Source organism: Ipomoea nil, unplaced genomic scaffold (genome assembly GCF_001879475.1).
Source record: "Ipomoea nil cultivar Tokyo-kokei standard unplaced genomic scaffold, Asagao_1.1 scaffold2779, whole genome shotgun sequence".
In the NCBI taxonomy this organism is placed as follows: Eukaryota; Viridiplantae; Streptophyta; class Magnoliopsida; order Solanales; family Convolvulaceae; genus Ipomoea; species Ipomoea nil.
This window is the reverse complement of record NW_017619207.1, coordinates 3509386-3581474: the sequence shown is the minus strand read 5'-3', so window position 1 is coordinate 3581474 and position 72089 is coordinate 3509386. Positions and strand designations below refer to the sequence as shown.

At 36.8% G+C, this 72089-nt stretch overlaps 2 protein-coding genes across 2 annotated transcripts; one reads left to right on the top strand and one right to left on the bottom strand.

Annotated features, from left to right (window-relative positions):
* Positions 1-44805: 44805 nt before the first annotated feature.
* Positions 44806-46493, bottom strand: LOC109157329. Its single transcript, XM_019305228.1, has 2 exons — positions 45470-46493; positions 44806-45365 (listed from the first exon to the last, which is right to left on the bottom strand). Exons 1-2 carry the CDS (start codon positions 46491-46493, stop codon positions 44806-44808), a joined length of 1584 nt encoding a protein of 527 aa, XP_019160773.1.
* Positions 46494-47650: 1157 nt separating this feature from the next.
* LOC109157328 (exocyst complex component SEC8-like) lies at positions 47651-50902 on the top strand. Its single transcript, XM_019305226.1, has 9 exons — positions 47651-47783; positions 47938-48011; positions 48306-48389; positions 48491-48570; positions 48673-48773; positions 49005-49117; positions 49430-49517; positions 50506-50636; positions 50813-50902. The coding sequence occupies exons 1-9, from the start codon at positions 47756-47758 to the stop codon at positions 50900-50902; spliced, it is 789 nt and encodes a 262-aa protein (XP_019160771.1). The 5' UTR covers positions 47651-47755.
* The last annotated feature ends 21187 nt before the right edge of the window (positions 50903-72089 follow it).

Genomic DNA, 72089 nt, shown 5'->3' with positions numbered 1-72089 from the left:
AGAGGTTCTATCTCGAGCACGTGAAGGCTGCCAAATATGAAGAGTTCTTGCACTTGGAGCAAGGAAGCATGACTGTGTAGGAGTACCATGCCCGCTTTGTGGCATTGTCACGATTTGCTCCCACTATTACACCTGACAAGGTCAACAAGGCCAGGAAGTTCGTCCGTGGACTCCATTATGATGCCTAAAGACTCTTCACAGCTATGAAGTTTTCAACTCTGAATGAAGCCTATGATGCAGCTGCCGGACACTCAAGGATTCAGCAGTTACACCGGATCGCCTTGCAAGGATCGAAGAAGAAGAGTGAGGGGAATGACCCACAGTCAGGAAAGGAGGAATCCAGTTATGGGACTGGGATTTGAGCTGGGGGGGCCATCCAATGTTAGGAGTGTTGCATGCATGAGGTGTGGAAAGGATCACCCTCGGACTACATGTGGAGGCGGACCTATTGTGTGTTTCAACTGCGGGAGACCGGGACATAGAGCCACAGTGTGTTAGTACCCTAAGATGGAGAGACCTCACAACACGACGCAGAGTCAACCCCCAAGATGCCAGTTCAATCAAGCGCCAAATCGAGGGGTGGGTTAAGGGAACCTTACAGGTGGTGGTCCATACAGGAATGGCAACCAAGGACGGGGATGACCTAATCAAAGACGTCCGGGAGGAGCTGGACCAGGGAGGATTATGGTGATGGGACAATCACAAGTTGAGGGGCGTAATCTCGAGAAAGGTAACATTCTAATTGGATTAAGTGCTAATGTTTTTTTTTACATAGCTTCTTGTTCTATTATGTGAATGGAAGATTTTCATCCCAAATACTCTGTCAGGTCGGGGTGTGGGGGGCCCTTAGGGTTGGGGTTCAGCCTTTTGGAAGAATGTGAATGGAAGATTTGGTGAAATTTTAACTTGTTTAGGACTTTGAGACTTGAGACTTAGTTTAGAAATAATTTTGGGAATTCTCGGTAAATGGTACCAAGATTAAGTAAATGAAATCAAATACGAAAGAAATAGATACATGTATGAGTGAAATTGTTAACGAACAATTAGAATTTAATTAGAAAAGTTAGCATAAGGAAAGTAGCGATTAAATCCTCAAGGTTAGGATGTAAACGAGAAGGATGGGAAAAGTTTCGGGAATGAAACGGCCAAGGGATTAATTTAAGTTCGGTTGGATTGAAGGACCACGAAAAGAAATTGGTAAAGTCAAATTTTGACATAGGATTTGAGATTAGCAAAGTCGGGGACCACTTTTGATTTTGACAACTTGAGGATTCGAACCAAGGACTTGGAGCGGAGCGTGACCTGAGCCGTGCCTGGAACGGAACACGCCAACGGATCATGGCGTGATCCGTGAGCAAGGTCCATAGGAAGGCCCATGCAGGGGATCGTGGCAGTGGAGCTCGTGAAGGACCGTGACCAAGACCCACCAAGGGTGTTTTGGTCTTTTCTCATCTTTTTCCCCAAATTAAAGTTTCAGAAACCCTTCCTTATCCTCCTTCTTCGATAACTTACTGCCTCACGCAATTCAAAATCCCAACTCATCAAATCATCATCTTTTCTCCTAGAAGCTTCAAAATACTATTCCACAACATCCACTAAGTGCTTGAAAAATCCTATTTGGTGCATATACTCATCTTCAACCATTTTCAAGTTCAAGAAGCTTTTGGTGTCAATGGCTAAAGGAAAGCAACCAATGGAGGAGAGTAACCATGAAAGCTCCACTTATTCGGTCATTGGAGGTAAGACTTACTTTCCTAAGTATTTTTTCGAAGAGTTGAATCGTATGCTAGAAAGTCAAGGATTTTTGGGCAAATTTTTGAGAATTCAAGAAGAAATTTATCCGGATTTGGTTGAAGAGTTTTATGAAAATTTGTCTACCAAGATGAAAAAGGAAATTACAATAATCACTTCCACAATTAGGGGAACTAAAATAGAATTGACACCGCATAAGCTAGCTAATTGGTTTGCCTTACCTTTGAGTGGTATAGACTCATGTGATAGAGATAATTGGATCACTCACCACAATTTATGCCATATTGAATACTTGAGATATATGATGGGAAGGCGAGAAGAATTCGCAAAAGATTCTAGGCCGGAGAAATCCTCTTTAATTGGTGAGAAGAGAATTTTGGTGTTACTAGTGGATGTAACATCCCACTTTTCTTAAACTTAATTAACAGACTAAACCTTTAAAGATAAACTAAAACAACGGAATAAACTTACTAAACAACTTAGTAGAGGGTGTCACCGCCACAATCACCCCTCACAGTGATTACACAGGATAATTGTTAGGAATAAAGTGTAATGGTTTTGATATGCCAAATATGTATTTGTAGATCCCCCAATTTTATTTCATAGGTCTAGTAGAGTCTTAGACCATGATTGGGAAATTATTTATTTTGCAAAAGAGAAAAACATAGGAAGATGCATGAAAATAGTAGAAGAAGATATCAAGCCTAAAATCAAGAATTTGTCTGGAGAAAATGACAAATAGAAGAAGAAGATGAATGATATGAAAATCACGTCAATGCTACTCAAAAAGATATCCCAGGAGAATTTTCGTTGAAGAAAATTAAGATTGAAAGATTGCATGAATTTGACTTGGAGATCAAGCATCTATGGAAAGAAAGGAGTACATCAAAGATGATTGGAAATTTAACCAATAAGTTGTGCGGACGAAGTGGAAGATGCTTGATTTATTATGTGAAATGGCTTAAGTTCAAATCTCATAATTAATAATTTTACAAGGTAAAATTTGAGAAGCCAAAATTAATTAAGTCTGATGGAGTTGAGCGCTAGTTTGGCTTTGGGCGTCAATTACAAGTGGAAATTTCTCAATTACAAGTGGAGTGGATGGCTTTGGGCGTCAATTACAAGTGGAAATTGCTCAATTACAAGTGGAGTGGAAATTGGGCGTCAATTACAAGTGGAAATTGCTCAAGGCGGCGTCAATTACAAGTGGAGTGGAAATTGGGAAACAATTGCACTTGGGAGCCGATTTCAGAGCAATTGAAAGCGGCGTCAATTACAAGTGGAGTGGAAATTGGGAAACAATTGCACTTGGGAGCCGATTTCAGAGCAATTGAAATTGGGAGCTAACCATTGTATTATGGGATGCAATTTCAAGTTGGGGACCAATTAAAAGAAGACTGGGGGCTAGTTTCACATGAGAATCAATTCAAGTTGGGAACCATTGTAGTATGGGATGCAATTCCAAGTCCCAAGTTGGGGACCAATTAAAAGAAGACGGGGAACCAATGTAAAATTGAAATTGGGAGCCAATTCAAGTTGTAGTATGGGAAGCAATTGAATTGAGGAAGTTCGAAAATTTCGAAGTCAAAGTCAAATAATTCAAATTGGGAAGCAATTGAAGCACCAGGAGTAGATTGGGAGCCAATTACAAGTCAAAGTCAATTGGGTGCCAATTACAATGGAGATATTCAATTTGAGTGCCAATTACAAGTCAATTGCAATTGGGTGTCAATTATAAAGGAGAAATTCCAATTTGGAGGAAGTTCAAAGCCAATTTGAAACATCAGAACACCCAGATGAAGAAGATGAGAAAACTTACAGTGAAGAATTTCTCAAAAAGAAAAATACTAGTCTAACTAGTATGGGATTAAATTGAAGAATATTTTTGAAGTATTTAAATCCCAAAGAAGCAAGAACCACTTCAGAGCTTATCAGAGAAGCCATTCTACACAAAACTGAGACCCAGATATTTCCAAGAAACGTGAGAAAACCAGAGGAATATCAGATGAAGTTTGGGAACTCATTTGCATGAAGTTGAAGCTCTACAAACGACTAGCTTATCTCTTCTGACACTTTGCCAGAAGATAAGATAAGATCTCTGACAAAAGATACAAGAATTCAAAAATGAGATCGTCACTTTCCAACGGGCAGATTCTCATTACCAGCTATAAAAGGATGAAGATATGAAGACTTGAAGATAGAGCAAGACATATGAAATAGAGCATAAGAAAGCAAAGAGCAAAAATCTCATTTTGGTACAGAGCATACCAAAAGAAATCTTCAAGTGAGAAGTGAGAAAAGAGAAAGAACTCTGAGAGCTTCAAAGAGAAATATTCAGAGAGTTCAAAAAGCAGAGCTAAACAGAGCATAAAAATCAAGTGCTTTACTTGATATTTTCAAAGAGAGAAAACACTCAGAGCGTTCAAGAGAAATCTTTCAAAGAGTGTTACATCTTCATCAAAGAGCGCATCATTGAATATCAACTACAGAGTCTTGAAGTTGGAAGCAAGACAAAACTTGTTTTGGAGCAAAACAAGAAAAGGGAGGAAAGTAGCACGGAGCTGTGAAATCCTGGATTGTCACACGGAGCTGTGAGATCCAAAGCAGCAGTGTCGGAGGCACTGGGCGTGATTAGTGCTGGCTTTGTGATCAAAGCACTAGATTACGGGATCGTTTCTACCGGAGTGTGGAAGACGGGGGGAAAGTAATGCGGAGTCGTGAAATCCTGGGATAGTAGCGCAGCGACGTGAAACCCGAAGCAGCAGTGTGGTGTCACTGGGCGTGATTAGTGCGGGCTTGGTGATCAAAGCACTAGATCACGGAAATTCATTGTATCTTGGAACCAAGAAGTGGTGGATATAGTGAATTGCTCTTGGAGAGAAGAGCAAGTGGAGTAGGAGGATTACACCACCTCCGAACCACTATAATTGTCTTGTGTTCTTTACTGCTTTCTTTACTTACTGCTCTTTACTTGCTTCACACGAGATATAACTCACACAATCTCACACACACTTTATCTTTATTTATTTCGGCTATGCACCATACTCTAACAATCTAGTTAAGAGTTTTGGTTTATCTCTGGCTTAGCAATTGTTGTGCATCTCTAGCTTAGCAATTATTGTGCTGTGCGAAAAAGTTTGAAAGTCTATTCACCCTCCCCCCCCCCCCCCCCCCTTTAGACTTTCACCTTACCTCTTTTGGGACCAACAATTGGTATCAGAGCAGGCTGTCTATTTAGGCCAATTTGCTATCTAAGCATATTTCCTAATTGGGTCAACTGTTTCTGACTGCTAGACAGATCCATTCTACAAAGTGTGTGATTGGATTAATCTTTCATATCTCTCGTGTTGATGATGAAGAAAGATTTAGCTCAAAATATATTATTCTCACTTGATAAATTTGATGATTGGAAAGTTCGTATGCAGGTACACTTATCGGCTTTACACGATGAAATGTGGGAGGTTATTTCCACTGGCCCTATCAAAATATTAAAAGTCAATACGGCGTTTGTCATATCTCCGGATGCTCCACAGTATGTACAAAAGCCTAAATCGGAATGGACATCGGATGATAGAACACGGAATAATCTTGACAATATTGCCAAGGATATTCTATTCAAAGCCGTGGATGATACAATATTTCCGAAGATCCGAAAGTGTGCTACTGCTAAAGAAATATGGGAAACTCTCATCAAGATTGGCGAAGGAGATGAACAAGAAAAAGACAATAAACTCACAATCGCCATGAAGAAGTTTGAAGATTTCAAAATGCTCTCAAATGAAAGTGTTGCGGACATGGAATCTAGAATGATCAAAGTTCTTGGAGAGATTAGTGATCTTGGCAAAAATATTAGCCAAAAAGAAATTAATCTCAAAATCCTACGAGGCTTACCATCTGCATGGGATATGAAGGTTACAGCTATGCGCGATCGCCGAGATCTAAGAATGTTGTCTACAGACAAATTATTTAGTGATCGAAAAGCATATGAGTTCGAAATGAAGGCCAAAGATGATGATGTTCATGAAGCTCGAAATTCTGCTCTAATGGCCGAACAACCGTCAACCTCCAGGTCAGTAGAAAATAATGTTGATTTTATGACTGATGAAGAGGTAACATCTAATTCTTTCAATTCCGTTAGTTCATCTTTTTCTTGTGAATCGACTGACAGTCTAATGCGAGAATGTCAAGAGATTATGCTCACTCATCCTCAACTCAAGAAGCGCAATAATATTCTAATTCCTGAAAAAGAAGAAATGAATAAAAAATTGCAAGATGCTTTACTTGAAGTGAGTAAATTGAAGAGTGAAAATATTCATCTTCAAGAAGAGTGTAAAGCTAGAGAGGTTAGAGAACATAACCTTCGGGCAATCATTGCTACGTTCACTAACTCGTCCAAAATAATGGATAAGATGGTGAGCATGCAAAAGCCATCAGGAGATAGAACCGGAATCGGTTACGACTCCACATGTTCTCAAACCCCTCAAAATCTGACTAATTCTACTACTACTTTAAATAATAAAGTTCAAGTGGTAAAATTTGTTAAGAGTCAGAATAACACGATGAGACAAGGACTTGGCTATCAAACAAAACCAAAGTTGAATGTTGAAAGGCCGAAACAAATCTACACTACAGCAAAGCAACAAAAATTATTCAAGCAAAGATATGCCAAAGAGTCAAGTGCAAAAAGATTTCATAGAAAAGAGGGAAGCTTTTCTAGAAATAGAGTTGGGAGATTTTATCCCACTCAAAAGGATTGGTTGTGCAATAGATGTAATGCTTTTTATAGACCAAAGCAACAATCCTCTTCCCAGGTGCCAAAATATAAAAATGTTTTTCAAAATTCAGCGCCAAAAATGTTTTCAAAAGTGAGTTATGATTATCGTGTCTCAAATGGTTACAAATCGCCTCATCTTAATTCAATAAGATCTAGGTGGGTTTGGTTACCTAAAATCACTAACAGTAAAGGACCCAAGCAAGTATGGGTACCTAAAGTTAATTAATCTTTTTTGCAGGATGTTTGGTACATCGATAGTGGTTGCTCACGCCACATGACTAGAAATAAATCATATCTAGTGAATTTCAAAGAAATCGATGGACCAAAAGTTATATTCGGAGGAAATCAAAAGTATGGAATCACAAAAGGAGTTGGCACGATCAAGAAAAATGGATTAAAGATTGAAGATGTTTCATTCGTTGAAGGCTTAAAATTCAATTTGTTGAGCACTAGTCAATTTTGTGATAAAGGCTATCTTGTAGAATTTTCTAAAGATAATTGCCTAATAAAAAATGAGCTCACAAATGAAGTTGTACTCTCTGGAAAAAGGCGAAAGAACATGTATGTTGTTGATTGGAGTACAAGCAAAGATTCAGTGTGCTTAATGGCGAGAAATTCGAATGAAGCAAATTGGGAATGGCACAGAAAGCTCAACCATTTAAACTTCAAGACTATCAATCAACTTGCAAAGAAGAATCTAGTTGAAGGCTTGCCAGATATTATCTTCAAGAAGGACCAAGTGTGTGATGCATGCCAACGCGGAAAGCAAATCAAATCATCATTCAAATCAAAGACACACGAGTCATCGTCAAGACCGCTAAGCTTACTACACATGGACTTATTTGGACCGGTTGATCAAATAAGTGTAAGTGGTAAGAAATATACTCTCGTTGTTGTTGATGATTTTTCCAGGTACACTTGGACCATGTTTCTCAAGAAGAAAAATGAAGTTGAGCAAGTTCTACCGAAGCTGTTGAAGTAACTCCAAAATGAGAAAGAATTACAAATATAAAAAATACAAACGGATCGTGGAACCGAGTTTGTGAATGGAGTTATACAAGCTTTTTGCAATTCACATGGAATTTCTCATCAATTATCTGCCGCAAGAACACCGCAACAAAACGGTGTTGCCGAAAGAAGAAATCGGACGCTCAAAGAAGCCGCACGAGTGATGATTAGTGCAGCCGATCTCCCGAAACGATATTGGGCGGAAGCTATCAACACTGCTTGCTACACGCAAAATCGAAGCATGATCCATAAGCAGTACAAGAAGACTCCATATGAGCTATAAAAAGGGAGAAAACCAAATATTGGTTATTTTCATATTTTTGGATGCAAATCTTTTATTCATATTAATGATAAATTGCATCTAAAAGCTTTTGATGAGCGTGCAGATGAAGGAATTTTTCTAGGATATTCAGCTACCAGCAAGGCGTTCAGAGATTTGAATAAAAGAACAATGGTGATTGAAGAATCCATACACGTGGTATTTGATGAAAAATCACAGATCAAAAATGATGCTCTGGGCGAAGAATTCGAACAAAATGGTAACAAGTGTCATATTGATTTTTGTGATACTAATGATACGTGTATAGATGATGTTTTGTAGGGAATAGATGAGTTGGAAATTAATTCTCTAGAAAATCACATCCCTCATCCAGAAGAAGTTGGAAATTCTTTTGGAGGTGAAGCCGCACATGAAAATGGAGATGCAGTACGGGTTGAAGTTGGTGATCCAATTAGTGATCAAGTAACATGCGAAGTTGGTGGTCAATTTCAAGAAGAATTAAATGAGAAAATTCGAACCATCACTGCCAGTACACAACAAATGGATCCACCCAGTACCATGCACTCATTTGAACCAGATTTAAGATGGCTCAAAAATCACCCTCCAGAATTAATTATTGGGAATATTCATGAAGGCGTGAAAACGAGATCATCTACCATGGAAGCATTGTTCACGTGTTATCTATCTCAACTTGAACCGAAAGAAGTGGACGAAGCTCTTAATGATCCGAATTGGATAGATGCTATGCAAGAAAAGCTCGATCAATTCAAAAGAAATGATGTTTGGGAACTTGTTCCAAGACAGGCGAACCACAATGTTGTAGGAACTAAATGGGTCTTCCGGAACAAAGCAAACGAAGAAGGCGTGATTGTTAGGAATAAGGCAAGGCTCGTTGCAAAAAGATATTCTCAAGAAGAAGGAATAGATTTTGATGAAACTTTTGCACCGGTAGCCCGACTTGAAGCAATCAGATTTTCTTAGCCTACGCCGCACACAAAGATTTCAGTGTTTATCAAATGGACGTGAAAAGCGCATTCTTGAATGGTCTACTCGAAGAAGAAGTTTATGTCGAACAATCACCAGGTTTTGAGCTTATGCAGAATAAATTCGAAATGAGCATGATGGGTGAATTGAATTACTTCTTGGGCTTACAAGTCAAACAACTGAAAGAAGGAATATTCATCAATCAAGCAAAGTACACCCGTAACTTGATAAAGAAGTTTGGCCTTGATGGAAAATCATCGACCAAAATTCCAATGAGCACATCATTAAGGCTAGACAAAGATGAAGATGGAAAGGATGTCGATCAAACAAAATATAGAGGAATGATTGGTTCTCTTCTATATCTTATTGCAAGCAGACCGTAAATTTCTTATGCTGTGGGAGTGTGTGCAAGATTCCAAGCAAATCCAAAAGAAAGCCACCTTACCGCAACAAAGAAGATCATACGATATCTGAAAGGCACAATCAATGTTGGATTGTGGCATTCAAAAGGTACAGATTTTACTCTAATAGGTTTTTCAGATGCGGATTTTGCATGTTGCAAAATAGACAGAAAAAGCACTTCCGGGACATGCCAGTTCTTGGGGGGAAGGCTTGTTTCTTGGTTCAGCAAAAAGCAAAATTCCATCGCAACTAGTACCTCCGAGGCCGAATATATTGCTGCAGGAAGTTGTTGTGCGCAAATTTTGTGGATGAAGCAACAATTGAAGGATTACGGAGTTAATTGTGATGACGTTAGTATTTATTGTGATAATACTAGTGCAATCGCTATCACTCACAATCTGGTGCTTCATTCAAGAACCAAACATATCGACATTCGACATCACTTCATAAGTGATCACGTTGAAAAGAAAAATTTAAAGATCAAATATATCCCTGCGGAAAACCAAGTTGCTGATATTCTCACGAAGTCTTTATGCGAAACGATATTTTCTACCTAAAGGCACGAGTTGGGAATGATCGAAATGAGCGAAGTATCATTGGACTTAATCTCTCAATTTAAATTGATACTTGTGCTCAAAATAAATTGTTTTATGTGATTATATGCATATGTTTATTCAAAATTTTTGTATAATAAAATTGCAATATGTGTTAGGAATTTAATTATGTATTTGCATGTGTTATTTAACGTGAAATCATATGCCATGCAAATTAATTTGATGAAATGTGCAATTCGTGATTATTTGATTATTTGTTTAAAATTGCATAATTCAATGTGTTATTTAATCTGCGAATATTTGTTCATGTTTATATAAGTTGATTAATCTGTTTGCATGAACAATTTGCCTAAAAATCTAATTTAATGTGTTTATTACATAATATATGTGTTTCGTGCATATGTGATTTATGTGATATAATTTGTGATAAAAATGTTTTAGAAATATGAGCTGAAAGTTAATATTTTTTGTTAGTTTCTAAAATATTTTAGAATCTAATTTGTGTGCAAATTATGTGAAGAGGTTTCTAAATATAAATTTGGAATATGTGTGATAATTTTGTTAATTTCCAAAATGTGTTTAATTTAATTAGAAGTTGCCGTGTTTATGATTAAATATATTGTTATGTGTGATTGATTATTTATGGATTATTTTTTCTACTAACGAGATTTTGAGTATGATTATATTTGTGGTACACGATTTTGAGAAGGAAATCATGAGATAAAGGAGGAAAATCAGAGTTTAATTGGGTATCAAACCTCCACCCATAAACTCCTACCCTTTCTAAACCTCCACCCATCTTAAACCTCCCCCCATAATCCTCTCCTAGATCAAAATCGTTCCAAACTGATTCACTCTCTCTCTCGAATCGTCACCCACATCTCGCCTGTCAGCAAAATGCACCCCTCAATCGATCCCCATAAACAAATCTCAAGGAGATCAGAACCCAAATCCTTTCTAAAGTGTCTCTTCAAATCTCCACCCTCTACACCTTACGTGCATTGGGTATTTCTAAAGAGGTGTGAGCATTAAATGCACTTGTCTGCTAATGATGATATCTTATCTTTCCTCGTAACACCATCTATCAGATGACTCATCTACCCTAAACTCACCAATTCGACACTGTAACACCCCGAAATTTTAAAACTTTTGAGACTTATATAATAAAGGTAAAATTCTCATTAAATCTCAAAACATAACATAAGAGTACGGGGTGCTATGCCACACCCGAGCTAGAGAACTCAGGTGCACAGGCTAACTAACAAATATCCTTGATAATGTCAATACATAAGCATGGCACGCAGGTCGAAAGGGAAGACTATCTACTCTACGCTCCAAATCTCTAGCACGCTCCAGTGTCTACTCATCTGTGCCTGAAAGCCAAATATATCTGTTCAGCGAGAGATGCTGGTAACCCACTCCAACGCGTTGAAATACATTATAGATATATATATATATATATATATATATATATATATATATATATATATATATATATATATATATATATATATATATATATATATATATATATATACGAAAACCATTTTGAAGCAGGAAGATATATACTTAAGAGACACTAGTTTTAAAACCAAGAATAGACTCGATAGATATGGATAAGCACATTCAACAGTTATAACCAAGCATGTAAAGATACTAGCATATATCCTATGGTCACAAATTCACTTCATCTTATTCACGTCATCATTCGATTCGTATCTCATCACACAAGTATACTTTGGTGGCGCCACAGGACCAATCGCATGCCCATACATGAGGGTCAGCGCATATAACTCTGACACGGCCCCGCAGCGCCCTGCCTCGTATCGCAATACGAAGGGGTCGATCGCAACCGACCGATGAACCGCAGCTCATCATAATGTTTGATCGCAAACAAACAGTGGACCGCAGCCCAAGAGTAGTCATCTGACCGCAGCCAGGAATATGAACCGCAGCTCATGTAAGACGTTTGATCGCAACCAAACGGTGGACCGTAGCCCAAAAGTGATCATCTGACCGCAGCCAAGAATATGAACTGTAGCTCATGTAAAACATTTGATCGCAACCAAACGGTGGACCGCAGCCCAAGAGTGTAATTCTGACCGCATCCAGCTTCTGAACCGCAGCTCAGGAATAACCAATTTAATCGCAACCAAATTGGGGTATCATGCACACATAACACTTAGCAAGCACATGCAACCCACATTAACATATTGGGAATGGGAGAAAACGTATAATGAAACCTATGCGTGGTCATCCACATACTAGGAATAATCCTAAGGGGTTCATACTTCTTTCACCTAGGCCAACGGGATACCAATTCCACTAGCATGCGACATATATACATATATAAGACTCGTTTATCCTACGAATGGTACCCGAAACATCAAACTAGACTTTAGGCACGATAAACGGGGTCCGTTGGGACACCACGAGGGTCGGGGAAACATCAAACGGGGAGGTCGGAGTCCCGAGTTGGACAATTTCCAGCGAGTAGCCGGTGGGTGGAGGACCACCCGCCGGCTGGCCACCGACGACAAGTCGCCGGGCAGCGGGTGCCCGGCGGGCATTCACCTGCCCGCCGGCTGCCCGCTGCCGGCGACGCCCTTCTCGGGTAGCGGGTAGGTGGTGGGTCCCCCTACCCCCCACTGACTCTTTATCAAAATAAACGTCCCGGGATCCGTTGTGGAACTCGAAATCATGCTTAGACACTTTTAAACGCAATTGATGACACCACGTAGACAATTAATGGATCAAAAGCAAGAATCATATAGCACATATCCTATCATGACTTCTAAATATAATCAACACCCGAACATGTGAAATCCCACCCAATTATATCAAGAGTAACACAATACGAAATTCCCAATTTTAACCTAGGGCTCTAATCATATTCAAATCAATAAAATCATAGTTCATCTTTTAATCATCAAAACATCAAGATTCATCAAGAACATCACATAATCATCAAGAACCTCTTATCATCATCAAGATCACACATAAAATCATCTCATAATCATCAAGAACGTATCATCAACATCATAAACGATTCATCAAGACACAAGTATATAGAGGAGGCCAAAGAAGATAATTATAGCAAGGAAAATAGGTTTTGTTGAGACATGGGTTACCTCTTAGCCTTAATTAATTTCCTTGGCTATGAAGGGTCTTTCTTTAAGATTCCTTCTTTCTTGATTTCTCCTAGGGGGATTCTTGGAACTTCTTGTGTGGTGAGAGATTATTGTTGTGTGGGTTCTAGGTGCCTCCTATGCCCCCTATTTATATACCTAAGAGTCCCTAATTAGGGTTAGTTCTATTTCTTCTAGGACTAGGGGATTGGGTTTAGGGATAAGGGCCCATGGACTATGGTGGGCCTTTCTTAATTAATTAGTTAATGAGATTTATTTCTTCTTTTCCGGGTAAATAGTTAATTGGTTCATGGGCCGTAACACGGGGTGTTATAGACACACCTCAACCAAAGGGTACAATTGAGAAGTTTCATCTTTCTCTCTTAAATTCGAAAAACCCCTTCGAATCACTCTCCTCATATAAACCCCTCACTTATCTCTCAGAAAAGTCTTTCAGACATCCAAAATATCATAGAACTCTCTCTCTCAAATTTTCATCGTCCCTCTTTTATCAACCGATCTGATCATCATTGCTCAATTTGGAAGAAAGCAAATCGATCCTATTCTAGCCCTCTCGCAACAAGTGACTAATGGAATGGTACTCAATCCCGGGTTTTTCAAACTGGGTTCTACCAACAAAGATATGGCCGAGAAAATTGTTCAAGAACTGAAGGACGGCAGACTGTTTGATTTCTTCACTTATAACTTCTTTGGAACCTTTGAAGAAGATGTAGCTGAATTCTATCTACATGTAGTCGTTGAAAAGGATTCGATCAAATCTCGAGTTGGAGGATCAGAAGTTTCAATAACTGAGAATGATATACACAAGTGTTTTAGTTTTCCTGAATCTCAGTTCATGCCAGAATCTCACAGCTATGTAGTTCAAAATTTCTGGAGCGAGATTCGTGGTCCTACGGCTCCAATCTTTTCTGATGTATCCGGTCACAAGAATGTGTTGAAGATTGAATATGAGATGTTGGTGGACATGATCTACAAGATTCTTGAACACAAACTGGGAAATACTGAAGATTTGACCGCATCAACAGTATGCTTAATGGACCACTACAAGAAAAATCGCGATGGACTATATTCCGTCGCCATTTAGCGACCGAAATTGCGACAGAATACATTCCGTTGCAAAATGGCGATGGAAAAGGCGACGGAATTAAATTCCGTCGCGAATCTTGGCGCAAAAATAAATAAAGCCCGCGAAATATTGGCGGCAAAATATTCACGACCGAATTTACGATGGAACTAATTTCCGTCGCCCATTTTACGACGGAAAAGGTGACCGATGTTCGTTGCGTCGCGAAATCGCGACGGAAATTGCGACCGACTTGTTTTAGTCGTTAAATCAATTAAATTTTGATATATTGACTCAATATTGCGACGGAAATTGCGACCGTCTGGATTTCGTCGCAATATTTTTGTTAATTTTTTTTTCTTCTAAGTTAAATGGTGGCGTTTTTAATATGAAATTAAAATAAAAATAAAATAAAACATTATTATAGTTGACGCTGAACACTCCAAACAATAACCCTAAGTGAAAAATCTCTCAAAACACTTCAAGCTAATTAGTCGATGTTGAACTCCTCGCGCTAAACTCCTCGATGCGGCCATCGCAGAACGCAGCTGTTGCCGTCTCCGTGCAGTAGAACTTCGTCACCGCTGCTTCCTCCTCCATTTGTGACCGGTAAGTCTTTAGATAATTCCTCCAGCTGATTTTAGTTCAAATACAATTGAATAATTTCTCCGTCTATTTGTGATACCCCATATTTTTGGACACTGTACAAGGATCATATGTTTTGAGATACTAGTCTTATTAAATTCTCATATCCTTGTTACCTTATTTTATTCTTTTGGACTCCAAATCTAACCTAAGACAATCCTAAACTCATATTATTATATTGAGCCAAATTATATAATGGGTGTACGTCCATTAACATATATATATTTTAATAACTTTCCCATTTGCAATATATATGTGTAGCTATATACAGTGGACACATCACACACAGCTATGTATATATATAACACGTATATATTATTTTTCTAATATTTTATTAATTAATTCTATTATTAGTATACCCAAATTATATTATCCCTAAAGTTAATCTAGTCTCACCCTAAATTAATTTTGTATATCTCTACCATTCTCTCACGGTCTCTCGCCCTCCCTCTTTCTGTCGGCGAACTCCGATTTCTTCATCCTCTCTTCTTCGCCATCGAAGAACATCAACAGCAGATCTGGCTCTTATTTTCTTACGATCACCGGCGAGATAGACCAACAGAGCAGGCGGCCGCGGCTTCCCCCCCAATTTTCCGGCGAGGCAGTCCGATGGCAGAGCAATGACTCCCATTGTTCTGGCGGTAGAGTAGGCGGTGGGTTCTTCCTTGGTCAGCAGCAGCAGCTCTCCGGCAGTATGGGTGGGCAGAATCGACGAGCTTCCTTCAACGTGACTGGCAGCGGCGACGTCCATGCTTGTGACGGAACAAACTAAGCTTGGAGTTAAAGAAGGTAACTTGATGAAGATTAGTGTTGTCAGTTTGAATATATTCCAATTCAATCTCCTTGGATTCAACCAGGTCTCTGATGTAATGATGCCTGATATCAATATGCTTCGTTCTGGAATGTTGAACTAGATTCTTGGAGATATTAATAGCACTGACATTGTCACAATAGAGTGTCATAATCCCTTGAGTAAGACCATAATCCAACAACATCTGTTTCATCCATACCAACTGAGTACAACATCCACCAGCAGCTATGTATTCTGCCTCTGCAGTGCTTAATGAAATTGAATTTTGTTTCTTACTTAGCCACGATACCAAGTTCTTACCAACAAAGAAGCATCCTCCAGATGTACTCTTTCGATCATCAATGTTTCCTGCCCAATCAGCATCACAGTATGCAACAAGACTCAGTTCACTGTCCTTGGAGTACCAGAGGTCATAGTGCATCGTTTCCTTTACATATTTCAGAATGCGTTTTGCAGCTATCAGGTGTGATTCCTTTGGATCTGATTGATACCTTGCACAGATTCCAACACTGAACATTATGTCTGGTCGACTGGCGGTTAGATACAACATACTGCCTATCAGGCTTCGATACACTGTGTTATCCACTGATAGACCGGTTTCATCTTTCGATACTTTTGTGGAGGTAGAGATTGGTGTCCTGGATGGTTTACATGATTCCAGATCAAACTTCGTGACTAGATTTTTAGCATATTTTTCTTGTGAGATAAAGTATCCTTCAGGGCTTTGCTTGACTTGTAGTCCTAGAAAGTATGTCAGTTGACCAACCATGGACATTTCAAATTATTCCTTCATGACTTTTACTAACTCGTCAGTGTATCTCTGTAAAGTTGACCCAAACACAATGTCATCAACATAGATTTGGGCAATGGTTACATGACTTCCAGTAGTCTTCATAAACAAGGTTTTGTCGACACTTCCTCGTTTATACCCGTGCTGGAGCAGATACTGTGTCAGTCGTTCATGCCATGCCCGTGGGGCTTGTTTGAGACCATAGAGAGATTTTCGAAGCTTATAGACATATGATGGATGGTCTGGATCTTCGAAACCTTTAGGTTGAGCCACATAGATATCTTCGTGCAGATAGCCATTCAGGAATGCTGTCTTAACATCCATCTGAAACAGTGTGAATCCTAAAATACATGCGACAGCCAACAGAATCCTGATTGACTCGAGTCTTGCTACAGGAGAAAATGTCTCATCATAGTCAATCCCTTCGATCTGAGTGTACCCTTGAGCCACTAACCGAGCTTTGTTCCTAGCTATATTCCCAGCTTCATCAGTTTTATTTTTGAAGATCCATTTTGTTCCAGTTATGTTGACACCATCAGGTCTTGAAACTAGATCCCAAACATGATTTCGATCAAACTGATGTAGCTCTTCCTGCATTGCCTAGATCCACAGATCATCCTGTAAATATTCTTTAACATTCCTGGGTTCTATCTTTGAGGTATAGCAAGCAGACCCAGATATTTCTATCAGATTATTTCATATTCTGCTCCTGGTCTTCATCCCATCTGTTGGATCTCCAATGATGTTATCTGATGGGTGATTTTTCTGAGTTCTGGTGGGTTTGTCTTTACCTGTATCATTTATGAGATTTGTCTCCTGTTCCAAAATTTCTTGATCTTCATCTAAGGATTCTTGTGATTTGGGCTGACTGTTGCTATCTGCAGTATTTGGTTCACTGAGAGGAAGCTTTGTCACTGAATCTGTCACTGTTGTGTTTACTGATTCTTCTGGACTGTCATCTATAACCACATTTACTGATTCCATCACAGATTGAGTTCTCTTGTTGTAGACTCTGTAGGCACAACTGTTTGGAGAGTATCCAAGGAAGATGCTCTCATCACTCTTAGGTTCAAACTTCCCTCTTTGTTCTCTATCAGCCAGCACATAACACTTTGTCCCGAACACATGAAAATACTTCAGGTTTGGCTTCTTTCCCTTCCAGATCTCATATGGTGTTTTGGTCGTTCCTAGTCTAAGATAGACCCTATTTACAGTATGACAGGCTGTGTGTACTGCTTCAGCCCAGAAGCGCTGCGGCAGATGAGAGGCATGTAGCATAACTCTAGCCATTTCTTGTAATGTTCGATTCATTCTTTCCACCACACCATTCTGTTGAACAGTTCTAGGAGCTGAGAACTCATGTGATATACCGTGCTCGGAGCAGAAATCTGAATATAGTGAATTCTCAAATTCTTTTCCATGATCACTCCTCAGTCTCTGAATTTTTATTATAGACTCATTCTTTTCCTTCTGAACCCTTATGCACAGAGTTTTAAAGGCCTTGAAAGCTTCTGATTTTTCTCTTAGAAAGTATACCCAGCTGTATCGAGAGAAATCATCTACACACACAAATATGTATTTCTTTCCCCCAATGCTTTCAGTCTATGTTGACCCCATGAGGCCTATGTGAACGAGATCTAGACAGTTCTCAGTGGTGATGCCTCTTACTGCTTTGTGCGGAGTTCTGATTTGTTTCCCAATAACACATGCACCACAGACTTTTTCCAGATCTATTATGATCTTAGGTACACCTTTCACTGCTTCCAGTTTTATCAGCTTATCCATATCTCTGAAGTTTACGTGACCCAGTCGTCTATGCCAGAGTTTTGGTTCATCAGATTTGGATAGGTGTCATGCAGTTTCATTTGCCAAAACATAACAATTGTCTGAGGACTGGGTTCCTTCCATGACAAGTTGATTCAATTTGTCACTAACTCTGCAGCAGTTACGATCGAAACACACATTCCAATTTTGATCACACAACTGACTAATGCTAATCAGATTAGCTTTCAACCCACTGACTAACAGAACTTCTTCTAATTGAGGCAAACCTGGTACATTTAGGATACCTTTTCCAACTATTTTCCCTTTTTGTCCATCTCCATATGTTAAAGCTCCACTGCTAGGTTGAACCGCCATCAGGCACTTTACATTTCCAGACAAAATATGTCTGGAACAGCCACTGTCGAAATACCATCTAGCTTCAGTTGTAGACACAGTCAGAACTATAGTGAGGTAGCATATAACTTCTGACTTTCTGACCCAAACCTGTCTAGTAAACGGTGTAATAGTCTTGTTCTGATATTTTCCTTCCTTTGATCTCTGTAAAAAAAATAACATTCAGGCGAGTATGACATTTTGTTTGACAGTAGTGACAAATGGGAGTGTACTGTCTAACCCTGATTTGAACCTTGAATAAAGAGATTGATGCGTTACTTTGGCAAGGTCAGTATCTGCAGTCTGATCATATCTCTTTCTCTTGTCAATTTTCTGCACTGACCGAGATGACTGTCCTTGTTCAAAGCTGTGAACTACTGTGGTCTTAAACATACCCTCTTTGACAAACATAGGTGCATTATTCGAATATTCACCTTGTTCAAATCCTAGACCCTTTTTATCATTAGGATTTCTGCCAGAATCTAGAATCTTATCTAAGGTTGATGTGGTGTCCATCATATGGATATTTTTCTTCAGACTCTCCAATTCCTTTATCAGTTTTCCTTCTCTGGATCTTATCTGAGTGATGAGATCTTCCTTTATGACAAGGTCTATGTTCAGTTTTTTTAGAAGATCATCCCTTTGCTTCAGCTCGTCATTCAGATTTTTATTGACTTTCACAAGTTGTTCCCAACTTGCAATAAGTTTAGCAAATTCTATTTCAAGTTGAGTATGTCTCTCTTCAAAATCATCAGTTGATATGTAGATTCTTCATCTGATTGGTTTCCGTTTGACTGAATGTCTGTAGCTGTAAAGAAGGCTACAAAGTTTCCCACGTTATCATCTGGCTGATCATTGGATGTTTCCTCCTCATCATCGCTTAAAGTAGCTACTGACATAGCCTTTTTCCTCTTGAGATACGTTGCACATTCAGCCTGTATGTGTCCATACCCTTCACATTCTCTACACTGCACTGACCGGTTGAGAGACTTCCCTGTATCTATGGAACTGTTTCTGTTCTGTCTTGTTCGACTAGTCTGAGATTGATTGTTCTGTGAAAAAGGTGCTGTTTCAGCTTTCTGATATGAGGAGTTACTGCCTTTGTATTGTGTCCTAGTGGGCTGACCTTGACTCTTTCTATTGAAACCTTTTAAGATTTTCTTGAAATTCTTAGTTAGAAGTGCCAAAGTTTCATCATCTATGTCGTCTGTGTCAGATTCTCGATCAGCCTCAGCCACAAAAGCCATTGACTTTCCTTTTCTGTTGCTTGCAAGATCATCATCAGCAAGCACTTCTAGTTCATATGTGTGTAAGCTTCCCATAAGTTCTTCGACAGTCTTCTTTTCCCAGCCTGTGTGTTCCTGAATAGCAGTAACTTTCATCCGGAAGCATTTAGGCAAAGATCGAAGGATCTTTTTGACTACTCTCTCATCAGTGAAAGGTTCACCAAGAATTGAGGCTCTGTTCATCAGATTCTGAACCCTACTGTGGAAGGTCGAAATGGTTTCTTCTTCATTCATTCTAAGGGCTTCAAATTCTGACAGTACCATTTGTAGCTTTGACTGCTTGACATCACTAGTTCCTTCAAATCTGGTTTCAAGGATTTCCCATACGCGTTTAGTTTATTTTACCCTGGTGACAAGAGTAAAAACAGATTCATGCAGAGATCCTACAATCGAGTTCAAAGCTTTGTTGTTTAGATCAAATGCATTCATTTCATCGTCTGTCCAAGTCTCCATGGGCTTATCTTCAGTGGTTCCATCCGCATTCTGAACAGTTGGACGACTCCACCGAGTTAGGACATTAAGATAAACCCTGGTACCTTGTGCTTGGAGATATATCTCCATGAGAGCCTTCCAGAAGGAGTAGTTGTGACCATCTAGTTCAGGTGGTTTCATACTTGCATCCATCCTGAACACAAACAACCAGCCAACGAACCCACACAGAGGAACTTCCAAAAGACAGAGAACAATGCAAAATAAAAACAACCCGTACGGATCAAGTCACTATGTAGACTTAAAAGCTCTGATACCACATGTAATTTTGAATTCCCTCTTTTTAAACAGATTAACTGGATTAATCAACTGACGAAATGTACTGACTGATTCAGCGATGAAGTCAGTCAGTAATGATAAATCATAGAGACAATTAAAGAGAAGAGAACAACACAAAGCCAAAGACACAGAATGTTTACCCAGTTCGATACAGTGTGTATCTACGTCTGGGGGACGATCGCATAGGCGTCCAATCCACTAAATCATAATCCAATGTACAAAGATAGATATACAATAATCTTACCTAAGTGCCCCACACAATGTACATACCCAGTCTACACAGGTTTAGTGGATTGTTGAAGATGGAGAGCCATGCATACAGAAGTCCAATGAAATCCCTTCACTTGGAGAGCCCGCTCTGATGCAGTCCACTTCAATGACGCTCTATACGGTTGTTCCCACAACAGTGTGATCACAGTGTCCTTTCGTTTAAGCAGCAATGATTTTTCTCAAGTTCATCATCTTAATCACCATGAACATGTCGTATTGAGAAGATACATGAAAATCAAAGATCTAGTCTCATATAGCAGATGTGGAGTGTTTTTTCTTGCGTAAGGCGTAACCCTAATTCTCTTAGAATGATGGTACTTATAGATCCGTCGATAGAACACTCCTTCCAAAGATGTCTTTGATTGTAGATGGTAGGACATTATTTGAAGTAATCTTAAAGATTCGGCCATACCTTTCCAAAGCAGATACGCTGATCTTCCTTCCAAATCTGTCTCCTGTAAATCGCGTACAGCTTTTAAGTCAATACCTTTTTAAATCAGATCTTCAGTGTCAGTCCATCTGTTGTTGCTTCTGATTGATCAGTCGTCTGTAGAGCTGGACGGACACAAGCTAAACCTATCTTAGTATGCCATAATAATATTGACAATTATAAGATGGGGTTTTTTGAACAATTTAAAAACACTGACGAAAATAATTTCTGGAAAATGAGTTATTTTTCATAAAATATTTTTCTTTTCAATGTTTGGCTGCACATCAGAAAATTGTCTGTGTATTTGATTCATTTTTTCAGAAAATGTCTTTGTGTATTTGGAAAATTGTCTTTGTGTATTTGAGTCATTTTTCAGAAAATGTCTTTGTGTATTTGGTTCATTTTCAGAAAATGAACAGGAAAATGAGTAAAATTTTATACTTAAACATTTTAATTGTTATATATCCAAAAAAAACATTTTTATTGTTTTGTTTATAATATAAACTTTTATTTTAAATTCCATGCATCATAAGTTTTGGCTGTATTCAGTGGTTATGGGCGGCGGTGGGTGATTGACTGCTCCACTGCGGCAAACGTAAAATGACTTCCTCCAAAAAAAAAAAAGGGAAGTCATTTTCCAGAAAAGTCTTCTCTCAAGCCTAACACTGAACACCCAGAAAATGATTTCTGAAATCATTTTTCGGGTTCCCAAACACAGCTTTAGTATAATTAACTAATAATTATTATGATATCTAAGCTAATAATCTATCTATACTTATTATTACAAACAAATTCCTTCTTTCATTCTTGCCCAAACACTTCTTCCCTAACAATAGAAAAGGAAATAAGAAAAATGAAACGGAATTAACTTAGTTGCACCCGTGCGATGCACGACCATATATTTTGTAACACCCCACTTTTCTAACTCTTAATTACATCTCTAAACAGTCATTAACATAACTAAGCAGCGGAAAACTAAAAGATAAATAGTGGGAGTGTCACCGCCACAACCACCACTCTTTGGTGATTGCACAGGCTAAAAGGGGTAAAACTAGAAATAAGATTAAGTCTGGGTACTAAAAATAAATATTGGAAATGTAAGGGGAAAAACGTCACTCCAAATAGTCTACATTAATCCTCAAACATAAAGTCGATAAGACTAAAATTCATACATAGCATCAATAAAACTAGAGTTTAGACATCTCTATCTACGAGACTAATCTAACTCGACTTCTTCAAACTGCTGGGCCCACCTGAAAAGGGTTTTGCAAGCAACACATAGACAAATAGGAAAACACCCGTTAGCACGAAGCTAAGTATAACCACACTCAACCCTGTAAAGCATTCTAACATATACTTTGAAAACATTTGATTTCTTTATAGCAATAAGCTAATCTCAAATCATCTTAAGATTTATCATAATCTTTCTAGATGTTTGCACCCTACAATATCAGCTGGCATTCTCGTATATATATATAAGACTGATCATGTAGATTTATCAACATATAGACTTCTCAAACAGCTTATCAAGCAATTCATGCTTACAGATAGGTTCATGCTAAAAGACCATATAACAGGTGTTTACATGATTTCATATTCTTATCATATAACTTGATAAGTGGAGCTTCTAATACAACTCAATAATCATGCTCAGGGAATATCTCAAGTTAAACTTCTCATTAAACAATCTTTTGCGATGCTCTATACGCATACAAACATGTATAACATTATGATCATACTTCTTATGCAATCTAGTGCAACAATGTAATCATACTCTTATGCAATCTAGTGCAACAATGTAATTGTAATTTTGCATATTCTCTTTTTAGATAGAACAGAATTAAGCAACTCTCAGATATTACTGATTGATTCAGTTACGAAGTCAGTCAGTAATAATAAATAGTGGAGAAGATGTAAGAGAAAGATAAGAGCACAAACCCAACGACACAGAATATTTACCCAGTTCGATACAGTGTGTATCTACGTCTGGGGGATGATCACATAGGCGTCCAATCCACTAAATCATAATCTAATGTACAAAGGTAGATATACAATAATCTTACCCAAGTGCCCCACACAAGGTACATACCCAGTCTACACAGGTTTAGTGGATTGTTGAAGATGGAGAGCCATGCATACAGAAGTCCAATGAAATCCCTTCACTTGGAGAGCCCACTCTGATGCAGTCCACTTCAATGACGCTCTTTATAGTTGTTCCCACAACAGTGTGATCACAGTGTCCTTTCGTTTAAGCAGCAGTGATTCTTCTCAAGTTCGTCATCTTAATCACCATGAACATATTGTATTGAGAAGATACATGACAATCAAAGATCTAATCTCATATAGCAGATGGGGAGTATTTCTTCATATTTTCGACGTAACCCTAAATCTCTTCGAGTGAGGGTACTTATAGATTCTTCAATAAACTCTCTCCATAAAAGACTTTGATTGTAAAAGGTAGGACTATAAAAGAGGAATGTAATATCAGAAGATTAGGTCCATACCTTTCTTGAAAATATACGCTGATCTTCTTTCCAAACTTGTCTGATAATACCACGTAAGACTTTTAGAAATCAGCTTCATAAAGCAGATCTTCAGTGTCAGTCCTTCTGTTGTTGCGTCTGATTGATCAGTCGACTGTAGAGCTGGACGGACAAACTCTAAACCTATCTTAGTTATGCCATAATAATATCGCCAATTATAATACAGTAGGCAACCAGGTATGACAGGCTGTGTGTACAGCTTCAGCCCAGAAGTGCTGCGGCAGATGCGAGGCATGTAGCATAACTCTAGCCATTTCTTGTAAAGTTTGATTCTTTCTTTCCACAACTCCATTCTGTTGAGTAGTTCTAGGGGCTGAGAAATCATGTGATATACCGTGCTCGGAGCCGAAGTCTGAATATAGTGAGTTCTCAAATTCTTTTCCATGATCACTCCTCAGTCTCTGAATTTTTATTATAGACTCATTCTTTTCCTTCTGAACCCTTATGCACAGGGTTTTAAAGGCCTTGAAAGCTTCTGATTTTTCTCTTAGAAAGTATACCCAGCTGTATCGAGAGAAATCATCTACACACACAAATATGTATTTCTTTCCCCCAATGCTTTCAGTCTATGTTGACCCCATGAGGCCTATGTGAACGAGATCTAGACAGTTCTCAGTGGTGATGCCTCTTACTGCTTTGTGCGGAGTTCTGATTTGTTTCCCAATAGCACATGCACCACAAACTTTTTCCAGATCTATTATGATCTTAGGTACACCTTTCACAGCTTCCAGTTTTATCAGCTTATCCATATCTCTGAAGTTTACGTGACCCAGTCGTCTATGCCAGAGTTTTGGTTCATCAGATTTGGATAGGTGTCATGCAGTTTCATTTGCCAAAACATAACAATTGTCTGAGGACTGGGTTCCTTCCATGACATGTTGATTCACTTTGTCACTAACTCTGCAGCAGTTACGATCGAAACACACATTCCAATTTTGATCACACAACTGACTAATGCTAATCAGATTAGCTTTCAACCCACTGACTAACAGAACTTCTTCGAATTGAGGCAAACCTAGTACATTTAGGATACCTTTTCCAACTATTTTCCCTTTTTGTCCATCTCCATATGTTACAGCTCCACTGCTAGGTTGAACCGCCATCAGGCACTTTACATTTTCAGACAAAATATGTCTGGAACAGCCACTGTCGAAATACCATCTAGCTTCAGTTGTAGACGCAGTCAGAACTATAGTGAGGTAGCATATAACTTCTGACTTTCTGACCCAAACCTGTCTAGTAAACGATGTAATAGTCTTGTTCTGATATTTTCCTTCCTTTGATCTCTGTAAAAAAAAATAACATTCAGGCGAGTATGACATTTTGTTTGACAGTAGTGACAAATGGGAGTGTACTGTCTAACCCTGATTTGAACCTTGAATAAAGAGATTGATGTGTTACTTTGGCAAGGTCAGTATCTGCAGTCTGATCATATCTCTTTCTCTTGTCAATTTTCTGCACTGACCAAGATGACTGTCCTTGTTCAAAGCTGTGAACTGCTGTGGTCTTAAACATACCCTCTTTGACAAACATAGGTGCATTATTCGAATATTCACCTCGTTCAAATCCTAGACCCTTTTTATCATTAGGATTTCTGCCAGAGTCTAGAATCTTATCTAAGGTTGATGTGGTGTCCATCATATGGATATTTTTCTTCAGACTCTCCAATTCCTTTATCAGTTTTCCTTCTCTGGATCTTATCTGAGTGATGAGATCTTCCTTTATGACAAGGTCTATGTTCAGTTTTTTTAGAAGATCATCCCTTTGCTTCAGCTCGTCATTCAGATTTTTATTGACTTTCACAAGTTGTTCCCAACTTGCAATAAGTTTAGCAAATTCTATTTCAAGTTGAGTATGTCTCTCTTCAAAATCATCAGTTGATATGTAGATTCTTCATCTGATTGGTTTCCGTTTGACTGAATGTCTGTAGCTGTAAAGAAGGCTACAAAGTTTCCCACGTTATCATCTGGCTGATCATTGGATGTTTCCTCCTCATCATCGCTTAAAGTAGCTACTGACATAGCCTTTTTCCTCTTGAGATACGTTGCACATTCAGCCTGTATGTGTCCATACCCTTCACATTCTCTACACTGCACTGACCGGTTGAGAGACTTCCCTGTATCTATGGAACTGTTTCTGTTCTGTCTTGTTCGACTAGTCTGAGATTGATTGTTCTGTGAAAAAGGTGCTGTTTCAGCTTTCTGATATGAGGAGTTACTGCCTTTGTATTGTGTCCTAGTGGGCTGACCTTGACTCTTTCTATTGAAACCTTTTAAGATTTTCTTGAAATTCTTAGTTAGAAGTGCCAAAGTTTCATCATCTATGTCGTCTGTGTCAGATTCTCGATCAGCCTCAGCCACAAAAGCCATTGACTTTCCTTTTCTGTTGCTTGCAAGATCATCATCAGCAAGCACTTCTAGTTCATATGTGTGTAAGCTTCCCATAAGTTCTTCGACAGTCTTCTTTTCCCAGCCTGTGTGTTCCTGAATAGCAGTAACTTTCATCCGGAAGCATTTAGGCAAAGATCGAAGGATCTTTTTGACTACTCTCTCATCAGTGAAAGGTTCACCAAGAATTGAGGCTCTGTTCATCAGATTCTGAACCCTACTGTGGAAGGTCGAAATGGTTTCTTCTTCATTCATTCTAAGGGCTTCAAATTCTGACAGTACCATTTGTAGCTTTGACTGCTTGACATCACTAGTTCCTTCAAATCTGGTTTCAAGGATTTCCCATACGCGTTTAGTTTATTTTACCCTGGTGACAAGAGTAAAAACAGATTCATGCAGAGATCCTACAATCGAGTTCAAAGCTTTGTTGTTTAGATCAAATGCATTCATTTCATCGTCTGTCCAAGTCTCCATGGGCTTATCTTCAGTGGTTCCATCCGCATTCTGAACAGTTGGACGACTCCACCGAGTTAGGACATTAAGATAAACCCTGGTACCTTGTGCTTGGAGATATATCTCCATGAGAGCCTTCCAGAAGGAGTAGTTGTGACCATCTAGTTCAGGTGGTTTCATACTTGCATCCATCCTGAACACAAACAACCAGCCAACGAACCCACACAGAGGAACTTCCAAAAGACAGAGAACAATGCAAAATAAAAACAACCCGTACGGATCAAGTCACTATGTAGACTTAAAAGCTCTGATACCACATGTAATTTTGAATTCCCTCTTTTTAAACAGATTAACTGGATTAATCAACTGACGAAATGTACTGACTGATTCAGCGATGAAGTCAGTCAGTAATGATAAATCATAGAGACAATTAAAGAGAAGAGAACAACACAAAGCCAAAGACACAGAATGTTTACCCAGTTCGATACAGTGTGTATCTACGTCTGGGGGACGATCGCATAGGCGTCCAATCCACTAAATCATAATCCAATGTACAAAGATAGATATACAATAATCTTACCTAAGTGCCCCACACAATGTACATACCCAGTCTACACAGGTTTAGTGGATTGTTGAAGATGGAGAGCCATGCATACAGAAGTCCAATGAAATCCCTTCACTTGGAGAGCCCGCTCTGATGCAGTCCACTTCAATGACGCTCTATACGGTTGTTCCCACAACAGTGTGATCACAGTGTCCTTTCGTTTAAGCAGCAATGATTTTTCTCAAGTTCATCATCTTAATCACCATGAACATGTCGTATTGAGAAGATACATGAAAATCAAAGATCTAGTCTCATATAGCAGATGTGGAGTGTTTTTTCTTGCGTAAGGCGTAACCCTAATTCTCTTAGAATGATGGTACTTATAGATCCGTCGATAGAACACTCCTTCCAAAGATGTCTTTGATTGTAGATGGTAGGACATTATTTGAAGTAATCTTAAAGATTCGGCCATACCTTTCCAAAGCAGATACGCTGATCTTCCTTCCAAATCTGTCTCCTGTAAATCGCGTACAGCTTTTAAGTCAATACCTTTTTAAATCAGATCTTCAGTGTCAGTCCATCTGTTGTTGCTTCTGATTGATCAGTCGTCTGTAGAGCTGGACGGACACAAGCTAAACCTATCTTAGTATGCCATAATAATATTGACAATTATAAGATGGGGTTTTTTGAACAATTTAAAAACACTGACGAAAATAATTTCTGGAAAATGAGTTATTTTTCATAAAATATTTTTCTTTTCAATGTTTGGCTGCACATCAGAAAATTGTCTGTGTATTTGATTCATTTTTTCAGAAAATGTCTTTGTGTATTTGGAAAATTGTCTTTGTGTATTTGAGTCATTTTTCAGAAAATGTCTTTGTGTATTTGGTTCATTTTCAGAAAATGAACAGGAAAATGAGTAAAATTTTATACTTAAACATTTTAATTGTTATATATCCAAAAAAAACATTTTTATTGTTTTGTTTATAATATAAACTTTTATTTTAAATTCCATGCAACATAAGTTTTGGCTGTATTCAGTGGTTATGGGCGGCGGTGGGTGATTGACTGCTCCACTGCGGCAAACGTAAAACGACTTCCTCCAAAAAAAAAAAAGGGAAGTCATTTTCCAGAAAAGTCTTCTCTCAAGCCTAACACTGAACACCCAGAAAATGATTTCTGAAATCATTTTTCGGGTTCCCAAACACAGCTTTAGTATAATTAACTAATAATTATTATGATATCTAAGCTAATAATCTATCTATACTTATTATTACAAACAAATTCCTTCTTTCATTCTTGCCCAAACACTTCTTCCCTAACAATAGAAAAGGAAATAAGAAAAATGAAACGGAATTAACTTAGTTGCACCCGTGCGATGCACGACCATATATTTTGTAACACCCCACTTTTCTAACTCTTAATTACATCTCTAAATAGTCATTAACATAACTAAGCAGCGGAAAACTAAAAGATAAATAGTGGGAGTGTCACCGCCACAACCACCACTCTTTGGTGATTGCACAGGCTAAAAGGGGTAAAACTAGAAATAAGATTAAGTCTGGGTACTAAAAATAAATATTGGAAATGTAAGGGGGAAAAACGTCACTCCAAATAGTCTACATTAATCCTCAAACATAAAGTCGATAAGACTAAAATTCATACATAGCATCAATAAAACTAGAGTTTAGACATCTCTATCTACGAGACTAATCTAACTCGACTTCTTCAAACTGCTGGGCCCACCTGAAAAGGGTTTTGCAAGCAACACATAGACAAATAGGAAAACACCCGTTAGCACGAAGCTAAGTATAACCACACTCAACCCTATAAAGCATTCTAACATATACTTTGAAAACATTTGATTTCTTTATAGCAATAAGCTAATCTCAAATCATCTTAAGATTTATCATAATCTTTCTAGATGTTTGCACCCTACAATATCAGCTGGCATTCTCGTATATATATATATAAGACTGATCATGTAGATTTATCAACATATAGACTTCTCAAACAGCTTATCAAGTAATTCATGCTTACAGATAGGTTCATGCTAAAAGACCATATAACAGGTGTTTACATGATTTCATATTCTTATCATATAACTTGATAAGTGGAGCTTCTAATACAACTCAATAATCATGCTCAGGGAATATCTCAAGTTAAACTTCTCATTAAACAATCTTTTGCGATGCTCTATACGCATACAAACATGTATAACATTATGATCATACTTCTTATGCAATCTAGTGCAACAATGTAATCATACTCTTATGCAATCTAGTGCAACAATGTAATTGTAATTTTGCATATTCTCTTTTTAGATAGAACAGAATTAAGCAACTCTCAGATATTACTGATTGATTCAGTTACGAAGTCAGTCAGTAATAATAAATAGTGGAGAAGATGTAAGAGAAAGATAAGAGCACAAACCCAACGACACAGAATATTTACCCAGTTCGATACAGTGTGTATCTACGTCTGGGGGATGATCACATAGGCGTCCAATCCACTAAATCATAATCCAATGTACAAAGGTAGATATACAATAATCTTACCCAAGTGCCCCACACAAGGTACATACCCAGTCTACACAGGTTTAGTGGATTGTTGAAGATGGAGAGCCATGCATACAGAAGTCCAATGAAATCCCTTCACTTGGAGAGCCCACTCTGATGCAGTCCACTTCAATGACGCTCTTTATAGTTGTTCCCACAACAGTGTGATCACAGTGTCCTTTCGTTTAAGCAGCAGTGATTCTTCTCAAGTTCGTCATCTTAATCACCATGAACATATTGTATTGAGAAGATACATGACAATCAAAGATCTAATCTCATATAGCAGATGGGGAGTATTTCTTCATATTTTCGACGTAACCCTAAATCTCTTCGAGTGAGGGTACTTATAGATTCTTCAATAAACTCTCTCCATAAAAGACTTTGATTGTAAAAGGTAGGACTATAAAAGAGGAATGTAATATCCGAAGATTAGGTCCATACCTTTCTTGAAAATATACACTGATCTTCTTTCCAAACTTGTCTGATAATACCACGTAAGACTTTTAGAAATCAGCTTCATAAAGCAGATCTTCAGTGTCAGTCCTTCTGTTGTTGCGTCTGATTGATCAGTCGACTGTAGAGCTGGACGGACAAACTCTAAACCTATCTTAGTTATGCCATAATAATATCGCCAATTATAATACAGTAGGCAACCAGGTATGACAGGCTGTGTGTACAGCTTCAGCCCAGAAGTGCTGCGGCAGATGCGAGGCATGTAGCATAACTCTAGCCATTTCTTGTAAAGTTTGATTCTTTCTTTCCACTACTCCATTCTGTTGAGCAGTTCTAGGGGCTGAGAAATCATGTGATATACCGTGCTCGGAGCAGAAGTCTGAATATATTGAGTTCTCAAATTCCTTTCCATGATCGCTCCTCAATCTCTGAACTTTTATTATAGACTCATTCTTTTCCTTCTGAACTCTTATACACAGAGTTTTAAAGGCCTTGAAAGCTTCTGTCTTTTTCTCTCAGAAAGTATACCCAGCGGTATCGAGAGAAATCATCTACACACACAAATATGTATTTCTTTCCCCCAATGCTTTCAGTTTGTGTTGGCCCCATGAGGTCTATGTGGACAAGATCTAGGCACTTCTCAGTGGTGATGCCTCTTACTGCTTTGTGTGGAGTTCTGATTTGTTTCCCAATAGCACATGCACCACAGATTTTTTCCGGATCTATTCTGATCTTAGGTACACCCTTCACTGCTTCCAGTTTTATCAACTTATCCATATCTCTGAAGTTTACGTGACCCAGACGTCTATGCCAGAGTTTTGATTCATCAGATTTGGATAAGTGACAAGTAGTTCCATTTGCCAAGACGTAACAATTGTCTGAGGACCGAGTTCCTTCCATGACTAGTTGATTTGCTTTGTTACTAACTCTGCAGCAGTTACGATCGAAGCACATATTCCAATTTTGATCACACAACTGACTGATGCTAATAAGATTCGCTTTCAACCCACTGACAAGCAGGACTTCTTCTAATTGAGGTAAACCTGTTACATTTAGGACACCTTTCCCAACTATTCTCCCTTTTTGTCCATCTCCATATGTTACAGCTCCACTGCTGGGTTGAACTGCCATCAGACACTTAACATTTCCTGTCATATGTCTGGAACACCCACTGTCAAAAACCATCTAGCGTCAGTTGTAGATGCAGTCAGAACAATGGTGGGGTAGCAGATAACTTCTGACTTCCTGACCCAAACCTGTCGAGTGAATGGTGTAATGGTCTTATTCTGATATTTTTCCTTCCTTTGATCTCTGTAGAAAAAATAACACTCAGGCCGAGTATGACCTTTCGTTTGACAGTAGTGACAAACAGGGGTGTAATATTTAACTTTGACAATCTTATTTTTAAACATTGAATAATGAGATTGATGAGTTAATCTGCCCAGGCCAGTATTAGTAGTCTGGTCGTACCTCCATCCCTTGTTCTGCACTGACTAAGATGACTGTCCTTGTTCATAGTTCTGATCAGTTGTGATCTCATACATACCCTCTTTGATGAACTTAGGTGCGTTATTCGAAGATTCACCTCCTTCAAATCCCAAACCCTTTTTGTCATTAGGATTTCTGCCAGAGTCTAGAATCTTATCTAGGGTATATGTGGTGTCCATCATCTGGATATTTTTCTTCAGACTCTCCAATTCCTTTATCAGTTTTCCTTCTCTGGATCATATCTGAGTGATGAGATCTTCTTTTATGACTAGATCTGTATTCAGTTTCTTTAGAAGATCATCTCTTTGCTTCAGCTCTTCATTCAGATTCTTATTCACTTTCACAAGTTGTTCCCAGCTAGCAACTAGTTTTGCAAATTCTATTTCAAGTTGAGTATGTCTCTCTTCAAAATCATCAGTTGATATGTACGATTCTTCATCTGATTGATCTTTGTCTGACTGAAGGTCTGTAGCAGTAAAGAAGGCTACAAAGTTTCCCACATTATCATCTGACTGATCGTTTGATGTTTCCTCCTCATCATCGCTTAAAGTAGCTACCGACATAGCCTTTTTCGTTTTGAGATACGTTGCACATTCTGCCTGTATGTGTCCATATCCTTCACATTCCCTACACTGCACTGACCGGTTGAGGGATTTACCTGTGTCTACGGAACTGTTTCTGTTTTGTCTGGTTCGACCAGTCTGAGATTGATTGTTCTGAGAGAAAGGTAATGTTGCAGCCTTTTGATATGAGGAGTTGTTGCCTTTGTATTGTGTCCTGGTAGACTGACCTTGTCCCTTTCTGTTGAAACCTTTTAAGATTTTCTTGAAATTTTTTGTTAGAAGAGCCAAGGTTTCATCATCTATGTCGTCTGTGTCAGATTCTCGATCAGCCTCAGCCACAAAGGCCACTGACTTTCCTTTTCTGTTGCTTCCAAGATCATCATCAGCAAGAACTTCTAGTTCATATGTGTGTAAGCTTCCCATAAGTTCTCCGACAGTCTTCTTTTCCCAACCTGTGTGTTCCTGAATTGCAGTTACTTTCATTCGAAAGCGTTTAGGTAAAGATCGAAGGATCTTTTTTACCACTCTTTCAATAGTGAAAGGTTCTCCAAGGATTGAGGCTCGGTTCATAAGATTCTGAACCCTATTGTGGAAGGTCGAAATGGTTTCTTCTTCAGTCATTCTGAGTGCCTCGAATTCTGACAAAACCATTTGTAGCTTTGATTGTTTGACATCACTAGTTCCTTCAAATCTGGTTTCAAGAATTTCCCGAACTCGTTTAGCCTCTTTTACTCCTGTGACAAGAGTAAATACATATTCATGCAAAGATCCTACAATTGAATTTAATGCCTTGTTGTTTAGATCCGAGGCATTCATTTCATCGTCTGTCCAAGTCTCCATGGGCTTATCTACAGTAACTCCTTGTGCATTCTAAGTAGTGGGACGACTCCACCCAGTTAGGACAGTACGATAAACCCTGGTACCTTGTGCTTGAAGATATATATCCATGCGAGCCTAGAAAGAGTAGTTATTACCATCTAGTTCTGGTGGTTTCATACTTGCATCCATCCTGAATACAAACAACCAGCCAACGAACACACAAAAAAAAACTTGCGAAAGACAGAGAGAATGCAAAACTAAAAACAACCCGTCGGATCAAGTCACTATGTAGACTTAAAAGCTCTGATACCACATGTAATTTTGCATATTCTCTTTTTAGATAGATTAACAGAATTAAGCAACTGTCAGAGATTACTGATTGATTCAGTTACGAAGTCAGTCAGTAATAATAAATAGTGGAGAAGATGTAAGAGAAAGATAAGAGCACAAACCCAACGACACAGAATATTTACCCAGTTCGATACAGTGTGTATCTACGTCTGGGGGACGATCACATAGGCGTCCAATCCACTAAATCATAATCCAATGTACAAAGGTAGATATACAATAATCTTACCCAAGTACCCCACACAAGGTATATACCCAGTCTACACAGGTTTAGTGGATTGTTGAAGATGGAGAGTCATGCATACAGAAGTCCAATGAAATCCCTTCACTTGGAGAGCCCACTCTGATGCAGTCCACTTCAATGACGCTCTTTATAGTTGTTCCCACAACAGTGTGATCACAGTGTCCTTTCGTTTAAGCAGCAGTGATTCTTCTCAAGTTCATCATCTTAATCACCATGAAGATATTGTATTGAGAAGATACATGACAATCAAAGATCTAATCTCATATAGCAGATGGGGAGTATTTCTTCATATTTTCAACGTAACCCTAAATCTCTTCGAGTGAGGGTACTTATAGATTCTTCAATAAACTCTCTCCACAAAAGACTTTGATTGTAGAAGGTAGGACTATAAAAGAGGAATGTAATCTCAAAAGATTAGGTCCATACCTTTCTTGAAAATATACGCTGATGTTCTTTCCAAACTTGTCTGATAATACCGCGTAAGACTTTTAGAAATCAGCTTCCTAAAACAGATCTTCAGTGTCAGTCCTTCTGTTGTTGCTTCTGATTGATCAGTCGACTGTAGAGCTGGACGGAAAAACTCTAAACCTATCTTAGTTATGCCATAATAATATCGCCAATTGTAATATGGGGTTTTTGAACATTAAAAACACTAACAGTAATCATACACTTATGCAATCTAGTGCAACCAGAGGCGGACCTGCCATGGGGGCAATGGGGGCAGCTGGCCCCACTGCCCAAAATTATTCAGCCCCAAAACGACGTCGTTTTGGGGCTGTTATATATATAATTTTTTATTTTTTTATTTCATTTGTTTCATTACCTGGAGTCGAGAGCTGCTGCGAGAAGAGGCGAGAGCTGAAGCCTGAAGCCCGACGCTAGTCACGCCACTGCAAGTTCCGTCTGCTTTCGGGGCCTCCGTGATTTCCATGAGTTCCAACGCCACTACCAGCGCCACCGGCCACCGCCCACCACCCACGATGACAACTCCGCTACCTGACTGCTTGCAACTCACAAGTCGCAACTGCCAGGTTCAACTCCGATCCCTTCTCAGTTCAATACCCTTTATTCAATTATTCAATACTTCAATTTGTTTGCTCAATTCTCCTCTGCTCACTGTCCATGTTCACCTAATTTTTCCCTAATTTGATTTTGGCCTAAATCCTAATTTGCCCTAATTATTGAATTGGTTTTTGAATTGCTAAATCCTAATTGGCATCCTAAATTCTTAATCTGCCTATGTTTAATTTGTTAAATCATAATTTGCCCAAATCCTAATTTGGTTTAATTTATATTTTCCCTAAATTAATCTGATTAATGTTTAATGATTCTATTATTTCTGTACATTAATGCTTAATGATTCTATAAATATATGCTTAATGATTATGTTATTGCCCTAAATTAATCTGATTAATGCTTAATGATTCTGTTGTTGATTTCAATTAATCTCTCTTCATTTCTTGTTTTGTTATTTTAATTAATCTCTATTCATTTCTTGATTTGTGTTTTGTGAGAGAGCTTACAGTATACAGATTTATGGCTGGTGAAACTGTGTTTGTCCCTACAGTTTGGTTCCTGACCATTCTTTGTTATGTTTTTTCATTTTGTGATGTTACCTATCTATATTTTCGCCTATTATAATGGATCGTGATGATGCCCTATTCTGAGCAGTTTCTAGTCTAGGTTATCTGTACTGTTCCTACTTCCTAGTGATCTATTCAGGTCAAGTTCTTAATCTGAATTGGGCATTTTTCACATGAAGCAAATGATCTGAATAGGGGTAGTGAAAGAATGCTACTGTATAGATAAGATCTAAGCTTAGAGATTAGTTTAATCAAATTTTCTCTGTATAGTTTCTTATAGATCTACATATTTTTATGGTTATGGAATTCTAGCTTTACCAATGGTTTCACATGGTGTGATTTCCTTTGCACATTTCCTATTTAGTGCATTTCAATTTGTCATAATAAATTTATGCTACAAGACTTCCCTAAAATGCCTCTGTTATCATTGAAACATTCTTTGTAACGAAAGTAAGAAGCACTCTAAATCTTTGTCAATTTTAGTGATGATGTTCTTTGTAGTTGGGAATAGTTACTGGTCAATGAGATGATTACTATAGTTCAATGGGATTTGTTAGTAATATGGTTGCTTTGACATGTTTATTGCAGCTCATCAATCTCTAGAGATACTATTGGTTGTAACAATGGATCTAGGAAATATGCCAGGAAACCTTCCTACTGCAACAATGGATCTTAAGGATATCATTAGAGAACAAGACATTCAATTTCTTCTTGATAAATCACTGCTCAGATTCCTGGCTGTTTGTCAAGACTGGAAGCTCCAGATTTCAGCACCATTCTTTGCCCCCACTGAAGAAAAATCCTGGGTCCGCCACTGAGTGCAACAATGTAATCATACTCTTATGCAATCTAGTGCAACAATGTAATCATACTCTTATGCAATCTAGTGCAACAATGTAATAATACTCATATGCAATCTCGTGCAATAATGTAATAATACTCATATGCAATCTCGTGCAACAATATATTCATACTCATATGCAATCTCGTGCAATTATATAATCATACTCATATGCAATCTCGTGCAACAACATATTCATACTCATATGCAATCTCGTGCAATTATATAATCATACTCATATGCAATCTCGTGCAACAATATATTCATACTCATATGCAATCTCGTGCAATAATATAATCATACTCATATGCAATCTAGTGCAATTATATAATCATACTCATATGCAATCTAGTGCAATTATATAATCATACTCATATGCAATCTAGTGCAATTATATAATCATACTCATATGCAATCTAGTGCAATTATATAATCATACTCATATGCAATGTAGTGCAATTATATAATTATACTCATATGCAATCTAGTGCAATTATATAATCACACACTCATTTATAAATTAGAGTACTTTCTGTGGAGGTTTCTTTGTTACTTTCTCGAGTCTCTCTTTACTCTCTTTCTTTCTCTCGAGTCTTTATTGACTCTCATAATTGAGTCTCTGTTGACTCTCTTTCTTTCTCTTATGCTCGTAGGCGGCTTAGGGTTTCACAGAAGTGTGACTCACCCCATCGGGAACGGCATAATTCCGACCCAATATCTCCTACCGTCTACGGAACCAATCTCATGGTTCAAACTCTGTGGAATCATGTATCGAACTATTAGTGTACACACCCCCTAACCAGGATTCCAAGCCCGGCGGGAAGTTTCCAACCTCGTAACAAGAGAATACGTCGCGTTACATATACTAGGACTGCAATGTCCATAAATATCTCCCAAGAGGAACATAGTCCAAACGGTATCCTCCAAAACCTCGCCGATATAGATAATACATAAATATATCTCTCATGCATCAATCTCATGCATGCAACAATTCTACTACTTCTCAATGCATCAAAGAATGATATACCACATGCTTATGGTTTTTTAAAAGTATTCTTGGACTCACGTTGGCCCTTTGTGCATTTTTGAAATATGACTCATGTGAAATGTCAAAATTCTCTATAACATGCTTCTAATTCATGTATAAACTACCATGAAGTATTCAAAATATATCATCATGCTCGGTTTGCAACATAGCAATTTCTATACATTTCACTCAACAAATATGCTTCTATTCTCATTGATCAAATAACACAATTTAATCATGCTTTTATAATAAATAATATTCTCAAAGAATCATGCTTCTATATTCAATAAAATCATTATCCGACCACATAACCCAATATTTCTCATACACAGTGAACTAAGCAAATATATACTCTGTATAGCAATTCTTCACAAATTCCTTCATGACATACTCGTTTTTAATCCAAATTCAACGAAATCAAAGCCAAAATGTGCATCGAGACGATCCCGAAGAGCCGAGCCACAAGGGCCCGTAACACTTGGTCCGAAAGGACACGTAACTGAGCCACAAGGGTCCGGCCATTGCACAAAAATCCTTCACAAACAATACTCAGGGACCTGGGGCGGGTCTCTTCATGGTCCGCCCCTTGAGCCCCGTTGATGCACCGGGACTATGCAATGGCCCTCCTCTAGGGTCGTGCCCTAGTCCCGTGCCACCACGGCTCTAGCCGGCGGCCCTTCTGATGGGCCGCGGCTCTAGCCGGCGGCCCTTCTGATGGATCGTGGCTCTAGCCGGCGGCCCTTCTGATGGGCCGCGGCTAGGGCCGCCACTCTGATCTGGTGCACACTGTGTTGTGCACCAGATGACATTTCTCCTACAAAATCTCATCCAAACAAGTCCAAAACAATCTCAACAACTCACAAACACGTGCTAAAACACTTCTAAGCATAAACACATCAAAAGCTCATAGTTTCTACTCATTTCTACTCAAAACTAGGCTTCACAGAGCCAAATTTAAAGAGGAATCCATGGGGTTATACCTCTTGTAGCTTCTTCTTCTTGTGTGAATTTCTTTTTCCTCTATACTTAGCTAGCACCACCCTCACTTCCTAAACTTCCCAAACAAACATACAAGCTAAGCCTAAGGATATAAACCTCAGAGATTTAGAACAATGAAGCTAGAAACCTTAAAGGAAGATGAAGGTATGGATAAAAAATGCTTACTGTGAGTTTTCTTCTTCTACCAAAGTTTGGAGAGGCAAGGATGGGATAAGGAGAAACAATGAGAATAGTGGAGTATAAATAGGGTGCAAAACCCTAGGTAGATGCTCAATGATTGGTGGAGGGCAAAATGGTCTTTTGGCTTACATCTTTAAAATATCAGACATGGCCTTGTGGTTCACCTTGTATCATGGACCAAGGGCTAGAAATGCTAACTTTGGATACTTTAGGGTTGAAAATGAATTTTTCCAAAAGCTATTTGGATGAACACTTGTTCAAAAATCCTTTTTGAATTCTCCTTGTAACACCCCCGATTTTCATGCCATTTTAAACTTAAATATGCAAGATATCTAACCACAAAACATAAGCAAAGCACAACGGAAGTCTAAGTATATAAAACTGGAAAACGGAGAGTGTTATGCCACGTCCACACTAAGTGAACGCACAGGTAACAACATCATCAACAACAGTCTAAGAAGTCTATCAAAAGAGGCACACATGCCCAAAACATAACTAAAAGAGTCTGGGGGACTAAACTAGTCATCTCTATATCGCGCTCGCCACTACTCGGGACCTGAAAAGCACATAAATAAATGGGACGACGCCCGGTCAGCGAATGATGCTGGTAAACCATCAATACGCGTCAAGAAGTGACAACGATGACACAAGAAAGGCTCAAGGTGTATTCTACCATCACTCAGTAGAATATCACCAGACATGCTCAACACAAGAGAACAAAGAGACACACATTGGCAACACATGCCGTCGTGACATCACTCGTCACGAATAGAGAAACACACATCGGCAACACATGCCTTCGTGACATCACACATCACGAATACAATAATCCTTCCTTATGCCCGGTTCCAACCTTATGGCTACCCCCAACCTTATAGCTAGTTCCAACCATTACCTCCAGGACCCCTGTACATCCAAGTCCAACCTTATGCCTCCGAGGACCGTCGTCCCCTCTCCTACAGTCTCCAACATATCCACCGATTTCATAGTACATGAGGGTACCAATCACACACTTGGTCACAGCCACCCAAGAACACGTGAAACTTACACACAGGTCACAAACTCCATAATCACGTCATGGCCACCACGAGGACCACTGCCGTACCTTGGTGACTAATATCGCATTCCATTAATCGTGCAATCCAGGTACAGCCACACACACAACACCGTCATAGGAATTAATCAATGGATCACAACGAAGATATGAAACCACACTCAACAAGGAAAGGATCACAATCCGACAATAACGATGATCAACACAAGTCATCATCCACAATAGGAAAGAACAAACCACACACGCTAGCATTTAAACACTGAACTAGCAGGCTTATCAAACGGGTAAACTAAACATAGTTCAGAAGAACACACAAGACTCATCATGGTTCAACGAATCACAAGGTTGAACACTTAGCACGATTCAAGACACAAAACCTACATGGAATCCTACCATATAGTTCTAGACATACGAAACATCAAGAAGACACTCAAAAGCCCAACAAAAGAACATCGGGAAGTCAAAACATCAATTACCGAGCCAAAAGAATCACGGGGAACAAATCCCCACACAATCACAATACTGTACCCGCGATAGGGCCACGGGTGGACCCCCGCCCGTGGTTCCGCCCGCGGGAACCATGTTCCTCATCACTCGTACCCTGCGGGTGGGGCGGCGGGTGGACCCCTACCTGCCGTTCCGCCTGCGGGTACACAACCCTGTACCAAATAATCCCTTCGGGGATTTTCAACACCAAGCTCAAATTCAAGTCCAAAACACCCAAAATGTCACCAAATACAACAAAATGACTTGAATCAAAGGAATAGCCAAGCAATGGCATGCAAGAACCCTAATAACAAGCTCTACATATGCATTTTCACAAGACAATGCATCAACACTCACATTTCATAGCAAAATCACAAGTAGAATCCAAGAAATCTTCATATAGGTAAGTAAAATAGATTTTGTAAAGCATGGGTTACCTCTTGTAGTCAAAACCTTCACTTAATACACCTTTAAAGCTCCTAACAAGGCTCTCCTTCAACCCCAACTTCAAGAACACACCAAAAGACCATAAAAATTTCATCTTTAGAAAAAGATACCTTAGAAAGCACTAAAAACACAAAAGGACCATAGATCTTACCCTCCTAGATGCTCAAGAGTAGGAAAGGTGGAATCTTGAAGACAAACTTGGAAGATCTTGGAATGCCCAACTTAGCTTGGAGAAAAAGCTAGCTAAATTCTAGAGAGAAGGAGGAGCTTTTTGTTTTGAGAGTGTAAGGGAAAGAATGAAAGGCAACTCTATGTTAGCTTGGAACATAATCATGAGGTGAAATGTCTTCATTACCCTTACTAAGATGAAGAAGTGTAAGGGAACAAGGGAACTATTCACAAAGCTTAGAGTACAACTCATTGACTTGGGTTGACTAGTCAATTACTAGTCCGCGACTATTAAATTTTCAGGAATTTAAAAAATAAATTACCAATTAGATTAGGATTAATTACTTAATTAATCCCTAAATAGAATTTGGATTTGCGGGGTGTTACACTCCCGGTCTCACTCAGATAAAATTCTCGATTTAAATCTTGGTACGTGAAGTACCCGAAAACTTTGGAATTTTCGAATAGATTTTATTTCTTCGGTGTCGAATTAATTTCAAAATGCGACAAAAATTATTTTATTCATACACCGATTGATCGCAAAATTTTTTAATGGAGTGAAAAAGTTACTTTGGGATTTCTTAATACCGGATTTATAAAATAAAATTTTGGGTTATTACATATTTGAAGTAGAATATCACAGTGGTGTGTATCTTGTGGATGAATTAGAACTATTTTGTTGCACAATAGCATTGTTATTGTTTGCTAATAGAGAATTTTCTACATTTTCTGCATACAACGAAATAAAATAATTAGAAATTATTAAATAATAAATTAAAATTGATAGGTAATTAAAGAATTATATAAAAAATTGCTAAAAAAGGGAACCCATAAACTCAAAGCAACGTATTATTATGATAGATATATTCGTGCCCATAATAATGTTTTAGAATATGTTTTCAAAATATTTCTTCTTCACATAAATATAACAAATAATAAATTATATGCAGTAATTGTACTTGAGTCTTTTACCATGAATATTTTCAGACCGTCTGATTGTTAATTCGAGATGCAGCCACGTACAACTGGCCATGTACAAACACCGATTTCTTTAGTAACAATCCGACATGTGACAATGTTTGACCTTGACTTTTGTTTATGGACATTGCATATGATAGCATTAAAGAAAATGTAATATTTACAACAACTAATTAGGAACTTCTTTTGTTTATGTAAGTACACAATTTGTTAGGACAATATAATAATTCTAATAACTAAAAAAGCACAATTATAATAATTAGAAATATAAACATTTCTAATCCTAACTATCTTAATATAATATACTATATTAATATAAATAAACTGTTATAAATATATCATGGACATTATTATAAATTAACTGTTATAAATATATTATGGACATTATTATAAATTATATAAAGGCTGTAACGATTTTTTTGTATTGAATAAGAGATTTTTCTTTTCTCCTTTATCTCTCTATTCTGTTTTTCTTTTAACACGTTATCAGCGATTAGAGGAGAGACCAAGTTGCCTAAGATGCCCGAAATTGCGATTGGCGATTGATCGTGATTTCGATCGGTCACAACCGATTCCACACCTTCTCCGACGACTTCAATTGCGACCTCCAAGACAGGATTAGCAGCGTCGATCGTTGACGAGAAGCCATGAGACGAAACCCTAGGTTCGTTCGTCACAAAGGGGCACGATCGCAAAATGTCGTAGGAGACTACCGATCTTCGGATCGTGGATTGCAATGATGTTGGGATGGATTGCGATGGTGGAAGGGGTGAATCGCCGGCCTGCAACCATCTGATCGCCGCCGGAGAGAAGATGTAGCCCTTTATTTACGCCAATCGCACAGAATATTGCGAACTCAATCCAGTTTCTCGCGATCCAGTTGGCAGATCGAAGATTGGATGGTGGCGGAGTCACCGTCGTTACAGGTGACGGTGAACTTGGGACGGTGGGAGATTGTTCTCCACGACAATAGCGATACTGCTGCATCAATCCCTTCCCTAGATAATTGAAGGGAATCAGCCTCTTATAATTTGCCGTATAGATTTGATTATGGAAAATTTTTAAAGCCAGCTAGCCAGTGATGCCATTACTCCTCAAGGGAATTCCGTGGAGACTGGTTCCACAAGTTACAGAATGGAGTTCTCGCCTCTTCAATGGCGGTCTCCTCGGCTTTGTCCGTGTCTTCGGTGAACGGTACTTTTTCATCGTATTCTTTTATATTATAATCTATGGTTTAATGAGATACCCTTTCTTGCTATATTCTATTATTCTGTGATTCTGTGATACTGAATATGGAGTATCTAGTAACTTTGAACCTAATAAGTGTCTTTAACGAGACTTTCACAAAGGCATTTTTATTCAAATGTTCAACTGTAAGACATGCTTAGCAGAAGGTTTTCCTTATACATTCTTGACTAATTGCTATAGTCCATAAGCAATATTAAATAATATGGAGGCTAAGAGATATTAGCATTATTGCATCCAAATAGTCTCCTCTCTTCTCTGCTTAGCGATCACATTTCAAGGTTTAACAAATTTGCAGCTTTGCATAGTAAAATGAGGATGCTCAGTTGAGTGTTTCAATTCATCATTTGTCTTTCCTTTGAGCTTGAAGCTGGCTTCTGATTTTCAAATGTTATGTGGAATTCATATACAGGTTTTGTCTCTACTGATATCATTATTGGACCTTCTAACGTTGGGAATAGGAATTCCTTTTTGCATATACTAGGAAGAAATGAAAAAAGTTATTCTTTCTGATATTTAGTACGGAGAATGGCATCAGTTTGACATCTGTTTCCAATCATAATAGTTCAAGTATGATTAAACCCAAAATCATGTCTTGTTGCATGCCACAAAGCTTTTATAAGTACTTGATTACAATGCACCTCTTGAGTGTTGAATTTATTTGCATAAAATTTGAGGCATGCTTGAAAAATTCTTATCGACGAAGCTTGAAATTAAATTCGTGAAAAATATCTGTTGAACTCCTTTTGGCCTGAAATTTTTTTGGAGAACCTAGACTTGTGGTATTTGATGTCTGTAAAAAGATTTTGTTAAAAATATGCTTTGGTTATTCCAGATAAATTTGTTAAGTTTTGGCAAGTGTGCTGCCAGTTAATTTTCTGCCTGGAGCAATGTTGGAAAAATTTTTGGAAAAAATACTTCCAGACATTTGATTGGCATTAAAACTTTTATTTCATGTACATTCTAAACTTGCAACTTTGTATCTGTAAAATTTTGTGTCAAAATGTATTACCATTTTTCCCCAGAAAATTTTGCAATCTGGGTCAAAGTTCCTGAAATTTTAAGTCAATTTCAGTATCTTGAATCATTTGATCAACTTGAAAAGTTGATTATTTGAGAATATACACATATTTGCATGATGATAGCAATACTCACATTGCATTAGGCTTGATATTTGAATGCCTGATTGGTTTTTGGGATAGAAAATTATGATGTTGGCATGCTCAGTTAGTTGTTTTAATGCATATCAGGGATCTTAAGAATGAGGCCATTTTGTTTTCTTTATTTGTTCTCCTTTGACATTCCCCCTTACACAATCCTTATAAAGTACATAGACAATCTTCTAGTCATCCCTCTAGAACATCATCTTCTATGTTTGCCATTAGGAAGGTGCTCCACTACCTGCAAAAAACAATAGAAAACAACGTATGCACAACCGTGTATAGATGTAAACCATGCTGCAATGAATTAGTTAAGTCTGTATACATAATTAGAAATCTTCCCACATGCCCATTACTCCTCCTGCATACATTTAGGGTGTGTTTGGTTGATGGGTTTTGCCCATAGGAATGGGTATGAAAGTGATTATTATTGTTTGGTTGATAGGTTTTTAGAACACTACTATGGGTTTCGAATACCCCATCAATTGAAAAAACCCATACCCAAATAAAATAAGAGTTTCATGTCCTTATTCATTCTCAAGCACTACTATTAGTAACCATTCCCATTCCACCATACTATCAAACATGTTAAATACTTTCACCAAAACCCATTACCATTACCAAGTATTTGATACCCATTCCGATTCCGATTTCATTGTACGAACCAAACACACCTTTAGATATACAGAAAAATAGAAAGTACAACGTAGATGTTTAGGAATGATTTAAAAACATATGAAATAGGTAAATCACCAACAAAGAGTTCAAACTTAGTCCAATCAACAACAAAAAGTAGGTTTGATAGCACTGCCACACAAGGTTTAAAAAGGCGGAGGCGTGCCTTGAGGCGTTTTCTATTTTGAGGCGAGGCGTAAGCCTCAATTTTTAGCCTCAGAATATATTAGTAAGCTGTAAGCCTGTAAACATTATTCATAAAATTTACCAAAATATAAGATTAATATTCATTAGCTAAAAGTTTCATTGGTCTCAAAGAAACACACCACAAAACATCAAACATAATATAAGTCTAAAGCAAACAAATGCATAACAATCTAAGATTAAAGTACTAAACAAACAATCAAACATTCAAACAAACAGTCAAACACATCATAAATCACAATATAAATTCATCTAGAGAATCATTGTCTATATCCTCATCATTCCCATTGTCACTATCTTCATCAAAATCCTCCCAATCTTCTTCATCTTCATTGATTAGTCTCATTTTTCCTTTTCCCTTATTTGATCCTTGTGCACTAGCTTTCTTGGAGTTCTTGCTTGAGGATTCAATTGGTTGAGCTTGAGTTGCTTGTGATGGCCCCTCCCCCTCAAAAACATCAACATTAATGTCATCTAAACTTATGTTGGGACCATATTCATCTTCACCCACAAGCCATTCATCATCCGATGGCAACTCATCAATCAACAAATTATCCTCATCATTTCCCAATGACTTCAACTTCAAATGCCTATCCTTCAATTTTTTGTTGTACAAGATGTAAACCAAAGCATTCATCCTTGCCGTGGTCAAACGGTTTCTTCTTTTGGTTTGCACTTGATTAAATGCACTCCAATTGCGCTCACATCCAGAAGAAGAACAAGTGAGACCTAACACTTTAATGGCAAACTTTTGAAGCTCGGGAGTGCCATCTCCATATTGAGTCCACCATTCAACTAAAAGAATAATAACAATATAGCATTAAGTATTTAAATTTACTATAAATCTATAATTAACACTCATATTTAACTATTTAAGTAAGAATTTAAACTTTAATTACCGGGACTTCGCTTGTAGAGTGTGTTTTTAGCTTGAGTCAACCCAAAGAATCCTTGTTGAGCGTGGAAAGCACTACATTGTACGTCAGCTTTCTCCATTTCATCTATGTTGGGTATGAGCTTCGCTAAACAATCTAATAAGCCACGCTTGATCTCAACATGTGTAGAAAAACCAGGAGCATAATGGCAACGGGGATTTAAAAAGTAAGCAGCTGCATGCAAATCTCGGTGCATCTGAATCTCCCATTTTTTATCAATGAGATCCCATATCTCCTTATAATCCTTTTCTTCTCCACCCAAGTTCTTGGCTATCTTTTCCTTTGCTTCATCCATAACATTGTAAAGAAAACCCATTGCAGGCTCTTTTTCTCCATCTACTAGCCTCAATACTTCAACCAAAGGCTTTGTAGTCTTGATAGCATAGATTAAACTTGGCCAAAAGTTGTTATCCCTCAAAATTATTCTTCTAATTTCCTTCCCATCAGCTTTGTTTGCGTAATTACTATTTGTCCACTTTTCAGAAGTGAACATACCCTCTAATGGTTGCCTCACTTGATAAATACTTTGTAATGTCAAGTATGCGATGGCAAATCTAGTAGTTGCTGGCCTTATAAGCTCTCGGTTAGTGAATTGCCTCATCAAGCTCAAAACCAAAGAATGATTGTAAATGTAGTTGCTCACTTTCTTTGCCTTGATCAAAGCATTTTTGTGTTGTGGTAGCTCTCCAATTTTTTCTCGCATTAAATCAAGGCAATGTGCAGCACATGGAGTCCAATACAAATGCTTCCTTTTCTCCATAAGCATTTGTCCCGTTGCCCGGTAGTTGCTTGCATTATCCGTTATCACTTGAACCACAAGCTCTTCTCCAACTTCCTCAACAACTTCATCAAGCAACCGAAACAACAATTTAGCATCTTTCACATGCTCGGATGCATCAACACATTTCCAAAAAACTGTACCACTAGGATTAATGACAAGGAAATTAATTAGACTCCTATGTCTAATATCTTGCCAACCGTCAGACATGATTGAAACTCCGGTAGGTGGCCATGTGCTCTTAATGTTATCAATAATTTTTGTTGTTGTTGTCAACTCTTCCTTTAATATCCAAGTCCTAAGGTCGTACATGCTTGGAGGCTTAAATCCCCGACCATATGCGCCAACCGACCGAAGCATGTTGACAAATGAAGGACTCCTTGCCACATTAAAAGGTATTGCATTCTCATAAAAAAAAACCTCCCAATGTCTAAACAAACTTGGTTACACTAGTACAAAATTGAACATAGAAGATGGACCATAGACCACCATTGTTGAAAGAATGGTTACCTAATCTTAGCCCAAAGATTCGCGGTGACAATTTTGTAAATAAGTGATCAATAATCCACCCCCCATTATTAGTTGTAATGGTTGCCCATTGTATTTTGTATTTATTTTTGAAAAAATTAATTTATAATAGACAACCATTTCTAATAGAAATGGTTGCCTTAAAATAGAACTTGTTTTATAATAGGCAACCATTTCTAATAGAAATGATTGCCTAATATTAACCCTAGATCTACCCATCACTAAGCTAGCTCCATTAGATCTGATCAATCTGCTCATCCTCTCAACGTACCGTCTGCTCCATCAGATCTCATACCGCGCCGTCTGCTCGATCATCCTCTGCTCATCCAACGCCGATCGTCTGACGCCGTCTCATCCAACGCCGCTGATCGTCTGACGCCGTCTCCAACGCCGCCGATCGTCTGACGCCGTCTCCAACGCCGCCGATCGTCTGACGCCGTCTCCAACGCCGCCAATCGTCTGACGCCGTCTCCAACGCCGATCGTCTGACGCCGTCTCCAACGCCGCCGATCGTCTGACGCCGTCTCCAACGCCGCCGATCGTCTGACGCCGTCTCCAACGCCGCCGATCGTCTGACGCCGTCTCCAACGCCGATCGTCTTACGCCGTCTCCAACGCCGATCGTCTGACGCCGTCTCCAACGCCGATCGTCTGACGCCGTCTCCAACGCCGATCTCTGATCTTCAACGCCATCTGCCGATCGTCTGACGCCATCTGCACCAAATTCCGTACTCTCGCTTCCTTCGCTGTCGTTCGCTGTGCCGTCGTCTACCTTTTGCAGAAGCCGACGAGCCACGTCCGGGGCGGTAAAGGGAAGAGATTTCTGATATTTCTGATAAAGTATTCAATAAGCTCAGGAACTTGGATGCTTACCCGAAAATCAATGAGGATTTCTACAACCGTACCCTCTCCGGCGGTGTTATCACCCTCGTCTCCTCCATCGCCATGCTCCTGCTTTTCTTCTCCGAGTTCAGTATTTTTCGCTCTTCTCCCAGCTTGATTTACCCATTGCGATATTTCTGATCAGTGAGACATTTCTGCTAGAAGCATTTTGATCGTTATTTTGGTTAATTTTATGGAATATTTGGTTTTTGATTGGGAGGTTATGTTGTTGAATTGAATTGCAGGACTGTATCTCCATACTGTTACTGAGACTAGGCTTATTGTAGACACTTCAAGAGGAGAAAAATTGCATATCAATGAAAAGTTCCTTACTTTATGCAGTATTGAAATTGAAATGCTTTCACCATATGCTTTCTGTTGTTCCTCTGGTTAAACCTTGTATCTGTGAGGCACTATTGGGTGTAAAGTTCAATACTTTTATTATTTCTATGATATTCATGGTGTATGAATTGTGATGTTTTTGTCTAACATAAGTCTCCAACAATCCTGATTCCTGACCATGTTTTTTACTTGTACTTGCAACAATAAGTTTGGTGCCTGATCTATCTTTATCTTTGAAGACTTATATTACTATTTCTACTTGTTTGTGCAGTTTGATGTCACCTTTCCAGCCATCAGGTGTTCATTACTTAGTGTAGATGCCATGGATATTAGTGGGGAGCAACATCTTGACATAGTATGTGGTGTAAAATGTTCTTTTTTTATGATCTTTTGATTCTTTCTTTTCTTGTCTGCCATTGCTCTTATGCTCATAGTTCTCCTCATGATGACTAACAGAGACATGATATATTCATGAAAAGAATTGATTCTCATGGTAATGTATTGAAGTCAGACAAGAAGGAATTGGTGCACCTAAGGTAATGCGCTGGATATCCCCTCTCATTTTTTTCCGTTTCAAATGGAGGTCTGTTAAACATTGGAATGATCTGAAGTAATGGTAATGCAATTGACATTTGCAGGAATGATGGGTTGCTAGCATTTGTTGAGAACTTTGTGAAGTATCACTTCTTACCAGCAATGTTTGTAGATTACAAGAAAGCTGTACAACAGGCCATAGCAAGTAAGTCCGATGACACTTCTCTCAATTTACCTTAGTTAATACCAGCTGCCCCTAAGAAAGAGATAGTGTGCTAATTACAAGTATAAATTAGGCATCATGCATCAATATTGCGTGATACTTCCACCTGTTCTAGAAATGATATGAAATACAACAATTATGCCTTGATATGAAGAAATACAGGTTAACAAATGACTATTGTTGCTAGTATAAGCATCCACTATTGCTTTACAGGCCCAGCTACATTTCGACCACGAGCACAAGCTGCGACTTCTTTCTCTTCTTCAATTGAGAAAGGACGACCTGTGTTACAAGGACTTTTGGCAATAGACTTTTTAGCGAAAGAGGTATCTGTTAATTATTTCTGTAGATTTTTAAGCTGTTACATGGTTTGAGCTTGTTATAATTTATGAACTTATGCTTGTATTCTTGGAAAGTACAAACTGGGCAGAATGAAAGATTCATCCCAATTCACTTTGAAAACCTGAAGAAAACAAATTAATATAAATGAGAACACTTTGCTTGATTTGGTATGTTTTTTTCTTGAACTGTCTCTATTTCCCTCTGACATGGGCTGTCTTATTCTTATTCGTTATCTGGTTTATAAGTTTAATTGAAATTCTCAAATTCTTGTACTGAAATTTAGTCTTTTTGTGCAGGTACTTGGCTGGGCTCAAGCAATGCCTAAATTTGCGGCTGATCTTGTGAACTATGTGCAAACTTTTAATGAAAGGACATACGAAAGATGTTGAACTTCATACATGGAGGCAAGTTATTTCATTTACTTCATGTTCTTTATCTAGACTTATTTTATTTTTAATTAAGCAGTGATCACAACAATTTAATTTTTAGTAGGTGCCGCTGGCTTAATAAGCATTATCCATGACCAGTATGGTGGAAAAAGCTTTTCCAAACCTGCATTTTCCTTCTTTTTTTCCTCAACTCCTATTCTTTATTTCTGCCTAGAAATATTGCCAGATTAAGACAATGCAGTGTTATAGCGACTTGAAAATACTGATGGTTTCATAATAACAATGAACAAGACATAAGGATATATATTCCTCTTTTGGTCCCTATCTTTTATCTTCTTTGACATTATGACCCCTATAACGCCAAGCTTGGCTGTTTATGGTCCCTCATTATGAAGTTAGCCACTCTGTTACATTCTTTATTGATGCCATTAATATGCAAGTCATTATCTGTAGAGAAGTCTTGTGTAAAATTATTAAGTTTCTTGATGGTTTCATTGCTTTTTCTGATTAAGAATAACATTTTTATCATCTGAATAGATTATGAGGAGATTATGATGACTACCTCACGTGACTTGGTTGTTTAACAGGCAGTTCTTGAAAAGCAAAGTTATATGCTCATTGGAAGATTGAAAATCTAATGCTACTTTCCAGCTAGTGCATGTTCTCTTGGTTATGCAAGCTCAGAAAATACTGCTTCTAGTGCTGAGGATTCAGAGGTTGAGAACTTAAGATGGAAATAAGTGATGTATTACTGAAGTTGAGGCCAATCAAGCAGGTATATTTTAAGGCCATTTCATGAATTATAAGTGTATGCTCTTGGGACCTTTGGCACCCAATAAAACCACGTTTATATGAGCTAACGTACTTGAGGAAGCTTGCTCGTCCTTTGCCAACTCATTGTTTGCTTGGTATTTTGTTCTTGCTTTTGTAATTTGTGGCGTCTCATGTTCGAGTCTGACAATTTTATTTCCATGTAACCTCAGGGATAAATAGAGAACTCCAAGGATTGACCGGAGCAATGTTTAAATTGTGGGAGAAATGTCATATAGCAAAAATTGCTTTGAAATGGGGAGTCCCAAACACAGACAATGAGCAAATGGCAAGCGAACTCAAGGTAAGCGTTCTCCTTGTGGTAGTTTTTATGTGAGTATAGTTTTTATATCTCGTGACAAAATATTCATCTGTTGATAATTTGGATGAGGTAAGTGGATTTAAATAGAACTATGTATAGTTAAGTTATATTTTATTAATTAACAAATTTAATAATTTTATTAATTTAATTTTTTGTAGGCATTTGAAAGCGATAGTCCGTATTCTATCGACGACATAAATGAGCTTCAAGAGCATTGGTCAAAGTTCTTCTTTTCTGAGTGCTTATAACTTTTATTTTATTGATAAAAAGTATTTTGTTTTTGATGATAGTATTGAGTTGGGCATGTTTTGGTCTAATTGTATTAAAGTTTGAAGATTTTAAGTGTTATATATTGTATTTTGACGATAGTATATTTGCATTGTGTTTAATTTGATGATATATAGTATTTGCATTGTTTGTGTTAAAGGTATTGTTTTAAAGTGTGTTGATAGATAAATTGTATTGTGGAGTAATGTTGATAGGATTTGAATAATAAGCTATACCTGATAAAGGAATTATAAAAAAAAAATTAGGGATTTTAATTTAATTAAATAAATGATTAAAAATTAAAAGTCATTCGCGACCATTCCTAGCCAAAAATGGTCGCGGATGACTTATGCGAATTAAAAAAAAAAAAATACAATACGCGACCGTTCTTTGTCAAGAACGGTCGCGTATTACTAACAATGCGCAACCATTTCACAATGGACGCGTAAAGTCGATGCCTTTAGGCGAGCCTCTCATAGGCGACCATTGTACAATGGTCGCCTATTGTCTTTTACAATGGTTGCCTATCTGCAATTTTGTACTAGTGTTACGAAGTTCTTTTGCATTCTGGGGTGTAATTGTGGTTGGTTGGTCCCAACTAGAACTGTCTTTCATCATAAATCTATCCATCGGTCCCCGGATACCTCTAGTAGAGATAGAACCAGAACCAAAACCACCAGAAGCCACATTGTTTCCATCATCACCTTCAGCTTCCCTCCCGCTTCCAAAGTATGAGCCAACGTCCACACGTTGCTCAAACTCCATCTGTGCTAAATTCTTGGATGCTTGAACTTTGTTTAATATATCAACAAATTTTTGTTTCACTTCTGTTGATACATTGTTACAAGGCTTGACATTTTTCTTTGTTCCAGCGAGATGATGTTTCATCCGTGCCACTCCGCCTGTGATGACTTTCTTACAGTAATTGCATATAACATATTTATATGATCTTTTTTCTTGACCATCCTCAACAAGTTCAGCACAATGATCCCAAGCTGGATCTTTTTTATTCTTTGAACCGGTAGACACTCCAAGATTGCCTAAACCACTTCCTGCACTACTCTTTTTTGAGTGGTTCACCATTTATAAACAATCCATCTTTCAACCTACAAATAATTCATAATATTCAACACATTAATATTTTAAAAAAAAACATATCACAAATTCGAAGTGCCTACTGCCTACTGCCTATATCACAGTGCATATATGATATACTAGTATACTACTGCCAAAAATCCTATCACAAATATTAGTTATGTTACTTATATACTTATATACATTATACATTATACATATATATAATACTCTAACAACACCTACTCAGCTTATTAGTTTAACCCAAAAAAAAATGAAATAAAATGAGAAATGACGCATCAATGCATCACCTGTCGTTGGAGGGTTGGAGGTCGCCGGATGAGGGAGAGGTCGCTGGATGGGGGAGGTCGTCGGATGGGGAGGTTGCCGGAGGGGGAGGTCCGTCGCACAATGAGTTCGCACTTCGCAGTCTTCCACTATTCGCAAATCGCACTTCCCGTTTCTTTTCTTTGAATTATTACACTGACTTCTAAATTCTAATTTTAGTCTAGGGTTGATTGGGTCATTGGGTTGGCTTTTATTTTTTGTATTGGGCTTGGACTTTCTAACAAAAGGCCTTCACGCCTCCCTTCACGCCTCAGACACGCCCTAAGGCGTGCCTGAGGCGTCCGCCTCTAACATTGCCTGAGAGGCAGACGCCTCAAGGCTATATCGAACCGCCTCGCCCTGAGGCGTACTGAGGCGCGCCAACCATGCTGCCTGCCACAGTGCTATTGATTCAAAATGTCGCAATACTAGACCACAATAAAGATAAACTACCACACAAAGGTAGTATATCGTCTCAAGCCAATGACCAGTTCTGGAATACACCCAGAAATTAAATTTTTTCTTGTTTAACAGTCACATTTTTTGTCTTCTTAAGTTTGTTTGATGAAGAGAATTGGTCCATAAGGGATCTCTTCACAGCATTTGAGTCTTCAGAGTCAGTGTTAAGCCTTTTGGACTGTTCTGCACTGTTTGGGCTGTTTACTTCATGATACGAATTTAGTTGGCCCGATCTTCTCTTCACATTCCCATTAAAAATAATATTTTAGAAAGGTTTATTAGGCTAGGTAAAATCTGACTTGAAGGTTTAATTTAGGTTGGGTAAGGGTTGTTTTTGTGGTTTTTGAATTGATTCTCGCCCAACGCCCGGTTATAGAGCTATATGAGAATGATTTGACGCCACAAGTGGGGTTTCACACTTAAGTCAGTAATGCCATGAATCACTCATGACCGAACTCATTCCGAGTTCTAGAAAACCATCTCAGTTTCATTCTCAAAAATTCATCACGAATCTATTTTATTCATAATTTGTCTCCCTATTTATAGTTGTAGAGTTTTAGTAATTTAGGACTATAATCCCCAAAATAACTAAAATCCCAACAAACTACAAATTGATAAATACAAAATTAATCTTAAGATAAATACAAATACTAAAATAAACATAACAAACTAAATCTAAAATAGTTATCCTAATTAATTTAATTATTCTAATGAAATAATAAAACTAATTATAAAATAATCCAACGGCTCCATTAGAAGCTTTTAATTTTTAAAATATAAACTTTTAACATCAAAATTATTTTTTAAAGACTTTTTTTTTTTTTTGTGAAGTACAAATAATTACTTGATTTGATTCATCATCTTCCTCTTCATTCTCATCTATCATTTTAGAGATCAAATCTTTTTCTTGGTTTTCCTTCAATTTTGAACAGTACGTAGAGACTAAGAGTTCATCCCTCAAAACTCTCATAACAGTAAAGGCTAGAGTAGCTCCCTTCATTTGATCCATTTTTAATGATATCTTAAATATCATTGCCATTCCAATTAAGGATTCCAATTCTTTTGGAATATCAGACCCCTAAAACAATGACAAATGACATTTTTTTATAAACAGACCACTAAAAATAAACTATATGAATGTTAGTTTATCATATTAACATTTTTTTAGGATTGTAAGTTTACCTTATTATACTTTTTGTACAAAATGCTGGCAGGGATACCACAAAGTCTAAACACTCCCTATCCCATAAAAGGAAGGGAGCATCTCCAAAATATTTATCTAGAACCTTCACTATCACCCTATACCTAGCCATTCCTTTTTTTTTATATATTTTTTTTCTCACAAGTTGAACAAACTAGATCATCTTCATCTTCCTTGAGCTTTCTGTTACATCCTAGTGACATGCAAAAGATGTACACCCAGCCAAAAGGCCCTTCAATGCCTACAATTTCAGTTGGAACATAAAATTCACCATCCTGCACTCATACATAATGTACTTGGTTAGATATAAATAATCTAGAATATATATTGTTTTTATTAAAATAGATTTTAGGGTTTCGAAACAAAACAATCCCACCTCCTTATTTTTCAAGAGATCACCCATTGAAGTGACAGTCACAGCACCACTCCTAAAATCAGAAATACATGTTGACTGGGACACTACTGCCATTGCGTACAATACTATGAACATCATTTAACGTACAACAAAAATAATCTTCAGTTGACATATACATATTGTGTATAAAGTAGAATAGGTTAACTGTGTATATTGTATTGACCTGAAATCAACACGTTGCTGATAAAATGCATTGAAATAAAGTTTTGTAGCATCATAGAAGCTGGTGATCTTGACTTCACATATTTTAATAATAGATATCTTAATCAAATAATATGCTATTTAATATGAAAACATAAAAAAAAATAATAAAGAACATATAATAGGATAATTTATCATTCACAATTTTAGCACGATAAAGCTGAATAACCACAATGAGGGGTTCTTTCGGATCTGCATTATAGAATGGTAGCATGACATCTACATGATTGTCTCACACTGTGCATTTTAATGTATTTTTCCTATATGTAAATTTGTTAGAAATACAGATTCTCATTTTAAAGAAATGAATAGATGGATTGTATGCAGCTTACTCATTGTCAACAATTTTGAAGTCTATTAGCTTGACTGGTTTACCACCAATGATTTTGTCAACATGAGCATGAATTTCAACTACTCTACTTGTTACATTTTTAAATATAGAAAATACATCAAGATTGATCCTAAATATTTAATAAAAGATAGCATAAAATGAAGAAATTATTTACCAAACAACAGCTTATCATTGACTTCAGTAGGATCTTTCAAACATCCATTCCTCTCTAGAGGAAATATGTTAATAGGAAAACCTTTTGATTTTATTGCCTTGACCTCAGTTTTATAGTTCAGCTTGATTATATATTTGTGAGCATTAGTTTTATACATATAGTAGTGACATTGAAAGAAGCTAACCTATAAATTCGAAAGAAGCTAACTTATAATTTACATTTATTTACATTGGTAATACACAATACACAATACACAATACACATTAATAGGTTAGATTCGAAAGAAGCTAACCTATAATTTACATTTATTTACAGATATACGCATACAGATATTACACATCTCTATATACATACAATTATAGGAGAAAATGCTTCGAATAAAGAATATGTTCGAATGTAAACTGGGGTCTTGAAACGTTTCCATCAGCCTTAGCTTCATAGACAGTATTCAAAATTGAAAAACAATTTTCAGCTTCTATATAAAGCTCCCTTGATATCAATATTCACTCACAAGTTCACCATCTCTCCAGTTTGAACCACTGCAAATTAGAAACAAAGAACCAAAAATCTAGGCAAAGATACCATGCCATCTCAGTATATTGGTGTTAAAGATATTGGCCCTCTGCATATTGAGAGAGCAATATGAGTGAGGTGCATGAGAAGTTATTAAATACCAGAAAATAGAGGAGGTAAACAAATAAAGAATAGAGAATGTTTTGTCTACGATCAAGAGGTAAACCAATATTTTTTGTATAGTGTTTTAAGTTTCAAACAAGTCTTTCATTGCCTAATATTTCTGTTTGCTCACTAATCTTACAAGCAGGGAACATTTGTTCATGTTAACATGCAAAAAGATATGTAAACAAATACAAAAAAAAATTTCATGAAGGGAGGTTATATTGTATTAAGAACTTTTTGATTGTCAGCAACTACTATATGTATAAAACTAATGATCACAAATATATGATCAAACTAAACTATAAAACTGAGGTCAAGGCAATAAAATCAAAAGGTTTTCTATTAACATGTTTCGTCTAAATATCTACGAATGTTTGAAAGGTCTTACTGAAGTCAATAATAAGTTGCTGTTTGGTAAGTAATTTCTACATTTTATGTTATCTTTCATTAAATATTTAGGATCAATCTTGATGTATTTTCTGTATTTAAAAATGTAATAGGCAGAGAAGTTGGAATTCATGCTCTTGTTGACAAAATCATTGGTGGTAAACCAGCCAAGCTAATAGACTTCAAAATTGCTGACAATGAGTAAGCTGCATACAATCCATCTATTCATTTCTTTAAAATGGGAATATGTATTTCTAACACATTTACATATAGGGGAAATACATTAAAATGCATAGTGTGGAACAATCATGTAAATGCCGTGCTACCATTCTATAATGCAGATATGGAAAAACCACTCATTGTGGTTATTCAGCTTTGTCGTGCTAAAATTGTCAATGGTAAATTATCCTATTATGTTCTTTACTATTTTTTTTTATGTTTTCCTATTAAATAGCATATTATTTTATTATTAACGTATCTATCATTAAAATAGGTGAAGTCAGGGTCACCCGCTCCTATGATGCTACGAAACTTTATTTCAATGCATCTTATCAGCAATGTGTTGATTTCAGGTCAAAGTAAGTGACTAGAGTACAGTATACATAGTTAACATACTCTATTTTATACACAATATGTAAATCTCAACTGGAGATTATTTTTGTTGTAGGTTAAATGTTTTTCATAGTCCTGTACACAGTACCAGTACTATCCTAGTCAACTGGTATTTCTGATTTTAGAAGTGGTGCTGTGATTGTAACTTCGTGGGTGATCTCTTGAAAAAGAAGGAGGTGAGATTGTTTTGTTTTTAAATCCTAAAATCTGTTTTAATGAATACAATACATATTTCAGATTATTTATATCTAACCAAGTACATTATGTATGAGTGCAAGATGGTGAATTTTATGTTCCAGCTGAAATTTAGGCATTGAAGGGTCTTTTGGCTGGGTGTACATCTCTTGCATGTCACCACGATGCCACATAAAGCTCAAGCAAGAAGGAGATGATCTAGTTTGTTCAATTTGTGAGAAAAAAAAATATAAAGAAGGAATAGCTAAGTATAGGGTGATAGTGAGGGTTCTAAATGAATACTTAGGAGATGCTCTCTTCCTTTTATGGAATAGGGAGTGTTCAGACTTAGTGGTATCCCTGCCAGCATTTTGTACAAAAAGTATAATAAGGTAAACTTACATTTCTAAAAAAAAATGTTAATATGATAAACTAACATTCATATGGTTTATTTTTAGTGGTCTGTTTATAAAAAATGTCTTTTGTCTTTGTTTTAGGGGGTCTGATATTCCAAAAGAATTGGAATCCTTAATTGAAATGACAATGATATTTAAGATATCATCAAAAATGGACCAAATGAAGTGAGTTATCCCAATCTTTACTGTTATGAGTGTTTTGAGGGATGAACTCTTAGTCTCTACATACTGTTCAAAATTGAAGGAGAACCAAGAAAAAGATTTGATATCTAGAATGATAGATGAGGATGATGAATTAGATCAGGCAATTATTTGTACTTCACAAAAAATGTTTTTTATTTTTTTTTTTATGTTAAAAATTAATATTTTAAAAATTAACAATAAGCTTCTAATGGAGATGAAGTAAATAGCCCAACCAGTGCAGAACAGTCCAAAAGGCTTGACACTAACTCTGAAGACTCAAATGGTGTGAAGAAATCCCTTATGGACCAATTCTCTTCATCAAACAAACTTAAGAAGGCAAAAAATGTGACTGTTAAGCAAGAAAAAATTTAATTTCTGGGTGTATTTCAGAACTGGTAATTGGCTTGAGACAATGATCTTGATGCTTATGTGATAATTTTGATGTTCTTGATTCTAAGATAAATTATATAAACGATCTTGTGTTTTAATTATGACTAGAGCCCTAGGGTTAAAACATGGTTTCGGGTAGGGATGGCAATGAGTCGAGTGTGGGTCGGGGAGGGCTACAGCCATCATCCGACCCACCTTATATTTTCTCCACCCACCCCCACCTCCAACCCGCATCGGGTGGACTTTTTCAGAACCCACCCCCACCCCCACCCCCACCGGGTGCGGGTGCCCACTACGGGTACCCACCACTTATCATTTTATTATGTTTTTCAAAAAATAATATTTAAATTATTTACACATAATAAAAAAATAAAATTCATTTGTGATACTAAAACATAAATAATGGAAATATTTAAATATAATAACTAAATTGTTAATTTTTAAAAATAAACTTAGTAGTTTTGATATAAAAAATAGTAAAAAGATACACGAAGTTATATAAACTTTTATAAATAACTACATACTAGTACTTATTTTACTATTATATATATATATATATATATATATATATATATATATATATATATATATATATATATATATATATATACACACACACACACATGGTGGGTCGGGTAGGGTTCTAGGCGGGTCTTGTACATAGAACTCGAATCCAACCCGACCCACCGCGGGTTTGCTTTTTTAAGACCCACCCCCAACCCACTACCCACCATCACCCAAAAAAACCCGATCCATGCGGGGTGGATTCGGGTGGATATCCACGGGTCGGATTGAAATTGCCATCCCTAGTTTCAGGTTTCACGAGGGATCCCGGAACCGAGTTATTACATAGGAGTCAGTGGGAGGGGTAGGTGGGGACAAGGGTACCCGCCACCTACCCGTTGCCCCATGAGACCACCTGGCAGCGGGCAGGCGGCGGGCAGGTGACTGCCCGCTAGGCACCCGTTGCCTCGTAACTTGCCGGCCACCAACTGGAATCCCGATGTGGATCATGGTGTTTTTCCCAGTTTGATGTTTCCCATGTCCTGTGGTGTCCTATTGGACCCCGTTTGTCGTGCTTGAGTCTAGTTTGATGTATCGGGTACCATTTGTAGGATAAAAGAGTCTTGTGTATTCCATGCTAGTCGAATTGGTATCCCGTTGTCCTAGGAGGAAGGTGCATGAACCCTTAGGCGTGTCTCGAGTAGTGTGGTTGACCACACATAAGTTATATATGTATGATTTCCCCCTCCTTATGTGTTAATGTGGGTTGCATGTGCTTGGTTATGTGTTAATTGTGCATAATACCCCAATTGGTTGCGATCAATTGGCTATACAGGCAGTTGGATGGGTTGAGACGGCTGTTAACCCGGCCGGTTGCGATCGGTCGGCTATACAGGCAGTTAGATGGGTTGAGAACCATCGGTTGTTATATATATATATATATATATATATATATATATATATATATATATATATATATATATATATATATATAGGGTTGCGGTCCATAATCTGGTTGTGATCAGATATACATACTATTCGGGCTGCGGTCCACCGTTTGGTTGCGATCAAACGTTATAAATGAGCTGCGGTTCATCGATTGGTTGCGATCAATCCCCTTGTGCTGCGGTACAAGGCAGGGTGCTTCGGGGCCGTGTCAGAGCTATATGCGTTGACCCTCATGTATGGCCATGCGATTGGTCCTGCGGCACCACCAAATGTGTTTACGTGTTTGAAATAGTAATTGAATACTGATATGATTGATATGAAATAGTCTTGTGACCTTAGGGTGTATGCTAGTATCTTTATATGCGTGAATAAATCTTATGAATGTGCCTACCCTTGCTTGTTTGAGTCTACTCTCGATTTTAAATTAGAGTTTCATAAGTATATATGTATTCCGGCTTCAAAATGATTTTCCTTATATATATCTACCTATATTGTATTTAACGCGTTGGAGTGGGTTACCAGCATTATTCGCTGAACAAATATATTTGGCTATCAGGCAAAGATGAGTAGCTCCGGAGCGCGCTAGTTGGACCCGTGGACCTAGATAGATTAGTTCTTTTATCGGCCTGCGTGCCTTGAAGTTGTACTAGATATTGATTTGAGGATTTCTATTGTTTGGATAGTTTAGCCTATGCATCTGAGTTCCCCATCTAGATTAGATATGCTCTGTTTAGGATTTGATATTAGGATTGCCTTTATTTCATAAGCATTAAAAGTCTTAAAATTTAGGGGTGTTTCAACCTAGGTGCACATGCTAAACTAATAAAGCATAATAAATGCTCAAATGAATATTCAAATACAATCCCGAGGCACGCATGCCAACTACTGAGCTAAGGCTAAATAAGCTAACTCCAAGGTTCTGACTAGCGCCCTCCGAAGCTAATGCTCATCCCCTGAAAAAAAATTCAGTATAACAACTGTCAGCGAATAATGTCGGTAACCCACTCCAACGCGTTAAGTACAATATTGGTAGATATAAGAATCTCATTTTGAAACTGGAATTCATATATACCTACGAGACTCTAGTTTAAATCCAAGATCAAGACTCAAGAAATATTAACAGACAGAACAACATAGAATAATCATAAAAACTAACAGGCATTCTAAGCATGCAATACAACATATGACATGCAAATAAGCATACAAATAACAAGTAGAGGCAACGAAGGCATTCAATGCAATCAATTAGCACGTGGTCATCAAAGCACACAATTCATCCTCCCACGTTATACCAAGTTCCAACCTTGTAGCTCCCCTCCGTCCTTACATCAGTTCCAACCGATAACTCCAGGCCACCCTTATATCACCACCCCTTATGCCTCCTGAAAACTACATGCCCCCACCGACAAACCGCCTATCAACCTCCAACATATCAAGATAGTGTTGCAGTGCCATTGAATGATCCGCACCTCTAGTGCCACTATCAAGGGGTTAGCGCATATAGCTCTAACATGACACCGCAGCACTTATAACCTGACCCATGCTCAACGACAAGCTAGTCGAAGGTGGATGTGTGCCTTTAGTACAGTCACCGCTATGGCATGTACCTTTAGTATAATCACCGGGCACAAGTGGTGCCAACCGCCAACAAATTCATTTCCACTAATCACAATCTCATCATCATCATCAGTCACACTTTCCATTGCGCAATGACCATGATACTCATCACCATTCAATCAATTAACACATAATCAAATAACAATCAAGACACAACAACAACGACACATATTACACATAAATTCCTAGAACGATACCTAAAATACCAAATGAGACTCATACACGACAAACGAGGTACAACGGGATACAACGGAACTCGGGGAAATAACAAACGGGGGAAAGCATTACGAACCTCGATCGGTTTCCAACGGGTAGGTGGCGGGTGGAGGACCACCCGCCGGCGGCCACTCGCTATTCCAGCGGGTGGCCGGCGGGCAGACCACCGCCCACCTCCTACCCGCTGGAATAGTGACACGGGTAGTGGGTAGGTGGCGGGTGGTCAGTCACCCCACCTACCCCCCATTGATACGCATGCAACTCTCGGTCCCGGGATCTCTCGTTGAACCCAAAACCATGTCCAAACACATTCAAACACATAATGACAACACCACAGACTCAATTAACGGAATTAAATCAAGAATCACGCCAAATACGTTCTAACACGATTCCTAAACATGCCAAGTCCTATGCAAAGTCTATATGCAAAGTCCTAAACACAAGTCCTAGGCTAGACTCAACACCCGATCATGCATAATTCCACCCAAATATACCAATAACATCATAACACGAAATTCACAATATAAACCCTAGGGCTCTAGACACAATCAAGATACAAGATCATTCATATAATCAATTACAATATCAAGAACGTCAAGATTATCACATAAACACAATATAAAAAAGAGCCGATGAATAAGATATAACAAGGAAAATAGGTTTTGTCGAGACATGGGTTACCTCGTAGCCTCAATTAATCCTCCCTTGGCTATTAAGGTTCTTCTCTAAGACTTCCCTCCGATTGATCTCCCTAGGCTTGGTGGTGGAGAATTTCTCGGGGAATAATTTCGTGTAATACAACTATGGGTGGTAAGGGTTCTAATTGCTTTCTAATCCCCTATTTATAGAGTTAGGAATCCTAATTAGAGTCTGAATAGTAAAGGCCTACATTCAATTCCTAACACGTATATAGGTCTAGGATTCCTAATTAGAATCTGAGTAATAAAGGCCTACTATCTTTATTCCTAATAAGTCTAGGATTCCTAATTAGAATCTGAATAGTGGAAGGTCCTCTATCTTTATTCCTAATAGGCTTAAGACTCTAGTTTAGGCAAGGGTCCACGATCCATGGTAGACCACATTAATTAATTAAACGAAATCCTAACCAAATTAAATCCTTTTTAATTAGGCTAAAGTGTCATCCCGCACCATGAACCATTCATGATTATTCATGCCGCACCATGAACTTTAATAAGTGATATTTAGAGACATAAACCATAATTTTTTTTTCGTCTAGAACTTTTTACAGGTTTCCTACAGGTTACCAGTAATAATATTGCTGATATAGAATTTTTTATTAGTTTTTTTTGGTATTTTTATACTTTCTCCTTCGTATTATAATTTGTTTCATATTTTTCTTTTTTTTTCCTAAATGTATAGGCCTGCTCTGCGTTTTTCGCTTCTCGTTTTTCCGATCAGGCCTGATCTGTATAGGCCTGCTCTGCAGAGTTTGGTATCGGAGAAACGAGAAGCGAAAAACGCAGAGCAGGCCTATACATTTAGGAAAAAAGAAAAATACAAAAAAAAAATTATAATATGAAGGCGAAAGAAGAAACGTACCAAAAAAAACTAATAAAAAATTTCATGTCAGCAATATTATTACCGGTAACCTGTAGGAAACCTGTAAAAAGTTCTAGATGAAATTTTTTTTATAGTTTATGGCTCTAAATATCACTTATTAAAGATCATGGTGCGGCATGAATAATCAGGAATGGTTCATGGTGCGGGATGACACTTTAGCCTTTTAATTATTATTAACGGAATCAATTAAATAATTAATCCAGGATTAAAGGCTGTAACACGAGGTGTTACAAGTATCCCCTCCCGCGGATAGACGACTTGTTCGACCAACACAAGGGAGCAGGGGTGTTCTCGAAAATCTATTTGAGATCCGAATACCATCAAATAAAAGTGGCCGACCCAGACATTCCAAAGACAGCCTTCCGAGCGCGCGACGACCACTATGAGTTCACAGTAATGCCATTTGGACTAACCAATGCGCCCGCAGTATTCATGGATCTCATGAACCGTGTATTTCGACCCTTCCTGGATGACTTAGTGATTGTATTTATCGATGACATTCTGGTCTACTCACAAGACAAGGAGGAACACGAGAAATACCTCTGCACATCCTTATAAACTCGGAAAATAAGCTATACGTCGAACTCTCAAAGTGCGAATTCTGAAAGGACAGCGTGGCATTCCAGGGCCACGTGATATCCAAGGAGGGGATCAGAGTAGATCCAACCAAGATCTGCGTAATCAAGGAATGGCTCACGCCAAAGGAAGTTTCGGAGGTTAGGAACTTCCTTGGGTTGGCCGGTTACTATCGAAGATTTCTACCCGATTTCAACAAAATAGCTCAACCCCTGACAAGGCTCATGAAGAAGGAAAACCCCTTTCAATGGGACATCCATTGTGCTTCGGCATTTCAGGAAATGAAAGAGAGGCTGACCACAGCCCCAGTATTAGCGCTTCCTTTGGGAATTGAAGGATCTGAAGTTAGAATATTATATTCATATTATCGAGTATACCTTGTAAGTTCAATTTTGTTTGTGATGTGTATGTTTATTCTTATTATTATTATTTTGAAAAATCTTGAATCATTATTTTTTCTAACATCACCAATATAAAATTATAAATCTTTGTAGACATTTCACTAGTTGCTTAAGCAAGGGGTGCAGGAGAACGATGTAGAGCGGGTATCCTGTGTGATCCTGGCTGTTTTTGTAACGAATTTGACATTTACAGATGTTATGTAGTTCCATATAAATATGGGGGTAACATGGTTAAGCCACAAAAATTTTAAAATTTTGTAACCGAGGGTGTTGCAGATCGAATAAATAGCAATATCTAAATGATTATATATGTATTGAGTAATGGCATATTTAATTGATGAATGATCTATTTCTGAAAACTATATATATATATATATATATATATATATATATATATATATATATATATATATATATATTCCGTTTCAGGTGAGGACCTATCCTTAGGTGAGGACGTGAGGACTAATCTGATCCTTCCATTTAGTTAAGCCAACGGCTGTGATTTAATTATATGTAATGAATTTAATTTTTCGTACTCAGTTTGTTGTGCATTCGTACTCAGTTTGTTGTGCATTCATTCGCAGTTTGTTGTGCATTCTGTGTTAGTTTGTTGTGCATTATGTCCAGTTTGTTGTGCATTCATAGTGTGATTGTTGTGCATCCATCCCACTTTTTTGGGCAGCACGTTTTTGTTTTGTCGTAGCCTTTAGATCACTCAAAATGGATGATCTGGATTAGTCCTCACCTAAGGAGAGGTTCTCACCTGATCCGGAACATATATATATATATATATATATATATATATATATATATATATATATATATATATATATATATATATATATATATATATATATATATATATATATATATACGGAAAGAGGAAAGAGAGAGAGAGAGAGAGAGAGAGAAAGATTATCTAAAAATTAATTGTAATTATTATTGAAAAAATTCAACGACCCATGTTTAATTGTAATTATACTAATATCTATGTAATTATCAGCTTAATTATCATAATAATTATTAGCCAATTATACTAATATGTGTGAAATTAATTCTTTAATTACCATAATAATTATTACGTAATTATACTAATATATTATGCAATTATGCTATTATACCTTACGTATACACACACACACACACACACACACACACACACACACACACACACACACACATATATATATATATATATATATATATATATATATATATATATATATATATATATATTTGCGTAAAATTTTCATAGTAATTACATGGAAGATTACCTTAGGGAATACTAGATTCTTGGCTTGGTTTAAACTTAAGATATGTAAATAAAACAACCATAATAAGACAAATTGATTAGAATGTCTAAAGCCCAACATAGTAATAAGACAAGGGAATGTGAGATTACCTAAGAAATTGGAAGGTATCTGAAATTATCTTCCAATATCTAAAAACTTAATTCGGAGATTTTCTGACATTCCTTGGGAAAGTTACATAACCTCAACCAAACATGAGAATCTTATATTACCAAACAAATATAACCTTAGTTTGATTATCTTATATAACTTGAACCACTTGTGTGAGACCGTTTCACGGGTCTCAATATGTGAAACGGGTCAGATCTTTGATTAATGGGTCAAATCTTTGATTAATGAGTCGGATCTTTGACCTCATTAATCAAAGATCCAACTCGTCTCACGGATTAAGAGTTGTGAGACGGTCTCACACAAGTTTTTGCCAAGTAAAATATATATGTATAAAAAAATTAATTGTAATTATTAATAAATTCAAAGGCCCATGTTTAACTGTAAATATACTAATATTTGTTTAATTAAAATAATAATTTTTCGTCAATTGTACTAATATTTGTGCTTTTAATTCTATAATTGTCATAATAATTACTCCATATTAGGTAATAATACTAATATTGTGAAATTATACTTTTATACCTTATGTATTAAAAAATATATAGAGAGAGATTACCGTAAAATTACCATAGTAATTACACGGAAGAATATGAATGATAAATTGTAAAAATAAAATAAAATTGTAAAAAGTAAAAAAAAAAAAAAAAAAAACTTTTAGAAAATGCGTTTTTGGTACGGTCAACACCAAAAGTGCAAATTCCCAAAAGCTTTTTTCCAATGATTATCGATAAACAAATGTATCCTATATATTTTTATTCACAAGTTTCAACTAATTCTCATTTCAATCAATTTCTCTATATATATTAGTGTAAACACACATCAATTTTTTTAATATGAGACAAAGGCTTCTTCTAAACCTTTCCATATCCATTTTCCAACTCAAATGGATATTTCCTAATAATCAATTTTTTATTTACCCATTATCCAATTTCAGCATAATATATATCGATTTCTTTGTCTCTCTTGAAAGAACCCGGATCTCCTGTAACCTGATTTCGTTGTCTCACTTATTACATACAATTGTAGTACGAATAAGAAATGTATTACCATATTTTAAAATATTATGCAAACCTTAATAGTATAGGAGTGTTTTTGGGCAAAAAGTTAAAATGGAGGATTTTGTTTGAATTAATAGTATAAATATATAGTAATTTCTACCAAAAAAATAGATATATAGTAACTGTTACTATAATATGCCTATTATAGTAATAAAAAAAAGTAATTGTTACTATTAGTATAATAGATCACACTCAATAATTGATATGTCTATTGTAATAATAAAATCGACGTATATAATAATATATATTAAAGTCGTAACAGTTACTATAATAATATACAGTAATTATTACTATAATATACCTATTATAGTAATAAAAAATAATTGTTACTATTAGTATATTATACAATAATTGATATGTCTATTATAGTAATACAATCAACATATAGAATAACATATATTAAAGTAGTAACTGTTATTATAATAATAATATATAGTAAGTGTACTATAATATGCATAATATAGTAATAAAAAAAGTAATTGTTGCTATTAGTATAATATAGCACACTCAATAATTAATATGTCTGCTATAGTAATAAATTCAATATATATAATAATATAAAGTAAAGTAGTATTAATTACTATAATAATATATAGTAACTATTAGTATAGTAAACCTATTATAGTAAAACAAAAACAAAAAAAAAACAATTAATTGGTACTATCAGTATAGTACATCACATTGAATACTCGATATACTGATTATACTAATAAAATCGACATATATAATAAAATATAATAAATTATTAACCGTTACTATAATAATATATAGTAACTGTTACTATATTATTTGTTAATATAGTAATAAAAAAAAAAGTAACTGTTACTATTAGTATAGGAAATCACACTCAATAATTTATATGCCTATTATAGTAAAAAAATTGAAATATATAATAATATATAGTAAAGTACTAACTGTTACAATAATAAAATATAGTAACTGTTACTATAATATGTCTATTATAGTAACAAAAAAATAACTTCGTAATTAATTAATATAATATATATAGATTACTATGGAGTACTAATATAATAATATATTAATATATTTAAAGAAAAAAATTATTTATGAATTTTTTAAGCAATATCTTTTGAGAAATACTTTTGAATAATGCATGAACTGGCCACAAAACCCCTATAAATATACATTTTCACACATCCCACCCTCACTACACTACCATCGAGGCTTCTTAGTTTCTCTCTAGTATATAGACAACCATGAATCCAGGAACAACAACATCCATGTTGGTTTTAATATTTTCCTTGGTTATTGCTACAGGTGACCGTGATTATTATTTCATTTATAAAAATTATTAATATCTGAAGTTAGAATATTATATTCATATTATTGAGTATACATTGTATGTTCAATTTTGCTTGTGATGTGTATTTTTATTCTTATTATTATTATTTTGAAAAATCTTGAATCATTATTTTTTCTAACATCACCAATATAAAATTATAAATCTTTGTAGACATTTCACTAGTTGCTGAAGCAAGGGGTGCAGGAGAAACATGCAGAGCGGGTATCCTGTGCGATCCTGGTTGTTTTTGTAACGAATTTGACATTTGCAGATGTTTTGCAGTTCCATATAAATATGGGGGTAATGTGGTCAAGCCACAAAATTTTGAAAATTTTGTAACCGAGGGTGTTGCAGATCAAATTAATAGCAATATCTAGATGATTATATATGTATTGAGTAATGATATATTTAATTGATGAATGATCTATTTCTGAAAACTATATATATATGCGTAAAATTTTCATAGTAATTACATGGAAGATTATTGTCGAACATACAACATACTAACATAAATATTAATGTTAATTGATATTAATATAATATCACTAATACAGTGTTGTTTAAAAAATGCAAAAATTTAATATGTACACTGGACTCATGAAATAAGCACTCTCGTTTTTGGTGGTTGACGGTTGTGCGTTGATATTCCCGAGACAAAAAACAAAGCATCAACCGGAACCTTATATTACTTTTCCTTGTCCTATGAGATAGATCACAGGCAATGACAAAATTTGACTCCATTACTAAACAATAAAGAGAAAGCTGAGAACTAGCAGACAAGAATTAAAAGTATATAGTGGTAGAAAATCAGTGAGTTCGTGATCGTTTTATATTGAGTAAATTATATACGGGGATCATATTAATTTTAAGTCAATTATTAATTTTCATTTCTTTTTCCTAATTTTCGTGCGGTATATAGTGGTCTAATTTTCGTGCCATTTGGCACAATAGTAGTATGAATAATAATTCTATTACCATATTTTTACAATATTAAGCAAACCTTAACAGGGCGTTTGGTTGAAGGGAATTTAGATTTCTTTCCCACTTAATTCCGACCTAATTCCAAAGGCCACAAAATTTCCTTGCTTGGTTGAAAGGAATTGCAATTCCATGGAATTTCAATTCCCCAATTTTCATGGAATTAAAATCCCATGCCACCCCCCCCCCCCCCCCCCCCGGGATTTTAGGAAGAAAAAAAGATAGTGATGAGTCAAAATTACCCCCTCCCTTTTTAACCTAAAATTAATGTCTAACAACAAAAATGGACATTTTTGACTTTATACTACTTATTCCCTTCCAATTCCCATGTATACCAAACATTGGAATTGAAATTCTCAGTAATTCCATTCCTGTAAACCAAACACTGAAATTTAAATTCCCACTTTATTCCAGTAATCCATCTCCGATGGAATTACAATTCCTTCCACGTAACTCCCACTCTCCAACCAAACGCCCTGTAATAGTATAGGAGTCTTTTGGGCGGGAAGTTAAAATGGGGGACTTTGTTTTTATATATAGTATACTATAGATTATTATTATTATTATTAGGCACAAGTGTCAAATAGGCTCATCTACTACTGCGAAGTGCTCAATTCCCAACACGAACTAAATTAAGTGTCAAATAAACCCATCAAACAGCTATATTTGTTCGATTGACTTTTTTTTGCAAGTTGCTAACAGGTTGCCTATTCAATTATTAAAAGAAAGAAAGAAAGAAAGAAAGAAATAAATAAATAAATATATATATATATATATATATATATATATATATATATATATATATATATAATAATAATAAATAATTCAGCCACCGGCCGTCTGGCGCGGACAACCGGTGGCTGAAATTATTATTATTATTATTATTATTATTATTATTATTATTATTATTATTATTATTATTATTATTATTACTACTACGATTAGTAATTTTTATCTAGAATTGTATTAGGAATAGGAAAGTATGAAAGAATACATTGTATTAAGAATTAAATTGTATTATCGTATTTTTACAATATTACGTAAACCTTAATAGTATATGAGCATTTTGGGCGGGAAGTTAAAATGAGGGATTTTGTTTTGATATATAGCCATATAACACACATTATTAAATAATTTTGTAAATAAAAAATATAAATAATTAAAATTGCATTGTGTATTTATTTCGTCTTGCCGAGAAGTATATGCACTGTATTATTACGATTAGTAATAATTATAATATTGCCATACAACACACATTATTAAAATAATTTTGTAAATAGAAAATATAAGTAATCAGATCTGCGTTATTGTTTTTATTTCGTCTTTCTAGAAAGTATATACACTGTATTATTATGATTAGTAATTTTAATCTAAAATTTTATTAGGAATATGAAAGTAAGAGAGAATATATTAGCCATGTTTGATAAATGACGGATTCACAAATTTTTTGATAAATTTGTCATTTTTTGACGTTTTGAACCTGTCAAAACGTCAAAAGGCATCTGCTTTGGCGTTGGGGGAAAATTTAAAAATTTTCCCCAAAACACCTATGGTAATATAAAAATATAAAAATTAAACTCCACACTGAGGAGCTCCTCATTGTTTCCCAAAGCAACGAAATGCTAATTTGAAAGAAGCCTTGAGGTTCCTTAAATAGGAGTCTCAAGGCTCTATTCTCACTTTTCCCACTGATGTGGGATGGTGAGACTCATGATAAAACAAAAGGGGAATCACGCAAGCTGCTTCCTTCTTTTGTTATTATTATTATTATTATTATTATTATTATTATTATTATTATTATTATTATTATTGTTGTTGTTGTTGTTGTTGTTGTTGTTGTTGTTATTATTATTATTATTATTGTTATTATTATTATTGTTGTTGTTGTTATTATTATTATTATTATTATTATTATTATTATTATTATTATTATTATTATTATTATTATTATTATTATTATTATTATTATTATTACGATTAGTAATTTGAATGTTGAATTGTATTAGGAATAGGAAAGTAGGAAAGAATATATTATATTAGGAATTGAATTATCATATTTTAATGTGAAATTGTAGTAAGAATAGGAATTGTAATATCATATTTTTACAATATTATGCAAACCTTAATAGTATAGGAGTCTATTGGATTGTAAGTTAAAATAGAGGATTTTGTTTTTATATATAGTATAGATGTTACGCAAACCTTAACAGGGTGTTTGTGACATCCCGTAAATCTAAACACTAATCGAGGATCAATTGAAGAATTAATCCAAGTTTTCTTGCTAATCCATTTCTAAAAATCCTGAAATCTAATAGTCGAGGGACTAGATTTTGACTAGTGAGTTAAGTCAAAGGGTTGTACCTTTTGCTTCTTGAATTGTGCCCTTGTTCCATTGTCTTTCCAACATTAGTAAGGGTTGGAATGTCTTTATACCTAAGAATTGTGATTCAAGCTAACCTAGCAAGACTCTTTCATTTCATTCATCCTTCACCCTAAAACACAAAAACTCTAGCCTCTCTCTAAAATGATTTAGCTTCTTCTCCAAGCTAGAATTTGAGCATCCAAGTCTTGCAAGATTTTCTCCCAAGATTCCTACTTTCTTCATCTTGAGCATAGGGGAGGGTAAGATCCTTGGCTTTTTGGTGTTTCTAATATCCTTTTAGGTGTCTTTTTCTAAAGTTAGGATCTTTGTTGTGTTTTGTTATGTGTGAGAAGTTGGTGTGGAAGAGGAGCTATAGGAAAGGCTTTTAAGGGTGATAAGAGGAAGTTGTAAGGCTACAAAGGTAACCCATGCTTTACAAAACCTATTTTCTTACTTATATGATGATTATTGGCTTCTACTTGTGATTCTTGTGTTAATTTGTGAGATTTGATGCATTATCTTGTGGTGATGCATGTTTAGAGCTTGTTCTTAGGGTTCTTGAATGCCATTGCTTTGCTATTTATTGGGTTCAAGTCATATTATTGTTGTGTGTGAGATTTTGGGTGTTTTGGACTTGAACTTGGCCTTGTTGTTGAAAATCCCCGAAGGGATATTCTTGGTGTACAGGTGGTACCCGCGGGCGGAACGGCGGGCAGGGCCCTACCCACCGCCTCACTTGCGGGGTATGTCGACTCGTGGGTGTATGTACCCGCGGGCGGTTGTCCACCCGTGGTGTAACACCCCCGATTTTTACCACATTTTAAAAACTTAATTGCACAAGCAAACATCTAATCATCAAGACATAAAGCAACAGAAGCTATATAAAACCAGGGTATGTTATGCCACACCTATCTCAGATATAGGTGCACAGGCGGGAAAAACTATGAAATCAAACAAGTCCTAAAGTATCTAGGCGCACAGGCCTCTAAAACAGGCTCACAGGCCAAAAAAACATAACGTCTAGACAAGGTAGCTAAGCTATCTATCGATCCACGTCTAGCGGTCTCAAACATCTACTCAAAACCTGTAGAACAAGGGAAAAACATGGGGATAACACCCGGTCAGCTAATATTGCTGGTAACCCATCAATACGCGTTAAATAACATATATAGATAAGCAT

What these genes read in the sequence shown, in the direction of transcription:
- LOC109157329 (XM_019305228.1), bottom strand. Translation starts at nt 46,493, where the DNA reads ATGTCTGACGGTTGGCAAGATATTAGACATAGGAGTCTAATTAATTTC. An exon ending in ACTCTACAAGCGAAGTCCCG is followed by an intron (nt 45,366 to 45,469) that starts GTAATTAAAGTT and finishes TTATTCTTTTAG; the next exon opens with TTGAATGGTGGACTCAATAT.
- LOC109157328 (XM_019305226.1), top strand. Translation starts at nt 47,756, where the DNA reads ATGCTCCTGCTTTTCTTCTCCGAGTTCA. An exon ending in TGTACAACAGGCCATAGCAA is followed by an intron (nt 48,774 to 49,004) that starts GTAAGTCCGATG and finishes ATTGCTTTACAG; the next exon opens with GCCCAGCTACATTTCGACCA. An exon ending in TGAAAGGACATACGAAAGAT is followed by an intron (nt 49,518 to 50,505) that starts GTTGAACTTCAT and finishes ATGTAACCTCAG; the next exon opens with GGATAAATAGAGAACTCCAA.